Source organism: Mustelus asterias, chromosome 16, assembly GCF_964213995.1.
Source record: "Mustelus asterias chromosome 16, sMusAst1.hap1.1, whole genome shotgun sequence".
Classification (NCBI taxonomy): domain Eukaryota; kingdom Metazoa; phylum Chordata; class Chondrichthyes; order Carcharhiniformes; family Triakidae; genus Mustelus; species Mustelus asterias.
In genome coordinates, this window is record NC_135816.1 from 72,318,022 (window position 1) to 72,390,110 (window position 72,089).

The window sequence follows — 72,089 nt, forward strand, 5'->3', positions numbered from 1 at the left end:
GTGCGGCCATATTGTGGAGTGAAAAGATGCAGGGTGGAGACCCCTTTATCTTCCCAATTTCCCTTAATTAAGATCAAGGCAGGGAGGGCAAGGACAGCCTCCCGACTGAAGATCAATTCTCCGCATTAGGGTGTCATCCTAATGTCGTGGTATTCAACCATTGGCAGGCTGGGATTGCACCATGTTGGCAACCCTGGTGGGCACCGCTGCAGGGTAGTTGGGGGGTTCTGTAACCAGAGGGATCTGCCAGCAACAAGGAAGAGACACATCCCCTTCCCTTCATAATGACCATCCCTGCTCCGCCCCTCCACCTCCACTGCCCCTTCTCTCAGTGAGTCCATCCCACTCACCTTCATCTCAGATCTCCAGAAACATTTTTCAGCCTTGGGCCTATTGCAGTACTTCAGTGGCCATCTCCTCCTGGTGGCGCTGCCAGTGTTGGAGAGTTGCCAGACTCTGTCCGGCAGCTCTTGGACATGGGAGATCCACTCTTCAGAAGAAGGTGCAGTGGACAATTGCCCTAGTGGAACCGGGAACCCAGACAGCAGCCAGCTGGCTGCCTAATTGGGATTTAATCCCAATGGATCTCTTAGAAATGGCTGTGATGGGGTTCTTCGGCTCCCCAGAGTGACAGAATTTTGAGTTCCTTGATACAGTAGAGAAAATTACTCTTGTAGAAAAATGAACATAGCAAGGCCCCATAAGCAGCAATGAGATAAATAACCAGATAACCTGTTTTAATGGTGGGGTAAATATTGTCCGATTACAAGGGGAAATAGTCCCAGGTGATCTTTTACATCCACCACTGAAGAGAGAAGAGTTCTTGGTTTCACATCATTGGAACGATGGCACCCCTGACTGTGCAGCACTCCCTCATTACTGCACTATCCAAACTACATCATGTGCTCAAGTCTCTGAAATGGGGCTTCAACCCATGATTGTCAAACCTGGGTTTTACTCCTGAGCATAATGGGCGTGACTACTGCGCACATTAGGGTTGGCCTTGTGTCAACTTTGAGAGGAGTATTTCCCTGATATTGGTGGGCAGGTAAGGTCCAAGGGTTTGGATGCATTAGAAATGGCCCTGCATGAAAGCAGGACCAGGAGGAGATTTGCAGAGTTTGATAAATTGGTGATGGTCCTAGGGTCAGAGAGCAAGGTGGCATAAGGGTTTGTGAGGAATAATTCTAGGAGGTAGTTTGGAGGTCAAGGTGCTTCATGGAGTGGGAAATGGCTCCAATAATGTTCAGCAAGTGCAAGAAAATAGCTCCCAAACTCCCCTTCCAGATTATAAAGCACACTACTGCATTCCAGACGAGCAGTCTTTTCCCCAGTGCTTTAATGGCTCCTTTTAGCCTACAAAGCACCCCCACGACTTCTCCTTCATCAGCGAGGTGCTGCTTTTTAAGTTCTTGTCTCAAAGCACTAAGTGCTTGTTGACTTGAACACTTAACATAAATTTCCATAAACAAACAAGAACTGTCTCACAAAGGGATAAAAGGCTCAACATTTGTACAGCATCCAAATTCGAATACTAAAACAAAACTTATCTTTTAACCCTCAAAAATGGTTCACCCCGGAGGAAATCTTTCAGTGAATGTGGACAATCAGGAAGAACAAACTTCAGATTTTTAATTCTCTGTTTCCTCTTTCAATCCCTTCGTGGTCTCACACTTTCCTATTTCTGTAACCTTCAGTTCTGCAACAGCATCGACACCCTCTCTTCCCCTTTTACTCCTGATTAAGATGCACTTCTTTGGCAAGCTTTTGGTCACCCACCCTCATTAACTCCTCCTATTGGCTTGTCATCCACTCCTTGGGGTGAAATTTTCTGGCCCCGCCCGCAGTGTGTTTTCTGGTGGCAGAGGCAGCACACCATTGGTCACCAGTGCGATCTTTCGGTCCGAGAACTATAGAACCATAGAATCCCTACAGTGGAGAAGGAGGCCATTTGGCCCAATGAGTTGTCGCTGACCCTCTAAAAGAGCATCTTACCCAGGCCCACCCGTCCACCCTATCGCCGTAACCCTGCGCATTTACCATGGATAATCCATCTAACCTACACATCTTCAGACTGTGGGAGGAAACCAGAGCACCCGGAGGAAACCCAGGCCGGAATTTAACCCGGGTCCCTGGCAATGTGAGGCAACAGTGCCAACCACTGTGCCTCCGTGCCGCCCATCCTGCCGACGTCTATGCCGTTTTGTTTGGCTTGCCCATCCTGCCGCTGGGGAACCCATCACTTGACAGGGAGGGTTGAAGAGGGTTGTTGGGGGGAGGTTCTGCTGGCGGGATGTGACGGAAAATCCCATCCTTTGATTATTGCTCCATGAATCACCTTGAAACCTTTGGTTAACATTAAAGGTGCAATGTAAATGTAAGGTGTTGTTAAGTGGCTTTCAATGACTTACTTTAACACGGTCTTTAGCTGTCTTAAGCACAAACTATTGCTGGGGGTAAATTGTGTAAAGCAGTTGACTTATCATTGTAGATAAAGAATTGCCAACTCAAAAAGTGCATCTGCCTGAGTAAGCTCTGAGTATGTTAACTCAGCACTGTTAGCCCATGCAAGTTCTTGCAGAATTCCGCAGCTTGTCCCATTGGGAAATAAACAAAACAGAATCACAGAACTGCTACAGCGCAGAAGGAGGCCACTCAGCCCATCATGTCTGCGCCAGCTCCCTGACTGAGGTAAGTACCGAGTGCCATTCCCCTGCCTTTTACTCATAACCCAGCACATTCTTCCATTTCAGATAATAATGCAATTCCCTCCTGAATGCCTTGATTGAACCTGCCTTCACCGTACTCTCAGGCAACACGTTCCAGATCCTAACCACTCGCTGTGTGAAAACGTTTCTCCTCATGTCTCCGTTGCTTCTTTTGGCAATTACATCAAATTTTGTCAATTATCTTAAATTACCTTAAAAACAAAATGTACATAGAAAGAAAAATCAAAAGGATATTATAGTTGATAATGACATTATTTTGTAATGCTTTTCAAAAAAAAACTGAAGTGAATGCTGGAAATTTGAAAATGGAATACAATTGCTGCCATCAGACGTTTGAATGGACCGACCTTATATTAAGTTGATCTTTCTCTACACCCTAGCTATGACTGTAACACTACATTCGGCACCCTCTAGTTTCCTTCTCTATGTACGGTATGCTTTGTCTGTATAGCGCGCAAGAAACAATAGGTGAGATTCTCCGGCCTCCCAGCCACGTGTTTCCCGCTGGCGGGAGGTGGCGTATTGTTTGCTAGCAGTGGAAATCTCAGGTCCCGCTGCTGACGTCACCCCATGCTGGTGGGAAATACGCAGGCGGGTGTGCACTGCCGGCGGGACCAGAGAATCCCGCCGCGGTGAACAGTTGGAGAATTCTGGCCAATACTTTTCACTGTATACTAATACATGCGAGAGTAATAAATCAAATAAATGCTTAGCTAACACAAGAACGTTTGTTAGTATCTGAGAGATGTGTTAATGTTTCAGGTGAGAAACTTTATCTGGACAGAATTCCATTTCCATTCTGATTCTCTTTGGACTCATGGTACACCAAGGCAGACCTTTGTCTGTTTCCATAGCCAGTAATTTCTGGAACAGGTCACTAGTCTGTTGCCAGGGCTTTATAGTTTGAGGGGCACCATGCCACATCAAGCGAGAATGACCAAGAGTCTCTCCCACTCTTACTGCCAGCCATTTGCATGTTTGGAAGCATTTGCAGGTTGACACTCAATCTGCTTGGCCACATTATGAACACACCTTCCTTGGCCATCAAATCTTGGGATGGGTCTCAAACCCAGAGCTTCTGATTCTAGAGGCAAGGATGCTATTCCTGGTAGAATGAGAAAGGACAGGCTAACAGTGCACATAGTTATGGTGTCACTGCACATTTAAAATGATGTCTCTCAGGTCAATGTCACTGTGCCATTAGCATGGCCCTAAACATTGTTACCGTGATGTCACAACATAATTGGTGGAATTTAATGGCTGCAATGATGGCCCGCTAACTGGTTGGAGAGCTGGTGACAAATTCCCCCGGCCCTTCCAGAAGCCTTAACAGGATCTAAGCCCAACCAGCCTGGCTGCTGGCTGCCTTCAGAACTTCCAGAAGCTCCTACTGGAAAATAACTCCTGCCAAGCAGTTGCCCCATCTGAGGGAGCTGATGGCCAATCAGAGGCTGGTAGCTGTCCAGTACAGGCAATGGGACCTGGAGCAGTGGCCACTGTAGGCAATTGGAGTAGGTCCGAGGTTCAGAATCATCAATGGAGCACTGGAATGCTGGTGAGAGGCGTAGGATTCCAAGGCCAGTCAGGGAGGAACTAGAGTCTATATTGAAGACTGAGGTCCTAGTGAGTCCTTCCGTTGGACACACAATGCCTGAGAAGGAGGGGTATGCCACCAGCAGCTGGTTTCCATGGCGTGGCCCCCGCCCGCTGCTGGTTGAATGACCTATGGATGGAAAGGCTGATTTTGACCCTTCCTGCCCTGGACTTAATTGGAATGGGGGCCGGGGGTATGTTTGGGAAGGTGATGGACTCTCTAACCCTGATGCATTAACTTCTGTCCAATCTCACTGTAATGTCACTCAGCATTATCTTGTTGGTCTTGCCCTCTCCATCACACCCTGGGGTTGCAATGGAAGCAATCCCAAATAGTGCCAGTGGCAGTGAGTGAGTTAAACTATGAACAGATTGCGATGTAAATGCAACATGCTGTAAGCAATCCAACAAATCGCAACAGCTGTACGGTTGCATTGAATCGAGCACAATGTGAGAAATGCACTTCACCTGTCCGCCCAAATCTCCGATCAGTGACTCTACTCCCAGCATTTGCCATCTCCAGCAAGCTTTGATGGAGTTTGTTAAGGCTTTGTTAATGATCTTACCACCCCATTTGTCTTTTGTTACTGACAAACTATGTCCAACTGCAGGAGAGAAATGTGCTAATGAACCTCCAACTCAGCTGGACTTTCAAACATGCAAAAAATGCAACCGAGAGGAAGTCTGCAAACTATCCTTTGTACGGTATTCCATTGGATCAGATGCCACTAAAGCTCAGCTATGCATCATGCTGAACATCGTGATTTCTACATTTGGAAGGATTCAGTTACAAACCCATGACTGTTTCTACCGTTCCTTTTCAAAAATGATAAAAGAAACTGAACCAAAGACTTTCTTTTAATGAACTTTTCCAAGAATATAAACACCTTCATTTTTTTTCTTGAAAACAACCAGATAAAAATACAGGAGAATGCAATAAGCACAAACAGCATTGCAATGGACACAAAAGGGAGGCATTCTTTGTCAGAAGTCGTGTGGAAAAGCAAGTAAAAACAGCCTCCATTTATTCATAAAGCACTTGAAAAGGAACTCGAGAATCAAAACACCTCTGCCTCATGAATAATACTCTGTCTATATAAAATATGCATGTGTGTGGATTATGTGGTCCTCTGAGTATTTTTACTGAAACTCGTTTACTCCTCCGTTTCTACTCTTCTGCGAGGTGAGGAGCGAGATTACAGGATAAGAGATCAGGATCTGGAAAACCTTACCCACCCACCCCCCCTTCCCCCCCACCCACTCCTTCTCCTTGCCTAACCCAGAGTTGCAAGCGGAGACCAGCTTCACTGCCCAACCACAGTCAAGATTAGGTCAGCCACACAGCAGTAACTGGGGGAGAACAGTGGAACTTTCCTGTACCGCCTGGTGGAGGGCAATTCTGCACATTGGCCTATCACAATCATGGACAGAATTGTCTGCACCTATTGTGAGGAAGTTTCAAATCTTTGATCGTGTGACATTGCCAAATTCTTAAAATAGAATTGTCTTTGAAACATCAGCTCATTAAAAATAAATAAATAGCTAATATATAGTTTTCCCAAATCTCGTTAAGGGGCGGCACGATGACGCGGTGGTTAGCACTGCTGCCTCATAGCGCCAGGGATCCAGGTTCAATTGCCGGCTTGGGTCACTGTCTGTGCGGAGTCTGCACGTTCTCCCCGTGTCTGCGTGGTTTCCTCCGGGTGCTCCAGTTTCCTCCCACAGTCTGAAAGGCGTGCTGATTAAGTGCATTGGCCATGTTAAATTCTCCCTCAGTGCACCCAAACAGGCACCGGAGTGTGGCGACTAGAGTATTTTCACAGTAACTTCATTGCAGTGTTAACATAAGTCTACTTGTGACACTAATAAATAAACTTTACTTCAAATAAAGGTATCTTATTCAGTGACACTGATTGATACAAGGAGCCACGAACAATCATTGCAAAATGATCTTTGAATCCATCTAATATTTATGCATGGTGACAAAAAACAAGCCTTTAAGAGTAAATGGTGTGTAATAGCCATTCTGAGTCACAGCTGCTGCCTTTAACAATGACAAGGTTTCGAAGAAGAATAACAGCCAAGCAAATGTTTTCTTCCTTCCAATCCTGAGATCAGAACGCAATCTGTCTGGGTTTTCAAATCCATTTTTTAAAACTGCATTCATGCACTAGATGTCACAGGCTAGGCCAGCATTTATTGCCCACCCCTAATTGCACTTGAGAAGGTGATGGTGAGCTGCCTTCTTGAAGCATTTGTGATTTCGGCATATCCACAGTGCTGTTCAGGAGTTTAAAGTATGTTTAAAATGCTTTGCCCACCATTATTTATACGGCTAGCCCAGTTCAGTTTCTGGTCAGTGGTAACCCCCTGCAGGTCAAAGGCTAGGAATCCTGCAGTGAGTAACTCACCTCCTGATTCCCCAAAGCCTATCCACATCTACAAGGCACAAATTAGGAGTGCAACTCAAACAACACTCAAGAAGCTCAACACCATCCAGGACAAAGCAGCTCGCTTGATTGCTACCCCGTCCACAAACATTCAATCCTTCCATCACCGATGAACAGTGGCACCCGTGTGTACCATCTGCAGGAGCTCGCCAAGATTTCTCAGGTAGCACCTTCCAAACCCATGACCAATACCATCTAGAAGGTCAAGGGCAGCAGATACCTGAGAACACCACCACCTGGGGGTTTCTCTCCTATCACTATCCTAACTTGGAAATACACCACTGTTCCTTCACTGTTGCTGGGTCAAAATTCTGCAACTCTTTCCCTAACAGCACTGTGGGTGTACCTTCAAGGAGGCAGCTCATCACCGCCTTCTCAAGGGTAACTAGAGATGGGCAATAAATACTGGTCTAGCCAGTGACACTCACATTCCGTAACTGAATTCTTAAATATTTCAATCCTGATAATTGTGGGGTTGGCAAGACGTGCTCAACGATGTCTCTGCTACTTTGGTTTAAGCTGCAGTAATCTAGAAAGAAAGAAGTTGCAATTATATTGCTCCTCGCTTGACCTCAGAACATCTCAAAACATTTTATAACCAAGGAAGCAGTTTGGAAGTGGACATTGTTGTAATGTAGGAAATGGGAGAGGTGAGAAAGGTCCTTATGATACTTTCCAATGGAGGTAAGGTTATCTTTCAATGAGTAACTGATTTGGGAAGCAGGAGAGTGACAATGTCATGGAGCTGCCTGATCTTGGAGGCTGCTTTCTCATCCTTATGCCATTTGTGCCAGTAATCCTGCCTACACTTTACCAAATCATGGAATTTCAGAATGGTTACAGCAGAGAAGGAGGCCATTCAGCCCCTCAGCTTAGTGCCAGTGCTCTGTAAAAGCAATTTAGCAGTCCCCATTCCCTGTCCTTTCCCTGTAGCCCTATAAATGTTTTCCCTCAGGTGCTTATCTAATCCCCTTTTGAAAGCCATCATTGAATCTGCTTCCGCCACCCTGTCAAGCAGGGCATTCCAGATCTTAACACTCACTGCATTTCAAAGATTTTTCTCATGTTGCCTTTGGCTCTTTGGCCAATCACTTTAAATCAGCATTTTGTGGTTCTTTGCACTCTTTTTCATAGTTTATTTATTAGTGTCACAAGTAGGATCACATTAACACTGCAATCAAGTTACTGTGAAAATCTCCTAGTCATCACACACTGACGCCTGTTCAGGTACACTGAGGGAGAATTTAGGATGGCCAATGCACCTAACCAGCATGTCTTTCGGACTGTGGGAGGAAACCGGAGCACCCAGAGGAAACTCACGCAGGCATGGGGAGAACGTGTAGACTCCGCATATACAGTGACCCAAGCTGAGAATCGAACCCAGGTCCTTGGTGCTGTGAGGCAGCAATGCTAACCACTGTGCTGCCAGATAGTAGATAGTAGAGCCTAACTACTCTGTCAAGACTCCTCCTGATTTGAACAACTCTATCAAATCTCCTCTCCATGATGTTGTGATGTAGCAATATCACAGTATATTAATTTTTAACATCCATTTTACCCTCAATGATTCATTCTGTGGTTAAGAAGTTTAATGACCCAATGGACTAGGCATCACTGGCTAGGCCAGCATTTATTGCCCATCCCTATTTGCCCCTGAGAAAAAGTGTTGGTGAGCTGCCTTCTTAAACCAGAGGTGTAGGCACATCCATTGTGCCAATCGGGAAGGAATTCCAGGATTCTAACCCATGTAACAGATGATTACTTATAGCACAAGGAACGGACGAGGATGTCTAAACATTTGGGAGAAATAGCATTAACATGATGACAGTTCTGATCATCAACCTGAAACATTGTTGGAATTCTCCAGTCTCGCACGCCCCGCCGCCAGCAAGATAATTTAGCACTCAGCCAAATCTCCATTCACAGAAGCGGGACTGGAGAATCCCAGCATTGGGCGAGTTCGGAGAATTCCGGCCATTAACTTTCTCTCTTTCCACAAATGTTACTGACCTGCTGCATGTTTTCAGCGTTTTCTGCTCTATTACAGTTATCTAGCATCCTTTGTATTTTGCTGATTGTACTGCCCTTACAGAACGCTGGCACAGATCTGAGGAGCCGAATGGCCTCCTTCCGTGCTGTAAACATTCAATGATTCCATGATTCAGTAAAGTGTAGGCCGGACCACGAGCACTGCCATTTGTACTGATCGGACTTGTAGCTTATCATCGCTCTTGATAGCGCTGAGTAAGTCATTATTTATAACTGTGGATTTTTATTGTTTGAAATCTGGGAAGGCAGAAATAACCGGTAACAATGCATTCTTGTTTCTGAACAGGAAAGGGTGTGCCATAATTAACAGCCTCCGGGAATAGAAAATATACACATCACCAAGAAACTTGATTTAACTCCACCAATAGGCAGAGAGCTGCCCTCAGCTCTGCCATGGTATGATGCTGAGAATTGACGGTAACCTCTTTATATTGCACATGGCTGAGATGGTTCTGCATCTAATAGAGATTGATTAAATGGTTCAAGGGCAGTCTCGGGTTCAACTCTGTAAATAAAATCTTCAGTTATAACAAGAGCCCTTTGACCCAGTCACTGCCCTCTTGCCCCTGCAATGTGACTGGTACCTCCTCCTGAGGCTCCCAGCATCACAGACTTCAGCCAATTCAATTCACTCCACGTGATATCAAGAAACAGCTGAAGGCACTGGATATTGCGAAGGCTAAAGGCCCTGACATTATCCCAGCAATAGTCATGAAGAATTTTGCTCCAGAACTCACCGTGCCCCTTGCCAAGCTGATCCAGTACTGCTGGAGCACTAGTGTCTACCCAGCAATGTGGCAAATTGCCCAGGTATGTCCTGCATACAAGAAACAGGACAAATCTAGCCCAGCCAATTGCTACCCCACCAGTCTACCCTCGATCATCAGTAAAGTGATGAAAAGTGTCATTGACAGCACTAGCAAGAGGAACTTACTCAGCAATAGCCTGCTCATTGACGCTCAGTTTGGTTTTTCCCAGATCAGCTCCTGACCTCATTACAGCCTTCGTTCAAACACAGAGAAAAGTGCTGAATGTCAGAGGTAAGACAAGAGTGAAATAAAGGCTGTGTTTGACCGCGTGTAGCATCAAGGAGCATTCACAAAACTGGAGATATTGGGAATCAGGGGGAAAACTCTCCACTGGTTGGAGTCCAGACACAAAAGAAAATGGTTGCGGTGATTGGAGGTCAATCATCTCAGCTCCAGGACATCTCTGCAGGAGTTCCTCAGGGTAGTGTCCTAGGCCCAACCATCTTCATCAATGACCTTCCCTCCACCGTAAGGTCAGAAGTGGAGATGTTCGCAGATGACTGCACAATGTTCAGTACCATTCGCAACTTCTCAGATACTGAAGGAGTTCACGTCAAAATGTGGCAACACCTGGACAATATCCAGGCTTGGGCTGACAAGTGGAAAGTAACATTCACGCCATACAAGTGCCAGGCAATGACCATCCCCAACAAGAGAGGACCTAACAATCACTCCTTGACATTCAATGGCATTGCCATCACTGAATCCCCACTATCAACATTCTGGGGGCTACCATTGACCAGAAACTGAACTGGACTAGCTATATAAATAATATGGCTACCACAGCAGGTAAAAGGCTAGGAATCCTACAGTGAGTAACTCATCTCTTGACTCCCCAAAGCCTTGTCCACCATCCACAAGGCACAAGTCAGGAGCGTGATGGAATGCTCCCCACTTGCCTAGATGGGTGCAGCTCCAACAACACTCAAGAAACTCGACACCATCCAGGACAAAGCAGCCAAATTAATTGTTATCTCTTCCTCAGACATTCAATTTTTCAACCATCGATGAACACTGGCAGCCATGTTCTCCATTTACAAGATGCACTGCAGGAACTCACCAAGTTTCCTCATGCAGCATCTTCCAAACCCACAACTACCATCAGGACAAGAGCAGCAAATACATGGGAACACTATCACCTAGAGGTTCTCCCTCTAAGTCACTCACCATCCTGACTAGGAAATATATCGCTGTTCCTTCTCTGTTGCTGGGTCAAAATACTGGAATTCGCTCCCTAACAGCACTGTGGGTGTAGCTTCACCATATGGACTGCAGTGGTTGAAGAAGGCAGCTCACCGCCACCTTCTCAAGGGCAACCAGGGATGGGCAACAAATGCTGGACTCACCAGCAACTCCCACATCCTGGAAAATGAATCTTGAAAAAGGTACAGGGCATTTCTTAACGTGGACAGTAGATGGCTCTAAATTGGAAAAACTCAGGTTGCTCTCCTTATAGAGAAGGCTGAGAGGAGATTTCACAAGAGGTGTTCAAAATCATTAGGGTTCTAGTCAGAGTTAATAGAAAGAAATAGTTCTGACTGACCAGGAACCATCAGACATCAACTTAAGGGAAACGGGCAGAAGAACCAGTGAGGGAAAAGGGTTTTCATGCAGTGGGTTGTTAGGGTATGGACAGTGTGTGGAGGCAGGTTCAAATGTGTTGCACAAAAGCACCCGAAGAGAAAAATACTTGCAGAGTTGTGTGGAGAGGGCAAGATAATGGGACTAGCTAATCATATAGAAATATTGAATCATCGGATCCCTACAGTGCAGAAGAGGCCATTTGGCCCATCGAGTTTGCACCAACTCTCTGACAGAGTATTTTACTCAGGTCCTTTCCCCCACCCTATCCCTGTAACCCCACATATCTAGCATGGCCAATTCACCTAACCCACACATCTTTGGAGTGTGGAAGGAATCTGGAGCACCCGGAGGAAACCCGTGCAGACATGGGGAGAGGGGCAAACTCCACACAGTTACCCAAGTCCAGAATTGAACCTGGGTCCCTGGTGCTGTGAGGCAGCAATGCTAACCACTGCCACCTGGTCTTGCAGAGAGCCAGCACAAATTCAATGGGCCAAATGGTCTCCTTCTGTGTTCTAACTATTCTGTGAAGCTAGGCCTGGAAGGAATATCTAAAATGGCTGCCACAGCTGGCCAATTGACTGCGCGACTGTGCCTTCCTGGTAGCACTAAACGAGAAGCCTCAATCACAAGATTTGAGCACATAACCTCGGATAACACTCCAGTGCAGTACTGAGTGAGTGCTGCACAGTCAGACTTGCTGGTTTTCAGAGGAGTTATCAAACCCAATCCCCACCTCCACTCTCCAAGACATAAAAGGTTCTAAGTGAAGGCTGTTGCCATGTCCAAAATGTACCCGTCAAAAAAATGACACAAAAGTCGTTTAATTAGTTACTTATCCATTGCTTTTGTGTTTCCTACATTATGACAATGACTACGTTTCGCACTTGAAAAATAATGAATTGCCTGTGAAATGCTTACGGACATCATGGGGCTGTGAATGGTACTGTATAAATGTAGATAATGCTGATGTATAAGGTACTACCCTGTCAATCGTACAGAAAATAAATTCCAGCGACATCCAGGATAAAATGTCTTGACATTGTGAAACGATAGATAAATTTTTGAACAGTAAAGGAATTAAGGGTTATAGTGAGTGGGTGGGTAAGTGGAGTTGAGTCCACAAAAAGATCAGCCATGATCTTATTGAATGGCAGAGCAGGCTCGAGGGATCGGATGGCCTGCTCCTGCTCCTAGTTCTTATGTTCTTATACAAAGTGTTCACCATTTGGCCTCAACACCAGGGGGAGCACTTCCTGCACAGGCTCAGTGATAGCTGCAGCATTAAAACAAACAAGCTGGCTTGACACAGACTAACTATAAATTTCAAGTTACTCACTTATAAGCCAAATTATTTTTCTAACCAAGTTCTTTGAATAGTCTACCTATCATTTAGCTGCTGTTCCCTCTTTCAAACATGCTTCAGATTATTCAGTAAATGATGAAATTATATAATCTGGAAATTTGTGTAAATGATGTTCTCACCTTCCAATATGGATAATTAATTCCATTATATAGTTTAAGGATACTTTTTCATAAAAAGCAATAAGTATTTGAGTTAAAATATTTCAGAAAAAAGTTCCTTCTCAAAATGATGACCTCGCAGTTATAAGTCACATGATCAACCAAATTATTTGCCTGGCTGTGCAGAAACTCTGCACAAAGCTTGGCACACTGGGCAGAATTCTCCATTGTTTTTCTAAGTGATGGCGGGTAGTTCTGGTGGTGCCACTCCCCTGGCAGGAATGGCATGAACCCGCACTTGGAGCCTCGTTAATAATTGCCGAGGGAGCATCGCTCTGAATCACCTGGTGGGTCGGTAGCTAATTTGTCCGCCCTCCATCAGCTGGCAGGTAAGTGCCAGTCCAGCACACTCATATCACGCTCTCCAGCTCACCTGTCTTCACCGGACCATGCAGGATGTCTGGAACTCAGAGGCAAAGGGCTAGCAACCTCAAGAAGAAACCTGTACCCTGAGTCAACCACCATGCCCACAAAGCCTTGATTCAAGGAATCTGGGCACAGAGCCATGTCCTGTATCCAAGGGAAAGCTCCAGGAAGCACACCAACCTTACTTCTCCAGCCGGGAGGCTGTTGCCCAGGAGGTCAGCATGGCTGGCAACCATGCCAGACGCACCACGTAGTGTACGAAGCAGGGGAATGATTTCATTCACTCACCAGGGTAAGTCCTCTCTCAGCTCACTCCAGTAACAAGCCCTCAGCATGGCATCATGTACTCAAATACTGACTCTCTTCACGGATCTCACACATCCATTAACGGGGAACACATATCAACACTCACTCTCTCAGACACTTTCACATCACCACCATCTCATTTGCCATGTTGCTCACACTCCATCCTCTGGCCCTTCTGGGGAGAGCTCACCTCTTTCCATGCCAGATTGTGAAGGGCACAGCAAACTGTGATCCTGCGGGGAACCCTCTCCAGTACACATTGCAGTGACCCACCTGAGAGGTACAGGCATCTGGATCACACCTTCAGAAGTCCTATCGTCTACTCTATGATGGAGCATGTGGAGCTTTGAGCAGTGTTGTATCTCTTCTTGGCACGGGCTTGAGGGTGGCATACCGGAGTCCTTAGCCACCAACAACCACCCTTGCTGATGTTGTGGAATTAAACGTTGATGTGCCTTCCCCCACCCCCTGACTACCCCCCACCAATGCCCTTGCACAGCCTTCCTTCCACATTGCCACCGCCCCCTGACCACCCCTTGTCTTCACCAGCAACCCCTTCACCTCACATCCCACCCCCCTGGTCGATCTTTGGCCCATTGGAGTGGAGGGCCCATGAATCCTGCAACACAGTGCTGTCTATAAAGACCAGCTTGACATGGAGCTGAGGGCAAGAACCAGCCTGCTCAGTAGTGTGGTGTTAGCACAACAGGAGTGGCACAGTGCTATGGCAGATAGGCTACATACACTGTACTCACCTTAAAGTCTCAAACGAACTGAGGGCAACCTTGTGCACCCCATATTTCTTTCGAACGGGTTTGAGGCTGACTTGATTTTCCACTGGCATGAACAAACAAAGAACAAAGAACAGTACAGCACAGGAAACAGGCCCTTCGGCCCTCCAAGCCTGTGCCGCTCCTTGGTCCAACTAGACCAATCGTTTGTATCCCTCCATTCCCAGGCTGCTCATGTGACTATCCAGGTAAGTCTTAAACGATGTCAGCGTGCCTGCCTCCACCACCCTACTTGGCAGCGCATTCCAGGCCCCCACCACCCTCTGTGTAAAAAAACGTCCCTCTGATGGCTGAGTTATACCTCGCCCCTCTCAGCTTGAGCCCGTGACCCCTCGTGATCGTGTGATTGGAAGACCTGACAAGATTTCAGTGATGATGTGGAGATGCCGTACAGAATAATGATTGGAATGCAGTCTTTACAGATAATCAAGTCTTAAAGGTACAAACAATGTGAATGGAGGGAGCATTAAGCACAGGTTAAAGAGATGTGTATTGTCTCCAGACAGGACAGCCAGTGAGATTCTGCAAGTCCAGACAAGCTTTCAGTGAACAGCTGTTTTAATGAGCATTCATGGGATGCAAATAGCGTTCGTGTCACCTGCCAATGGGAAAACTCATCCGCCGTTGGGAGAATTCCAAACTCTTTTTATGTTGGCGGGTTTCTGACTTTCTCTCCCTGGATTCTCCGCTCCCCGCCCCCCCGCTACCAAACCCACCACAGGCAACACTCACGTGAAATCTGATTGAGATTGCGATCTATCACAGACTGGGAACTGGGATGAATTGTTGTCAGCGAATTATGTTTTTATTCTATGTGCTACACTGCAAAACTAGAGTAGAATTTCATTATTACTGGCAGCATGCACACATGTAAGTATTGGCGTTCCCATAGGAAATGCTAACATTACAGGATCCGCTGCAATAGCTGACGCTATGCAGTCTTTGATAGATCTAAACCCCTACTGCCAAGCAGAAAGGCATCAGAGGCAGTTGCTCATGGGCCAGCAGCAGCAGTGCGGGCCGAGTGTGTTTGCGTTACTGTTCCTGATGCATATCCAGTCGGAGGCAGGAGTCACACTGTTCACCATTTGGCTATGGCTCCTTTGTATTTTTCAAATGTTACTTTTAAAAATGTTAGTCAGCCCTGATTAATAGAAACAAAAACAGAAAATGTTGGAAATAATCGGCAGGTCAGCATCAGTGAAGAGTTGTTGGGCGGAATTTTCCTTTCCTTCTTCCCAGTGCTGGACCAGATGAGAAAGGCGGTGTGTCGCTCTTCGGATGCACAGCCAGCTTTTCTTGCCATGCTGTCCAGCACTTGGAACAAAAAAATCCTGGAAGCAAGTCCCAAGCCATCACACTGGCAATGGGGCCTGAAAAGCTGGCAACGTCAGATTTCCAGAGATCAGGCGCCCTCATCTCTGATGAAAGTATCATAGAATCCCTACACTGCAGAAGGAGACCATTTGGTCCAGCGAGCCTGCAGGACCAAATGGTCTCTCACAGGATTTAAAGTTTAAAGTTTTTAAAGTTTATTTATTATTGTCACAAGTAGGCTTACATTAACACTGCAATGTAGTTACTGTGAAAATCCCCTAGATGCCACACTCCGACACCTGTTCGGATACACTGAAGGAGAATTTAGCATGGCCAATGCACCTAACCAGCACATCTTTCGGACTATGTGAGGAAACTGGAGCACCAGGAGGAAACCCACGCAGACACGGGGAAAACATGCAGACTCTGCATAGACAGTGACCCAAGCCGGGAATCGTACCTGGGTCCGTGGTGCTGTGAGGCAGCAGTGCTAACCACTGTGTCCACGTTGCCATTTGTGCCCTCATTTCAGCTGGACGATCATTCTTCAGAATGCAAGATGCTGCTGAAGACATCAGGGGATAGGGTATTTGAAACTTATTCCATGAAGATTTATTGCTCTATAGCTTTTCGTGATGACAGATGGGATCCAAAGAGGTCATCAGTGTGAAATCGCCTCAATGGACATTTTAAAATATTCTTGATATTATGGACAATGCTAGCAAGACCAGAATTTATTGCTGATCATGAGTTGTGCTCGACAAGGTGGTGGCGAATTGTCTTCTATATGGGCCAAGAGATGAGGGAATCAAAGCAACACTTCCCCCGACGTCAGTGGAAAACAAATAGCTGACAGCATGGACTTCTGGTGAGCTATGTGGCTCTCACAGGATGCGGGGCTGACCTTGGCTAGTTTCCTGATACTAATTTAACCTGTCGTCGGCAGCACTGGACTGGGATTTATATATTTTTTTTGTTTACAATATGGTGAGTACCCAGCACACGTGGCCTGTCAGACAATTTGCTCTGTGTCTTTGTTGCTGTAGCAACTGAAAGGAAGAACAACTGCATCCTTCTCCCATCGGGGGAGGGGACCCTATAATAACATCCATTCACACATTCTTTGTTGTTGAAAATCAATGGGGTGCGAGAGTCCAGGAAGACTGCACGCTGCCCCAGACAGGACGAGTTGCACACGTGCACTCGTGTTTCTATTGTTTCCAATTGGAGAGGAAAGTTCTGGAACAATTCCTCTGGTCATTTCCCCCTCCCCCGCCACACCCCCATCCCCTCCCCTGTCACTTGAATATATTTCCTCCTCAGCTTAGGCTTGCCACTGAACTCTGCTCATTTTAACTTCCTTTCCTTCAGTTTTTGTTCCAGAATTTATTGGCTGTTGTGAGGCATGGATATGGTATCCACATATCATTCCAGCCATGGATATGGTATCCCCATGGGTATCAATGGAAGGCATGGATATGGTATCCACATGTGTATCAATGCCAGGTGTGGGTATGGTATCCCCATGAGTATCAATGCCAGGTGTGGGTATGGTAGCCACATGGGTATCAATGTCAGCCATAGATATGGTATCCCCATGGGTATCAATGTCAGGTGTGGGTATGGTATGCACATGGGTATCAATGCCAGGTGTGGATATGGTTTCCACATGCGTGTGAATGCCAACTGTGGATATGGTATCCCCATGGGTATCAATGCCAGGTGTGGGTATGGTATCCACATGGGTATCAATGCCAGGTGTGGATATGGTATCCTCATGGGTATCAATGCCAGGTGTGGGTATGGTATCCCTGTGGGTATCGATGCCAGCCGTGGATATAGTATCCCTGTGGGTATCAATGTCAGGTGTGGGTATGGTATCCACATGAGTATCAATGCCAGGCGTGGATATGGTATCCATATGAGTATCAATGCCAGCTGTGGGTATGGTGTCCAAATGGGTATCAATGCCAGCTGTGGGTATGGTGTCCAAATGGGTATCAATGCCAGGCGTGGGGATGGTATCCACATGTGTATCAATGCCAGCTGTGGATATGGTATCCACATGGGTGTCAATGTCAGGCATGGATATGGAATTCATGCCTTGTCCCGGTGTCCACACTGTGCCAGTCTGTGAGTGAGCAGGATTATGACTATATCCATCAAGTAAAAGTGGGAAATGAACAGCTCTGTTAATGCCACCAGGAAACAAACAATTATCCCTGTTGATGTTTTGCAAAGACTGATACGAGCACTGAATCCATGCCTGGCATTGACACTTATTTAATTTAAACATTCCTTTTCTGTAAATAAAATACTAATTGTTGGGGTTACCAGCTCAGTGGCAGGTACAAAATTTCAACCACTTGGCTGGGGAAAGGGAATCTGTCAGAATCTGGGCAGCGACTGGATTATTCTTATAATATTATCATTATTGTTAGTATCTGTCTGCCTCGATGGACTGCGCCCGGGATGTATGTCACTTCTACTTTGAACGGTAACACAGTGGTTAGCACTGTTGCAGGGACCCGGGTTCGGCTCCGGCCTCGGGTTAATTGTGTGGAGTTTGCACGTTCGCCCTGTGTCTGCGTGGGTTTCCTCTGGGTGCTCCGGTTTCCTCCCACACTCCAAAAATGTGCGGGTTAAATTGATTGGCCATGCTAAATTGACCCTATTGTTGGGATTAGAAGGGTAAATATGTGGGGTTACGGGAATGGGACCTGGGTGGGATTGTGGTTGGTGCAGACTCGATGGGCTGGATGGCCTCCTTCTGCTGTGTAGGGATTCTATGAATGCCCAAGTTCACAACTTTCTGTGCTTTCTGTCTCTTGCCAGTGTATCACACCATGCATTATTTCTTTGTTCCTGAGGACACAGGGATGCCAGTGTCAATAATTATTGCTTATCCATATACTTCACACTGGGCAAAATCTTCTGACATGTTTTCAAAGTTTTGGTGAGAAAACCAATGTGAAGGATTGGGTCGCCATCTTTAAAGGACACCTTCATCTGCACCTGAAATATACCCACACCCTCCCCCCCTCCCCCCAGTCCCTCCCCCATGGACACATGGGATCCTTCCAGAAGTAACCCTCCCCCTACAGACACACACACACACACACAAAGGGAATCCCCCAATGGAGCTCCCAGAGGACCCATGGGCCCATCCCTGGCACTGCCAGGGGGCACTGCCAGGGCATGTCCCTCTTCCCTCAGGGGCCCTTGGCGTGATCCCTTCGACTGCTTCAAGGTTTTATAAACCTTGGTGATGTGATGTCAGGTCAGTGAGGTATGAATGTTCATTGAGGGAGGAACATATTGTGGGAAAGCCCTAAAATTATATTTATATTTATTAAAAGGGTGGCAACCTCATTATGCCAGGTGAGGAGCATGGAAAATGAGGGAACCAGATCTCGCCAGTGGGGAATCTTATTTCTTGATTCTCGCGAGACTTTGGACCCACCTCGCTGTTTACGCTGAAGCCGAACACAGGCTCAAAATTCCACCCAATGCTACAGCAGTTTTCACAATCACATGACTTTACAGCCAATGAAATACTTTTGAAGTGTGGTGATTGTTACAATGTAGGAAGCACAGCAGCCAATTCTCGAACAGGCACCAGAGTGTGGCGACTAGGGGATTTTCACAGTAACTTCACTGCAGTGTTAATGTGAGCCTACTTGTGACACTGATAAATAAACTTAAAACTTTAATAAACTTCAAACATGTCACAAGGTCCCACAAACAACAATGTGATAATGGCCAGCTACTATTTTCTTCAGTGGTGTTGGGTGAGGGATAATTATCGACCAGAAGACCAGGGAGAATGCTCACACTCTTCAAAGACCTCAGTTTCACATTGCATCCAAAAGGTGGCACCCACCCCCTTCCTCCTTCCCCCCACCTCCACCCCACCCCAGGATTCACTACTGCACGGGAAGGTCAGCTCAAATCAAACTTCTGAACCTTCGTATTGAGATGGAAGATTGCTAGACAAGATTGGCAGCTAACATCAGGTCAGTTGGTACATGGTCAAAGCCTTCACTGTCCAGCTAGTTTGCGGCTTGTAACTGTTCTTAGGTGCAGCTCTTTCAATTTCTGCAGGCATCCTTTCATTGAGCTCAGCTTTTGGCCCTCACGTGAATGGTCCATTAATCAGCCAATGTGCGGAAGGGAGTTCACGCATAGCAGAACAAAATCCACAATGGGGGGTGGGAAATGGCCATGCAATTACAGAATCATCTTCAAAGCAGTGTTCCTCTCTGCTCCCTCCTCTTCACAATTGCATGCTCTAATGTGAATTCCCATGCTTATATGAAGATTAATGGGGACTTGGCAGCCACTCATTGCATTGGTCAAAGGATGTAGTTGACATCTTAAAACCCTCATAAGACCTTTAACTGAGTCTGTACGTTAGGTTTCACCATTGAGATCATTCCAGCTATCTGGTATATAGTGTGGAGTTTACCAGTCATTCTCTTCTACTCCTTAACCAATGGTTTCTGATGCTCTGTGCTTCCTGTGATCACAGTAAGAGTTTTAACAACATCAGGTTAAAGTCCAACAGGTTTATTTGGTAGCAAATGCCATTAGCTTCTCCACTTCCTGTGATCAACAGCCACAGTAAAGTATCAAGAATTCTGAAAGCAGTCGCTTGGCAATACAGAACTAGAATGTTGTTGAAAAGAGATTCATGTTGCACTCATCAGGATAAACACAAGGATACCAAATTTCAAATGATCGCACCCAATTTGTACTGCAGGAGGAAAGGGTGCTATTTGGTTGGCAAGTTGACTCTGATTGACCCAGATGTTGCCGTGGAGAAAAAAAGAGGGAACAGTAGGCTCCCCAAACTCCTGGGTAATTCAGAAAAGTCATAAGGCTTGAACATATTCCTTTCGTTTGCAGAGACATGTGGATGAATGTAGTTATGTTATGGGAGCGCGAATGATTATCTTAAATTGGTTAGTTTAGCTATTAGCAGACTCAGTATTGTTCAGCAAGTGCTGCCCAATTGTGGAATCACATCTTACAGCAGACGACATGAGAGCAAGAAAAACAGGCATTACTTTTCAGCAATATTCAATTCCTGAAAACATCACTCAGACCTTCAAATGGCACTGTGCAATTGTATCATTATTGGGTGACACCTCCATTAAAGTAACAGGAAAAAGGAATTTCACACAAATACATTAAGCATTTGGACACAAATGTTGCAGCATGGGATTTCACGGCAAAGTGACCAAAAAGAGTAGATTTGCCAAGATGATACCAGGGATAGATGACTGTAGTTATGAGGCAAGTCTTCACATCCTGGGATTGCATTAGAAAAGCCTGAGAGGGAGATTTCATAGAGATTATTTTTACAATTATGGAGGGTTTTGAAAGAATGAATAGGGAAATAAAATTTCCCTTTGCTTGAGTCAGTGATGGGGGCGGGGAGCCTTAAATTGAGCCAGAGCAGATTTTGAGCAAGAATGTTGGTGGTTCATGAAGTCTTTTGCAACGAGGAATGCTTGATGCAGAGAGGGAAAAGTGGACAGGCATTTGAAATGGGCTCTGCAGAGAGTGTTTAGTTTTGGATATTCATCCAAGCAAAGAGAAAGGCCTGACATGTGTCTTCTATGGGTTATCAGATAAGCTTGTTTGGAATAAAAGTTCCTACCAACCTGATGACGCCATGATGTTTAAAGTTTATTTATTTGTGTAACAAGTATGCTTACATTAACGCTGCAATGAATTTACTGTGAAAATCTCCTAGTCCCCACGCTCCGGGGCCTGTTCGGGAGAATTTAGCCAATGCACCAAACCAGCACGCCTTTCAGACTGTGGGAGGAAACTGGAGCACCTGGAGGAAACTCATGCAGACATGGGGAGAACGTGCATAATCCGCACAGACAATGACCCAAGCCGGTAATCGAACCCGGGTGCCTGGCACTGTGAGGGGGCAGTGCTAACCATTGTGCCACCATGTCGTCTGCTCAAAGAGCAATGTCTGGCTTCTACCAGGACGTTCAGCAGGGACTGGATAACACCAGCTGGAGTTTGCTCAGTTCAGCCCAGTGCTGGAGTCTCAGCTTGGAGTCACACAGCAAAGCCCTCAGCTTCAGCAAGCAGAAAGGGGCAGGTTAATTTACAGTCAGTTCTGACAAAGGATCTGCCGATGAAGTGTGAGCTTATTTACTCTTTGTAGACACTGATAGACATGTAAAGTCTCATTGGTTTTTATTTCAGATTTTGTAGCTTTATTTACGCTCATCAATCAGTCCCTTTAGTACATGAGCCAGAGGGAAGGCATCTTGTTTCAGAGGATAACAGAGCCCCTTTTAAGCCCTGGATATGCTTCATTTGTAAACAGTCACAAAAATAGATGCAGACCTATTTTAGTAACAGTAGCAACATTTTGATTTTTGCTGATTTACACCTGTATTTTAAGCTGGTCACAATGTGCAAGCTAATTGCTTTGATACAAACCTATATCGGGATTTTCTTTTTAATTAGGATATAAATGGATTTTTATTTACCCACATTTTTAAAGACAGTCGAGGAATTCTTGTCAATGCAGAAACTTATATTTATCTCAAAAAATTATCCCCGTCAGGTTCCTAAATCCAGGGATGTATGTAAAGGATTTTTCAACAGTAAGTGGAACTTTAAATTGGTGGGAGGATGTGAATTGTTTGCACGTTGGGAGGGGAAGATTCTAACTAGAACTTTCTTAGACCAATTTTTTTTAAAGCCAAACCTTTTTTTAGCCCTTTACGTAATGTGCAAATTAGGAACAATTTGCTCTTTTGCCAGAAGAATAATGCAAGGTGATGTGCTGAGCTTCGAAAAAAAAATGCTGTTTGTCTGCAACTTTTCACTGCAAGGTCACCGAGACTGTCCTACTTTCACAATCAGTGCTTTCGCCAAAGAAGAAAAGTTGTTATTAAGAGAAGTGTGTGATGGAAAAAGAAATGAGAGAAATATTTGACAATTCAGTCAGCCGCATGCAGATTCTCATCATCCAAGCCACAATTAGAAATGGAGAGGTCGGGGGGGGAGTGAAGGCTGTGTTCCCTTTCAGGCCATGTGCTGAGGTCTCTTTTGAAATGAATCCTTTCCCTTCAGGGACTTTAGTTTTATTTTTATTTTTGGTACCCGTCTTTCAGCTTAACCTGTTTACTTTGAGAAGTTGACCAACGTCAATCCAAAGCCGAGCCCAGCTCGTTGGCTGTGATCGTTTATTTTTTCTCCATTGCCATACTATCTCCCTCGCAGAGTGTTCAATATTCAGAATGTCATTTCAGCTGACAGAACCCCAGAGGACAAGGGAAAGGATATAGAATAACGTCTTACTGTGTCGAGTGCGTGCAATGGTGCAATTGCCGCATTTTTATTTGATAGGATTACTACATCCGACCATTTGATTTGATTTGATTTGATTTACTATTGTCACATGTATTGGGAAACAGTGAAAAGTATTGTTTCTTGCGCACTACACAGACAAAACATACAATTTATGGTGTACATAGGGGAGAAGGAAAGGAGAGAGTGCAGAATATAGTATTGCAGTTATAGATAGGGAGTAGAGAAAGATCAGTTTACTATATCGGAGGTCCAATCAAAAGTCTGATGGAACATTATTAGAAAGTTCAAAGGAGTTAGAATTAAGTTTAAGAGCATAGAATGAGAGTAATAGATTGAATGGACCTACCTCGCATTAAGTTGATCTTTCTCTACACCCTAGCTATGGCCGTAATGCTACATTCTGCACCCTCTCTCTCCTTTCCTTCTCTATGAACAGTATGCTTTGTCTGTATAGTATGCAAGAAACAGTACTTTTCACTGTATACCAATACATGTGACAATAATAAATCAAATCAAATCAAAAAATTAGAGGATATGCTGGGGAAGCTTGCAAGACATAGCCATGCTCCAAGCGCCACTTTTAAGGTCTTTAGAAAGACTTTTCATAGATTCTGAAATTGATCACTTCTGTTTCAACCATTTCTCCAGTAACTAGCTTCCTGCTCCAAGTCTTTCATTCAATTTTAGGACCTTTCGTTTTTATTTGGTTTTGAAATATAACCAGTCCGATTGACACCTCATGCTTTCTGTTGTCATGTGACCATGCCATGAGTCTCTCTCGCTCTCTCTCTCTCTGGAGGCAGGCATCTTAGGATCAGCTCAATAAAACCTCTCAACAAAACACACACTAATATGATGTCCTTATACCTGCAACAGCTTTGGTTTCATTCAGATTCAGTGAAGCTGTTCCTCACACTTCCTGTTTATTGGAGGAATATCAGTGCCCAGCGTTTCTCACAGGTTTTCCCACAGTGATCCCATTTTGAGGCTTGAAAATTACTGCAATCTCAGAGTGTGACCCAGGTGGGGATAGAGCTGTGAGACCAGGGGGAAGGTCGGGGTGGGGGGGGGGGGCGGGAGTGGGGGGGGGGGGGGGGGAGTAGAGGGCTATTTAAACTGGCCATTTAGAACAGGATTCAGGCCTTAAAGATTGGTCAATCAGGTCACATCCACAGATTCAATAGTCATTTTCCAAAGTACTTGAGAAGGAGACATTTACAGGGTTGGAAGGGGAATAGAAATGGGACTATCTGGGTAGCTCTTTCCAGGGGCAGGCGTGTGCATGATGGGCTGAGTGGCTACCTCCCAATCTTTCTAATTTTATGAAAATTGCTGTTACACTTTGAGAGGCCCACACAACTGTGTTCAATTCCCATGCTTTTAGTGTGTCTTCCCAGAGCGCACATTTGGCCTACGGTTGAGGTTCCGATTTTACAAACCAGCCAGTTTGGTCTCATGCTGCAGGAGGTATCAATCACAATTAATGGGGTTGGGTTTTCATTCACCGGTGAGAACAAGTTTGGGATGTGGGTAAGAGTAGCATTCCTTGCTGGCGTTATTAGATTTCCGATGTCTCTGGAATGCAGTATGATTTTCAATGGTGGTGGTGGGGGGGGAGCTGTCAACATGTATGCCTCCAATTAACTGCTTGTTGCATTTGTTGTGGAGCTCATTTAACAAGATTCTGAACAGCAATTTTGGATTTTCAGTCAGGAGGCAAGAGGGAAAGGCAATATCTGGGACATGTCAGTGCATAGCTGTCATGAACACAGTGGGGAGCCGTGAATGGTAACGGATGCATTGGGTCAACAAATTTGAGGAACTGAGATTTATATTCAGCTACTCAGCCAGTGCCTCAGAATTACCTTGGCTAAAGCTGGGAGGCCTGAGAGTATTGAGAGGGATGTGAAGCTGTTGGCACCACTTGGGCATCAGGGTACAGCACGAGATGGCGGCACAGTGGTTAGCACTGCACAGTGCCAGGGACCCAGGTTCAATTCCCGGCTTGGGTCACTGCCTGTGCAAAGTCTGCACATTCTCCCCATGTCTATGTGGGTTTCCTCCGGGGGTTCCGGTTTCTTTCCAGTCTGAAAGACGTGCTGGTTAGGTGCACTGGCCATGCTAAATTCTCCCTCAGTGTACCCGAACAGGTGCCAGAGTGTGGCGACTAGGGGATTTTTATAGTAACTTCATTGCAGTGTTAATGTAAGCCTACTTGTGACAATAATAAATAAACTTTAGAAAAATGAAAAGGACACCCTGATGAAAAGTGTGGCATGATGGGTAAGGGAAGGAAATGGAAGCAGGCAACTCTGACATTGGGTAGAGATGCGACTGAGGAACATCATTAGAGGCATCAACCTGGTCAGGAAGAGGATAGCCAGGGGCTCAAGGGGAAGGAGGCACGACCATACTAGAGTTAGCTACCCACAAATGCCAGTACTGTGGGAGACTGTGTCTATCTATGTGAATAGTCTTGGATGTGTGTCCTCTGGTCCATAAGGGGTGCTTTGTGTGCCATCCAGCATCCCCCCCCCACCCCACCTTCCCCCCCCCCCTCCCCCCCGCACCCCCCCCCCCCCCCCCCCCATCACAATCCCTACCTAAAACCAACAAAGTCACAGGTCGCAGTCACTCTGAATGTTTATGCATCTGAGCTGTTTTAGGAATCAGCTGTGGACCTGGGTGGCAGTCAGCAGCTCATCACAGGTCACTAATGCCATATTCCGGAAGGCAATAGAAAAATGAGATGGATGGGCCAGTGCAGGCACCGAGGGCACTGAGGGTTTACTGCTATTAATGGGTCACTGTCTGTGTGGAGTTTGCACATTCTCCTCGTGTCTGCGTGGGTTTCCTCCGGGTGCTCTGGTTTCCTCCCACAGTCCAAAGATGTGCGGGTTAGGTTGAGTGGCCATGCTAAAATTGCTCCTTAGTGTCCTGGGATGCGTAGATTAGAGGGATTAGTGGGTAAAATATGTAGGGATATGGGGGTAGGGCCTGGGTGGGATTGTGGTCAGTGTAGACTCGATGGGCCGAATGGCCTCTTTCTGTACTGTAGGGTTTCTATGATTTCTAATGGATTCTCACAGATCCAGGGGGCCATCATTTGCACTCATATGATTATCAAGATGCCAATTGACACCAACCAGATTCCTGTACAGAAAGGATTGCCAATCACTGTATTACAGCTGCTCTGTGACTCCCTGATGTTCAGTACACAGCCATGAGCAGCCGTGATCATATTGAATGGCGCAGCAGGCTCATCCTGCTGTTCCTATGTTTCAGCCACAGATTTGGTAAAGCACTACAAATAGAACCATCCACAAACGAGTACTCACCATCACATGTAACAGACCATTGCTATGTTGAAGATGGGCTTCAATTAGACCTTGACCAATCAGATAGGCCAGCCAGGGTGTTTAGCATTGTGATCACCTGCTGCACACTGCACTGCCCAACATGACAAAGGGAAAAGGCCTAGAGCTGGAGGGATGGACCTGGAACACTACTCGCCTCTTCCTTGGAGGAGGAGCTGGAGGTAGGGGAGGGCCTGGAATGCCACTCTTTCTTAGACGAAGATGGGGAGGAGAAAGAAATCAAGGAAAAGGAAGGCAAAGGGGAAGTTCCAAAGACATCTGGTGCCCAGGGATTAAAGGAAGATTGCCAAGGCTGTCCCAGTGTTATGGTGATTGACAGCCTAGCATGGCTGCCAGAATCACACTAATTCAGTAATGTTTCATTTGAGTAGTGCCTGGCCTCTATGACAGACCACGCAGTAACTCACCTTCCACCAGGCAGAGAAACTATCCAGTGAGCACATGCTCCCTAAATAGGTTGAGAATGGGGGCTCCATCGCTCACAATGTGCCACAACTTAAACCATGGCACCACAGCTCCCCCACCAACCCCTGCCCCCTCCTGTCCTTAACTCCATGTTTCTTTTCATATCAAGTTCTGCTTGTAAGCATAATGAATAATATGATAAAGGAGAATTCAATGGACATAAAAGCTGAGAGAACATCGCCTAAGCAACGTATAAAGTACAGCTAATGATACGGCACCTTGCATTCCTGCCCACTTCTACACAATAGTCCCTTTGTGGCAGAGATTGAGGAGTAAACAGCTCCCTTTCTCTGCTCACCATTCAGATACCTGTGGATTCAGAGTAAAGTAAGCAGACACCATGGAAACTATGAGATGCTGGGCTGTAAGTATGAATGCAGACATTTCATTGTGGTGATATTTTAAAACTCTCGCACATAGTGGACGGCAGGCTCGCAACCCACCCACGGGTAGGAGCAGAGAATCTGACGAAAACCAAAAAGTTGAAAACCTGTCAGCATAAAACCCCATTGCTATTCTCCCAATAAGGGTGTGTTGGTCTTCCCGCTGGGAGGTGGCACGAGTTCCACTGGTATCCTGTCAGGTCTTTCAACCGTGCGTCGCGCCAGCGGGAAATCACTTTGGCATCAGACCCGATTGATAAAGAGTGGTGCACGCAAGGCAGTCCTCAGTTCACAAGAGACATTGAGGCAGCACGGTGGTACAGTGGTTAGCACTGCTACCTCACAGCTTCAGGGGCTCAGGTTCGATTCCTGGCTTGGGTCACTGTCTGTATGGAGTTTGCACATTCTCCCCGTGTCTGCGTGGGTTTCCTCCGGGTGTTCCAGTTTTCTCCCACAGTCCAAAAGACGCGCTGGTTAGGTGCATTGGCCATGCTAAATTCTCCCTCAGTGTACCCGAACAGGCGTCAGAGTGTGGCGACTAGGGGATCGTCACAGTAACTTCATTGCAGTGTTAATGTAAGCCTACTTGTGACACTAACAAATAAACTTTACGTTACTTTAGATGAATGCAGCAAAGCCTTCCTGCCACAGTGCTGCACTGCACACCACTCTGCCGTAGCAGACCAGTTCCTGCCCTCCATCTCCATGCCAAGCTGCTCTTCATGGGCAGCACCATGGACCCTCCTGTGTCACTGAGTCAAATCAGTACTGCATCTGGGGCTGGGGAGTACAGGGGACAACCATTTTGAGATGTGGAAAGATTTCTTCCTTTAATGGGCTGTGACCCTTTGGAGTTCTCTACTTAATGGTGTTGTGGATGTTCAGCCAGTGGGTATATTCAAATTAGAGATTGACTGAGTTCTGGATATCAAGTGACCCAGAGGATTTGGGGATATTGCAGGAAGGTATAACTAAGATAGAAGATCATCCATTATATTACTGGATGACTGAGCGGGATTGTGGAGCTGAATGACCTACTCCTGCACCTATTTCTTACGTTCTTATTAGTCTCAAAGATATCAACTTGTATCTATAAATCTTCTTGAACGTAATGAAGGATCTCAAGGTGCTTTATGGAAAAGTTATCAAACAAAATTTGATACAGAACCACATAAGCAGATATTCAGGCAAGTACAACATGGGAGGTTTAAATGAGCACCTTAAAGATGGTGATAGAGCTTGAAAAGCAAAGAGGATTTAGGATGAAATTCCAGAACTCATGACCAAGGCAGTGACAGCATAACCGTAAATGAGGGTGCACTGACCATTAGTAGGGGGCCAGTATTGGAGAAGCACTGGGATCTCAGAGGCATGGGGGAGGCTAAAGACATAGAGGCAGGACAAGGCAACAGAGAAATTTGAAAACAAAAATGAGAATTTTAAAATTGAGGCTATGCGGTACTGAAAGCCAAAGAAGATCAATGAAGGGTAGCGGGTGAACAGGCTTGCAGTATACAGGATTATAGAACAGAATTTAAGATGTTCTCAAGTTGTGGCAGCAAGGTGGCACAGTGGTTAGCATTACTGCCTCACAGAGCCAGGAACCCAGGTTCGATTCCCGGCTTGGGTCACTGTCTGTGTGGAGTTTACACATTCTGCTTGTGTCTGTGTGGGTTTTATTTGGGTGCTCTGGTTTCCTCCCACACTCTAAAGATGTGTAGGTTAGGTGGATTGGCCGTGGTAAATGTGCAGGGTCAAGGGGATAGGGTGGAGTGGGCCTGGGTAAGATGATTTTTCGGAGAGTCAGTGCAGACTCGATGGGCTGAATGATCTCTTTCTGCACTGTAAGTATTCTATGTTTCGATTGGTGACCAAGATGCCAGGCTGGCAGGAGGACATTGTAACCGTGAATCTCGAGGTAGAAAGGGCATTATAGCAGCAGTAGCATTTCCAGTGCATTGACCAGGCATTATAGTAGCAGTGGCATGACCAGTGGGAGAGAGACCGCAGCCAGAATGAGTTTCAGCCAGAGTGAGGGCATCAGGAATTTGGAGCTGAGTGGGAATTCGGTGCTGAGGGAAAGAGGTGCTAATCTTCGGGAGAAGTGGACCTGCGAGGGAGACTCCAGGACAAGTGAGAGGCAGAAGGCGATCGAACCGTGCCGTCACAGCCAGCAGGTAAGTGATTGGTTGGTAAGTAGTTTTTTATTTTATTTTTACTCTTGGCATTGTAGTTGTTGTTGTTGTTGTTGTACACTACAATAGTGTTTCCGTGTATTTTCTGTGGTTTATAGTTTGTAAAGGTTATATTCGGTATAACGAGGATTAGGAACGAAGGGCCTGAGAGAATTGGATATAATCTGAAACAAAAGTTTAATTTTAAGGGGGAAGACATAACAGGAGAGCTCCAAGCCGTGATTTGCTCCTCTTGCTCCATGTGATAGGCTGGGGACAGTTCCTGGGTCAGCATGTGTGCAGGAAGTGTCTCCAGCTACAACTTCTGGAAGCTCGGGTTTCAGAGCTGGAGCGGCAGCTGGAGACACTGTGAAGCATCCGCGAGTCAGAGACTATCGTGGATAACACGTGTAGAGAGGTGGTCACACCGCAGGCTCAGACTCCGCAGGCAGGAAGGGAATGGGTGAATCACCAGAAAGAGCAAGAGAGATAGGCAGGTAGTGCAGGAATCTCCTGTGGCCATTCCCCTGCAAAGTAGATGTACCGCTTTGGATACTGTTGAGGGGAATTACCCCTCTGGGGAAAGCAGCACCAATCAAACTCATGGCACCACAGTTGGTTCTGCTGCAGAGGGGAGGGGTACAAAGTGTGCCAGTGCAATAGTTATAGGAGATTCAATTGTAAGGGAATAGACAGGCATTTCTGTGGCTGCAAACAAGACTCCAGGATGGTACATTGCCTCCCTGGTGCTAGGGTCAAGGATATCTCGGAGCGGGTACAGGACATTCTGGAGGGGGAGGGTGAACAGCCAGTGGTCGTAGTACACGTTGGTACAAACGACATAGGTAAAAAAAGGGATGAGGTCCTAAAAGCAGAATACAGGGAGCTAGGGAGAAAGTTAAGAAATCGCACCTCAAAGGGAGTGATCTCAGGATTACTACCGGTGCCATGTGCTAGTCAGAGTAGAAATGACAGGATATATTGGATAAATACGTGGCTGATGAGATGGTGTCAGGGGGAGGGTTTCAGATTCCTGGGGCATTGGGACCGGTTCTGGGGGAGGTGGGACCTGTACAAATTGGATGGGTTACACCTGGGCAGGACTGGGACTGATGTCCTAGGGGAAGTGTTTGCTAGAGCGGTTGGGGAGGGTTTAAACTAATGTATGAGGGGAATAGGAACCTATGTACGGAGTCAGAGAAGGAGGGAGCAAGGACAAAAACAAAAGGTAGAAAAAGGAAAAAGAAAAGTGATAGGCAGAGAAACCAAGGGCAAAGTTCAAACAGGGCCAGAGAGAAAAATATTAGGAGCAAGGCAAACAATGTTAAAAAGACAAGCTTAAAGGCTCTGTACCTTAATGCGTGAGCATTTGCAATAAAATGGATGAACTAATCGAGCAGATAGATGTAAATGGGTACGATAAAATTGGGATTACGGAGACATGGCTGCAGGGGTGACCACGGATGGGAATTGAATGTCACAGGGTATTAAACATTTAGGAAAGGCAGGCATAAAGGAAAAGGTGGTGGAGTGGCACTGCTGGTTAAAGAGGAAATTAACACAATAGTGAGAAAGGATATTAGCTCTGACAACGTGGAGTCTGTATGGGTAGAGTTGAGAAATACCAAGGGGCAAAAAACATTAGTGGGTATCATATATAGACCCCCAAACTGCAGTGGTGATGTTGGGAATGGCATTAAACATAAAATTAGAGATGCATATGATAAGGGAATATCGGTGATCATGGGTAATTTTAATCTGCACATAGATTGGGCAAATCAAATTAGCCACAATGCCGTAGAGGAGTATACGGGATGGTTTTCTTGAACAATATGTGGAGGAACCAACTAGAGAGCAGGCCATCTTAGACTGAGTACTGTGTAATGAGAAGGGAATCATTGCCAATCTAGCTGTACGAGACCCCTTGGGGATGAACGACCATAACATGACAGAATTTTTTATCAAGATAGAGAGTGAAGAAGTTGATTCGGAGACTAGGTGCTGAATCTTAATCCAGGAAACTATGAGGATATGAGGATTGAGTTGGCCTTGATAGATTGGGGAGTGTTACTTAAAGGGATGACAGTGGATAGGCAGAGGCAAACTTTCAAGGAACGCATGGGGGAACTGCAGCAACTGTTTATTCCTGTCTGGCACAAAAGCAAAATGGATAAGACGGCCAATCCATGGCTTACAAAGGAAATGAGACAGAGTATCCGATCTAAGGAAGAAGCATACAGATTGGCCAAGAAAAATAATAGGTCTGAGGATTGGGAGCAGTATAGAATTCAGCAAAGAAGGACCAAGGGATTGATTAAGAAGGGGAAAATACAGTACGAAAGTAAGCTTGCAGGGAACATAAAGACTGACACTAAGAGTTTCTATAGATACATGAAGAGAAAGAGGTTGGTGAAGACAAATGTAGATCCCCTACAGACAGAAACAGGGAAATGTATAATAGAGGACAAATAAATGGCCAAGCAATTGAATTTTTAAAAAATTCATTCATGGGACATGGGCGCCGCTGGCTGGCCAGCATTTATTGCCCATCCCTGTTGCCCAAGGTGCTGGTGAGCTGTCTTCTTGAATCGCTGCAGTCCATGTTCTGTGGGTTGACCCACAATGCCGTTAGGGAGGGAATTCCAGGATTTTGACCCAGCAACTGCGAAGGAATGGTGATATATTTCCAAGTCAGGACGGTGAGTGGCTTGGAGGGGAACTTGGTAGTGTTCCCATTTACCTGCTGCCCTTGTCCTTGCAGGTGGAAGTGGTCGTGTGTTTGGAAGGTGCTGTCTAAGGATCTTTGGTGAATTGCTGTAGTGCATCTTGTAGATAGTACACACTGCTGCTACTGAGCGTCAGTGGTGGAGGGATTGAATGTTTGTAGATGTGGTGCCAATCAAGTGGGCTACTTTGTCCTGGATGGTGTCAAGCTTCTTGAGTGTTGTTGGAGCTGCACCCATCCAGGCAGGTGGGGAGTATTCTATCACACTCCTGACTTGTGCCTTGTGGATGGTGGATAGGCTTTGGGGAGTCAGGAAGTGAGTTACTCGCCGCAGTATTCCTAGCCTCTGACTTGCTCTTGTAGCCATTGTGTTTATGTGGTGATTCCAGTTGAGTTTCTGGTCAATGGTAACCCCAAGGATGTTGACTGTGGAGGATTCAGTGATGTTTACACCATTGAATTTCAAGGGGTGGTGGTTAGAGTGTCTCTTATTGGTGATGGTTATTGCCTGGCATTTGTGTGGCGCGAATGTTACTTGCCACTTGTCAGCCCAAGCCTGGATATTGTCCAGATCTTGTTGCATTTGAACATGGACTGTTTCAGTATCTGAGGAGTCGCGAATGGTGCTGAACATTGTGCAATCATCGGCGAACATCCCCACTTCTGATCTTATGATGAAGGGAAGGTCATTGATGAGGCAGCTGGAGATTGTTGGGCCTAGTATACTACCCTGAGGGACACCTGCAGAGATGTCCTGGAGCTGAGATGACTGACCTGCCACAACCATCTTCCTATATACCAGGTCTGATCCAACCAGCAGAGAGTTTGCCCTCTGATTCCAGTTTCACTAGGGTTCCTTGATGCCTCACTTGGTCAAATGCGGCCTTGATGTCCAGTGCTGTCACTCTCACCTCACCTCTGGAATTCAGCTCTTTTGTCCATGTTTGAACCAAGGCTGTAATGAGGTCAGGAGCTGAGTGACCCTGGCGAAACCCAAACTGGGCGTCACTGAGCAGGTTATTGCTGAACAGGTGCTGCTTGATAGCACTGTTGATGACCCCTTCCATCACTTTACTGATGATCGAGAGTAGACTGATTGGGCGGTAATTGGCCGGGTTGGATTTGTCCTGCTTTTTGTGTACAGGACATACCTGGGTAATTTTCCACATTGTTGGGTAGATGCCAGTGCTGTAACTGTACTGAAAGAGCTCGGCCAGGGGAGCGGCAAGTTCTGGAGCACAAGTCTTCAGTACTATTGCCGGAATATTATCAGGGCCCATTGGCTTTGCAGTATCCAGTGCCTCCAACCGCTTCTTGATATCACGTGGAGTGAATCGAATTGGCGGGAGACTGGCATCTGAGATGCTGGGGACCACTGGAGGAGGCCGAGATGGATCATCCACTCGGCACTTCTGGCTGAAGATTGCTGCGAATGCTTCAGCCTTATCTTTTGCACTGATGTGCTGTACTCCTCCATCATTGAGGATGGGGATATTTGTGGAGCCTCCTCCTCCAGTGAGTTGGTTAATTGTCCATCACCATTCACAATGAGATGTGGAAGGACTGCAGAGCTTAGATTTGATCCGTTAGTTGTGGGATTGTTGAGCTCTGTCTCTCACTTGCTGTTTTTGCCGTTTGGCATGCATGTAGTCCTGTTTTGTAGCTTCACCAGGCTGACAATCCATTTTTAGGTATGCCTGGTGCTGCTCCTGGCATACCCTCCTCACTCTCCATTGAACCAGAGTCCATCCCCTGGCTTGATGATAATGGTTGAGTGGGGGATATGCCAGGCCATAAGGTTGCAGATTGTGCTGGAGTACAATTCCGCTGCTGTTGATGGCCCACAGCGCCTCATGGATGCCCAGTCTTGAGTTGCTAGATCTGTTTGATGTTTGTCCCATTGAGCACAGTGATAGTGCCACACAACACGATGGAGGTTATTCTCAATGTGAAGGACTGTGCGGGGGTCACTCTTACCAATATTATCATGGACAAATGCATCTGCAGCCGGCAGATTATTAAGGCTGAGATCAAGTATGTTATTTTCTCTTGTTGGTTCCTTCACCACCTGCTATAGACCCAATCTAGCAGCTATATCCTTGGGACCCGACCAACTCGATCAGTAGGGCTGCTGCCGAGCCACTCTTGGGTGTGAACATTGAAATCCTCCACCCAGAGTACATTTTGCGCCCTTGCCACCCTCAGTGCTTCCTCCAAGTGTTGTTCAACATGAAGGAATACAGATTCATCAGCCGAAGGAGGACAGTACGTGGTAACCAGTAAGAGGTTTCCTTGCCCATGTTTAACCTGAAGTCATGAGACTTCATGGGGTCCGGATCGATGTTAAGGACTCTCAGGGCAACTCCCTCCCAACTGTATACTACTGTGCCACCATCGCTGCTGGGTCTGTCCTGCCAGTGGGGCAGGACATATCCAGGGATGGTAATGGTGGTGTCTGGGATGTAATCTGTAAGGAATGATGCCGTGAGAATGACTATGTCGGGCTGTTGCTTAACTAGTCTGTGAGACAGTTCTCCCAATGTTGGCACTAGCCCCCAGATGTTAGTAAGGAGGATTTTGCGGTGTTGACAGGGCTGTTTGTTTTACTCTTGTCTTTTGCGGTACCTAGGTCGATGCCAGGTGGTCTGTCCAGTTTCATTTCTTTGTTGAGACCTTGTAGCGATTGTTACAACTGAATGGTTTCAGAGGGCAGTTGAGAGTCAACCACATTGCTGTGGCTCTAGAGTCACATGTAGGCCAGACCAGGTAAGGATGGCAGATTTCCTTCCCTAAAGGACATTAGTGAACCAGATAGGTTTTTCCGACAATCGACAATGGTTTCATGGTCATCGGTAGACTCTTAATTTCAGATACTTTTTACTGAATTCAATTTCCACCAGCTGCCGTGGCGGGATTCGAACCCAGGTCCCCAGAGCATTATCTGGGTTTCTGGACTAATAGTCGAGCGATTATACCACTAGGCCATCGCCTCTCCTTGAATACATACTTTGGTTCTGTCTTCACAAACGAGGACACAAATCAAATGCCAGAAATGTTGGAGAATGCAACATTTAGTGAGAGGGAAGAACTGAGGGAGATCAATATTTGTAGAGAAATGGTACTGGGAAAATTGATGGGATTGAAGGCGAATAAATCACCAGGGCCTGATAATCTACATCCTAGAGTACTTAAGAAAGTGGCTCTAGAAATAGTGGATGCATTGGTGGTCATCTTCCAGGATTCTATAGACTCTGGAACAGTCCCTGCAGATTGGAGGGTAGCGAATGTCACTCCAATATTCAAAAAGGGAGGTAGAGAGAAATATAGGGAATTATAGACCAGTAAGCTTAACATCGGTAGTGGGGAAAATTCTCAAATCAATTATGAAGGACTTTACAGCAGAGCATTTAGAAAGCAGTGGCAGGATCAGACAGAGTCAACATGGATTTATGAAGGGGAAATCATGCTTGACAAATCTGTTGGAATTCTTTGAAGATGTAACTAGTAGAGTTGACAAGGGGGAACCAGTCGATGTGATGTATTTCGACTTTCAGAAAGCGTTTGACAAAGTCCCGCACAGGAGATTATCGTGCAAGATTAACGCACATGGGATTAGGGGAAGTGTACTGAGATGGATAGAAAACTGGTTGGCAGAGAGGAAACAAAGAGTAGGAATTAATAAGTGCTTTTCAAATTGGCAGTTAATAACTAGTGGAGTGCCACAGGGATCGGTGCTGGGACCCCAGCTACTCACAATATATATTAATGATTTGGATGAGGGAACAAAATGTAACACCTCAAAGTTTGCAGATGATACCAAGTTAGGTGGGAGGGTGAGCTGTGACGAGGATGCAGAGATCCTTCAGAATGATCTGGACAGGTTGGGTAAGTGGGCTAATCAATGGCAGATAATTTGGATAAATGTGAGGTTATTCACTTTGCAAGCAAAAACAAGAAGACAGATTACTACCTGAATGGCTGTAAATTGGGAAAGGGGAGTGTGCAGTGGGACCTGGGTGTCCTTGTGTGCCAGTCATAGAATCATAGAAACCCTACAGTGCAGAAAGAGGCCATCTGACCCATCGAGTCTGCACCGACCACAATCCCACCCAGGCCCCACCCCCATATCCCTACACATTTACCCGCTAATCCCTCTAACCTACACATCTCAGAACACTAAGGGGCAATTTTAGCATGGCCAATCAACCTAACCTGCACATCTTTGGACTGTGGGAGGAAACCGGAGCACCCGGAGGAAACCCACGCAGACACGAGGAGAATCTGCAAACTCCACACAGACAGTGATCCAAGCCAGGAATCGAACCCAGGTCGCTGGAGCTGTGAAGCAGCAGTGCTAACCACTGTGCCACCGTGCCATCACTGAAGGTAAACATGCAGGTGCAACAGGCGGTAAAGAAGGCAAACGCCATGTTGACCTCCATTGCGAGAGGTTTCGAGTACAGGAGCAGGGATATGTTGTTGCAATTATACAGGGCCTTGGTGAGGCCACACCTAGAGTATTGTGTGCAGCTTTGGTCTCCTTTTCTGAGGAAGGATGTTCTTGCTCTCAAGGGAGTGCAGCGAAGGTTTACCAGGCTGATTCTGGGGATAGCAGAACTGATGTATGAGGAGAGATTGACTGGGTTAGGATTGTTATCGCTGGAGTTCAGATGAATGAGGGGTGATCTCTTATGCGGGCGGCACGGTGGCACGGTGGTGCACTGCTGCCTCACAGTGCCAGGGTCCCAGGTTCAATTCCGGCCTTGGGTCACTGTCTGTGCAGAGTCTGCATGTTCTCCCCATGTCTGCGAGGGTTTCGTTCGGGTGCTTCGATTTCCTCCCACAGTCCAAAGATGTGTGGGTTAGGTTGATTGACCATACTAAATTGCCCCTTAGTGTCAGGGGGATTAGCAGGGCAAATGTGTGGGGTTGCGGGAATAGGGTCTGGGTGGCTTTGTGGTCGGTACAGACTTGATGGGCTGAATGGCCTTCTTCTGTACTGTAGGGATTCTATGAAATTCTATTATTCTATTCAATGAAATCTCATAGAGACTTATAAAATTCTAACAGGGCTAGACAGGGTAGATGCAGGGAAGATATTCCCAATGGCAGGGCATTCCAGAACAAGGGGTCACAATCTGAGGATTCAGGGTAGACTATTTAGGATGGAGGTGAGAAGACATTTCTTCACCCAGAACGGTGAGCCTGTGGAATTCATCACCACAGGAAGTAGTTGATGCCAAAACATTGAATTTATTCAAGAGGCGTCTGGATATAGTACTTGGGGCGAATGGGATCAAAGGTTAAGGGAAAAAAACAGGATTAGGCTATTGAGTTGGATGTTCAGCCATGATCGTAATGAATGACAGAGCAGGCTCGAAGGGCCAAATGGCCTCTTCCTTCTCCTATCTTCTATGTTTCTATGTGAGTTGAGGCAGGGGTGGAGATGGAGGGGAAGGGGGAGGGGTGACATTACAGAGGTTGAAGTAGGTGGTGAGATGGATACACATAACATGCCAATCCTCCCCCCAATAGCCCTTTCCCCAGGGGAAGGCCATTTATCATCAGCTCCAACTCAGTCATTATTGGATTTTGGAAACGCATCCTCCTTGTTGGGCTTTGTTGATGATTCAAACAGGTCTTGAATAGACACCAAAGGGATATAAATCAGCAGCTGTAGCCTGTAGCGGGAACCATGGAAAATGGGTGGAGAGCAAAGATAATAAAAGAGAACAGTTTTGTATTTCATCAATAGTTATCAAAGTATACACTTAAAAGTGTAAAACCTGTGGCCCGAGGCAGAGTGTTGGAACCTGATGCAGGCAGAGGAGATTGGGAGGCCTCTGACTATCAAATACCATGCGGCATGCTGATGACTAAGTGGCCTGACAGGGTTTCCAAATGAACTGATTCAGAGGGCAGGATATGAGAATCCCTCCATTGCAAAGTGAGGTTTCAGTGGTCTGGGCCATGGGGTCAGGACGTCTGACATGAGATAATGGGCAATTTGTGGGACAAGAGTGAAACTAGTTAGATAATCCATAAACAGAGACAGCAACGAACATGAATGAGATACTGGGAATGAAATAGGCTGGGAGTGACAGGGTATGCATTACTTTTTTGTAAATTTGAAACACACTGAAATAACACTGCTGACAGAAATGAAGATGTCTGTATCTCGGGGGAAGGGGTACGTACACAAATCATTCAAATTTTCAACTCTTCATAACAAGCTAGATAGTACAGGGTCTTGGAATGGAACGTCACTGATGGGCGATATAGCTGTCCCTTTGGTCACGGTTTCTCAGCAGATGTCCCTTGGCATCACTCCCATGGTCATTTACAATTAATATAATCTTTTAGCTGCTAAAGTAAAATAACCACTCAGAGTGGTTTCTTGGAATGGTTTCTCAGTCTGGTTCCTCAGAGTGGCTCCTCAGTCTGGTTTCTCGAAATGGTTTCTCAGTCTGGTTTCTCAGTCTGGTTTCTCAGAGTGATTTCTCAGTCTGGTTTCTCAGTCTTGTTTCTCAGAGTGATTTCTCAGTCTGGTTTCTCGGTCTGGTTTCTCAGAGTGATTTCTCAGTCTGGTTTCTCGGTCTGGTTTCTCAGAGTGATTTCTCAGTCTGGTTTCTCGGTCTGGTTTCTCAGAGTGATTTCTCAGTCTGGTTTTTTGGAGTGGTTTCTATGTCTGGTTTCTCAGTCTGGTTTCTCAGAGTGATTTCTCAGTCTGGTTTCTCAGAGTGATTTCTCAGTCTGGTTTCTTGGAGTGGTTTCTATGTCTGGTTTCTCAGAGAGATTTCTCGAAGTGGTTTCTCAAAGTGGTTTCTTGGTGTGGTTTAGAATGAAATAGAACTCCTACAATGCAGAAGGAGGCCATTCGGCTCATCAAGCCTGCACTGAAAACAATCTCACAAGCCCTATCCCCGTAACCCCATGCATTTACCGTAGCTAGTCCTCCTGACACTAAGGGGCAATTTAGCATGGCCAATTAACCTAACCAGCACATCTTTGGTCTGTGACAGGAAACCGGAGCACCTGGAGGAAACTCACGTAGACACGTAGAGAATGTGCAAAGACATTGACCTATGCTGGGAATTGAATGCGTGTCACTGGCGTTGAGAGGCAGGAGTGATAACCACTGTGCAACCGTGCCAGAGTGATTTCTCAAAGTGGTTTCTCGATCTGTTTTCTCAGTCTGGTTTCTCGGTCTGGTTTCTCGGTCTGGTTACTCGGTCTGGTTTCTCAGTCTAATTTCTCGAGTGATTTCTCGGTCTGGGTTCACGGCCTGGTTTTCTCAGCCTGGTTTCTCTGTCTTGTTTCTTAGAGTGGCTTCTCGGCCTGGATTCTCACAGTGGTTTCTCGGTCTGGTTTCTCAGTCTGGTTTCTCAGAGTGATGGCCACATTGAAGTGGACCCAGATTTTGCAACTGGCTGCAACCAAGTCACTGGAGGATTTTTATATTAGTATGATAGAGTCATGGGGTCATTTACAGGAGGAGGTTGTTCAATGTCAATGGAGTCGATGCTAGTATGAAAGCAGAAAATGCTAGATAAACTCAACAGGTCTGGAAGCATCTGTTGAGAGAGGAACAGCGTTAATGTTTCGAGTGTAAATTACTCTTCTACAGAACTCTGAAACATTGTCAGCATCTGCAATATTTTGCTTTTATGCTGGATCTCTCTGTGGAACAATCCCATCATTCCCACTTTCCCAGTCTGATTCCTGTAGCCCTGCAAATTTATTTCCCCAAGTACCCTTCCAATCATTCATTGTCTCAGTTCCCGTCATTCCGTGGGCAGCGAAATCCAAGTCATTAACACTCATTGCGTTTCTTGCTCACATCCCTTGCCTAAAATCTCAAATCTATCTCCCCTAATCCTTGTACCATCAGCCAATGGAACAGCTTTTCCTTGTCTACTTTATCCAAGCCTTTCTTAATCTTGTGGCCTTTTAGTAAATCTCCCTTCAATCTCCTTTGCTCCACAGGATCAGCCCCAACTTTTCCAACCATGCAACTGAACCCCTTTTTTCCCTGAATATGGATTCCAAGCCCTTATCCATCATTGATGTTAAACTAACCAGCCAGCATTTGTTAAGGAATACTGCGGATTCTAGAATCTGAAACATTTGCTACAACTGTCCTTACCTTTTCTTGAATAAGGAGACATTACATGATGTATTTATAAGTTAGATAAGAGTGTGGACCAACTATGGGAGATGAAGCTCAATGTGAAGAAGCGGGAGGTCATCCACTGTGGATCAGAATAAGACAATTCCAAAGATTTTCCACATACTGAGGTGGTGTGGAGATCAAAGCAACTTTGGGGTCCATTGCACAGAGTTAAAAAGTTAGTATGCAAGTCCTAAATCTTCAATCTAATGAAATGTTGGCCTGTATTTCAAGTGAGTTGGAATATAAAAATGAGGAAATGATGCATCAACTATTTAGCATTTTGGTCAGACTCCATCGAAAGGACTATTTTCACTTCCTAGGCACTGTACTTCAGTAAGGGAACATTAACCTTAAAGAATTAAAGTGCAGATTCACCAAAATAATACCAAGGCTTAGAAGGTCAACTTGCAAAAGTTTGAGTTATATTTCCCTTCACTTAAGAAGGTTGAAAAGTGATTTAGCCAATGTTTTTAAATATTAAAGGGATTCTATGGGATAAATGCACGGTGACTACTTCAACTGTACAGCAGGCAGTAGAACAGGCTTGAGGGGCTGAATAGCCTATTCCTGTTCCTATGTGAAGCCTATAATAACATTCAAAAGATCTGTAGTTAACCGGAAATGCACTGAAGAGACAGATATAATATTCATGTCAGGGTTGGTCTTATGCTTTTGTCTAAGAGTAACATGAGGCATGTGCATAAAGGCTCAGGATGTTGAATGGACCAACATTTAGGATGCCCCCTGATGTGTTGGTGTAGGGCCTCAGTTTTGTATAGGGGACCACATTTAGCTCTGTAGACAATCTGGTGACAGGTGATATCTCTTCCTATTGCTTGACAGCATAATGTGAACTCTACCTTCTGAGCTGCCATCACTCCTAAACCTTTCACTCCCCATACTATTCAATCTCTTCTGTTCCTGGCCAGCGGTGATGTTCTTTCAAAATTGGTCACAGCGTCAGGAAGAGATTCAGCAGATGAATGAAGAAAGCCCATTTGTGGAAGCATGTACCTTGGAATTACCAGCATTATACACAGTTCAGATTGGGACACATGAATGGATGCCTTTGCTAACTATTCAATCACAGGATAAGTATGGATGGGGACAGCCATGTTGCTAATCTTAGCTCATTTGTCTCAAAATGTACAGTTTCACCAATCCAAGCATCCGACCATTTCTCAAACATGCCAAGTTTTATTTTGGCCTCCTTTAGTGTTCCTTGAAGTCTGTCCTGAATTTCAATCACTCCGTGTGAAGAATATCCAGGCGCTAGTCTTACATTTGTCTCCCGCCAGTTTGGATGTGAGTTACACTTCATTTACTATGCTGGCATCTCCTGATTTTTTTTTTCAATGAATTTGTTTTCATTCCTATGAGACCAGAACTGAAAGAATTGAATAGATTCAGGCTCTTATCTCTGGAAGACAGAAGGCTGAAGGGGATCTCATAGAGATTTTAAAGATTGTGAACAGGTTTGATGGACGGATGTGTTCATGAGGACATGAATATAAGATAGTCATCAGTCCATCCACTCAGAAATTCAGGAGAAACTTCTTCACTAAGAGAATAAAACTTACTGCATGGAATATTTGAGGGGAAGCTAGATAAATGAATGAAGGAGAATGTAACTGAAAACTATGCTGATAGGGTTAAATAAATAAAGGGATGAGGGGTTTTTTTTATTCACAGGATGTGGGCATCACTGGCTAAACCAGCATTTATTGCCCATCCCTAATTGCCCTTGAGAAGGTAATGGTGAGCTGCCTTCTTGAACAACTGCAGACCATGTGGTATAGGTACACCCACAGTTCCTTTCGGAAGGGAGATCCAGGATTTTGACCCAGCAACAGTAAAGGTATATGGAATACAAACATAGCCCAGTTTCTGTGTTCTACATTCTTTGTAATTCTGCTTATGAAGTATACTTTCAGTCACCTCCTTTCTGGGATAAGTAGCCTATCTTGCTCCATATTTTACTGCATCAGAGTTTCACTTCTCAGTATTGTATCTTGGTGATCAGAATTATAACTATAAACATGTGAATATAGCTTGAACATTTAATCTAGACTGACACTTCAATATCTGTGTATTATAATGTACACTGGAACTCTGATAGGTGCATGTAAAATTACTTAAATAATAATAAAATCAGAAAATGCTGGATAAACTCAGCAGGTTTGGCAGTATTTGTGGAGAGAAACAAAGTTAACGACCATGATTTTCTGGCCTTGCTGTACCTGGTGCAGATCACACAAATCTCGGAAAATTGTGCGCAGGCCTAAAAACCTGGCGTCAAATGGTTCACAATTATCCCAGTCCCATTGAGCTGGTGTAAACCAAATCTTATCCAGAAAGGGCACAAGGCAGATTAGCATATGTAAAGAAGCATGATGTACGCTGAGCCCATTCGATGCTGGATTTTCCCAGCTCCTGGGATATTCCGACACTCAGGTGCAGTGACAACCCAGTGACAATCACTACTGGTCTCCACTAGTGGAGGCCAAGTGCCCTGGCCACGAGGGGGGGAGGGGGGTCAGAAGCCATGGAAGCCCCCGGGTGGCCGGAGGCATGGTTGGACAGTGCCCGCCTGGCAATGCTTACCTGGCACACCAGCTGTGCCTGCTGTGCACTGCTGGTGTGCCAGCAGGCACTGCCAAGGGTGTGGGGTGGTCATGCGGGGGGGTGGAGGGGTGAAGGGGGCCTGTGAGAGGGGGTCAATGAGAGGGGGGGTCATGAAGGAGCGAGGGCTATGACGGGGGGGGGGGGGGGGGGGGTTGATAAGACGGGGTCATGGAAGTTATGTCGGGGATCATGAAGGGGACACATTGGGAGGGCCCCGATGCCACTGATCTGTGTTGGGGGGGGGAAACATGTCGCCGATGTTTGGGGTGGGGTCCCCTGTCTGTGGGAAGAGGGCAGGGGTCTTCCTGTGCACTGTGAGATCCTGTGAGACTCTTACAAAATGCGCTCAAGCGCTTTGCAGCCAGGCGCATCCACTTGATGAGGCCCCGCCCTCCCAGAACCGGCACTCAACTCACCTGTTCTCCCGAACAAATGACTAAGGGCCCGATTTTACCAAAACTTCGCGCCCGTTTTCGGGCGCAAAATGGTGGTAAAGTTGGACATCGGGCCTATGCCGCGATCCGCACCCAATTCCTAGATGCATTTGCATGCATTTAAATCGACTTAATGAAGCTCACGTCCAACTTTACCATCAATTCCCCCTTTACCAGCGTTCGGCCCAATTCGCGTCCGCGCCTTTACCAACCTGATAAATAAAAGTCCAACTTGTACTTTTATTCAGCCGGGGGATCGCCGAGGCCCACCCTTCGCGGACACCCCCTCTAACCACCCCAGCAGACACTCCCCCACCCCCCCCCCCCCCCCGTCCCCGGGATCGGACCCCTCTGGGAGGCAGGGCCCCCCAGCAGAGCACACCCCTAACCTACCTCAATCGTGGTCTCCCTCCACCATCCTTCCCGCTCACCTTCAGTCCTTCGACAGCCTGCAGCACGTTCCTGGACACTGACTTCGAGCCACGGCTGAAGTGACCGGGCTTCACACAGGTCTGCTGGCGTCTGCCGGAGGGGGGGGGGGGGGGGGCGGGCCCAGTTGAAACTCTGGTGTGGGGGGGGGGGGATGAGGAGAGGGGGCGGGCCCACATCGCCCTCTTGGGGGGACGGGGGGGTGTGATGGATCATTCACTGGTACACTACCAGCCACAGTCATCTCTCCCGCTCTCTCGCACCTGCAGGGAAGAGTAATCTGTGGCTGGTAGTGTACCAGTGATGGTGCCAGGAGGGATCGGCCACAGACACACAGCGGAACCCCCCCTCCCCACGGGGATGATCCGTCACACCCCCTCTCCCACCCCCCCCAGAGAATGATAAGTCACACTCCCTCTCCGCCCCCCCAGGGAATGATAAGTCACACCCCCTCTTCCTCCCTCCAGGAATGAGACGTCACCCCCCCTCCCCTCCCACTCCCCCAGAGGATGATAAGTCACACCCCCTCCCCTCCTCCCCCCCCCCCCCCCCTCCCCCCCCCCCCCCCCCTCAACCAGAGGATGAACGGCAGAGAGGCTCTCTCCGCTCTCTGCTTTTTGTTTCGCGCCCGGGCGCGTTCTGTCGGATTCTTTCCGAACTGCGCATGCGGCGCTAAGCCCCGCCCACTGGACCGGCGCCAGAAAAAAGCGTATGGGCGCGCTAGAGCGCGGCCTTCGGGCTCGGATCTATTTGACACCCGCACCCGGCACTCAGTCTCTAAATGGTAAAATCGGGCCCTAAATGTAGGACGATTATGGTCTGGTCTGCAACGGACAGTCTGGCATAGATCACCCCGGTTTCCTCGCCCTTACGACACTTAATCATTGCCTTCTTGAATCACTGCAATCCCTAATTCTGCCCAACTTTTCACTTGTGAGTGGGAAAGGGGAGAACTTGGGAATAGGGAGTTGTAACTTTGCATATTTTTCCAAAATTAGGGCGTTTCAGTTGACACACTAGTGCATGATCATTCACTGGAAGAGCTTGTGGTGAACCTTGACTCAAGTTTAAACTCTTAAAATATATTTATTTATGGGTTGTGGGCACTGCTGGCCAGGCCAGCATTTATTGCCCATCTGTAGTTGCCCTTCAGAAAATGGTGGTGAGCTGTCTTCTTGAACCGCTGCAGTCCCAAATGTGTAGTAGGCACAGTCACAGTGCTTTCGGGAGCTAATTCTAGGATTTTGACCCAGTGACAGTGAAGGAACGGAGATATATTTCCAAGTCAAGATGATGAGTGACTTGGAGTGGAACCTCCAGGCGGTGATGTTCCCACATATCTGCTGCTCTTGTCCTTCTAGATGGCAGTGGTCGTGAACTTGGAAGGTGCTGCCTAAGGAACTTTGGTGAGTTCCTGCAGTGCATCTTGAAGATGATACACATGGATGTCACTGTTCATAGGTGGTGGAGGGATTGAGTGTTTGTGGAAGGGGTAGCAATCAAGCGGGCTGCTTTGCCCTAGATGATGTCAAGCTTCTTGAGTGTTTTTGGAGCTGCGCTCATTCAGGCAAGTGAGAATATTCCATCACACTCCTCATTGGTGGACAGGTTTTGGGAAGTCAGGAGGTGAATTCGTCACTATAGGAGTTCTAGCTTTTGACCTGCTCTAATAGCCACTGTATTTACATGGCTTGTCCAGTTCAGTTTCTGGTCAATGGTAACTCCAGGATGTTGGTAGTGGGGGCTTCAGCGATGGTATTGCTACAGGACAATGAGGGAAAACATGTTTCCAGAACTCAAGCTGTAAGTACGGCTGCAGGAACATACGAGAAAGAACCAAACCAAAGTTCCAGAAGTACTTCCTTCTAAAAATTCTTAAGCAGTTTTCACTTGTGCTCAGCATTTAACACATTCATTTTGTGTCTGATGTCAATACTTGGAGGAGAAGTTTGAGAGTGCAGTTCCACCGATTATAGTCGGTTGTGGACTTGAGCCACGCACTGAGACTTAGCACAACACTCCAGTGCAGTAACAAAAACGTATTACAAGCCATGAACAACTTGGCATTAAACTAGCTCCAGTCTATCTGTGAGGCTAGAAATGAATGATTCTGTAATGCAACCTGAAGAAGAGTGGGGATTTCTCCCCATGTTTTCGCTAACATTCATCCCTCAACCAAAAACAGATTGTTCACCTCTGTTGTCAAGGCATTTGGCAGTGTCCAAAATAGCTGCATGAAAATTTTGCATGAAAATCATAGTTATCTATTCAATTTGAGACAAGGTGCTTTATAAATGCAAACCTTCCTTTTAGTTCTGCAATCCAAAAAAAATGTGGTGAGAACCTCCGACCTTGTCTGGAATTCTCCGATGCCGCTGCAGTGAATGGAGTTTTAGCTGGAACGCCAAACTATCCGTTCCCACTTGCAGCGAGGCAATCACAGGCATGATCGGAGAATCCCGTTCATAGCAGGTGGACGATTAACCTGTTTGCGTGACATTTCTCTGGCCTCGTCTTTAACAGAGGCATTTAAAGCAAAATACCTTCTGTGGAAGAACAGTGAGTGAGCAACGTCTTCGATTTTGTCTAGTAGTACCTTGACTACGCTTGAGGAAAGTTAGAGGTTAAACATTAATATACACAAGGCATTTCCTTCGGATATTATTTGAAACAAAAGTAGGCACAAAGAAAGAAATGCTAAGTGTAATTATTTCTGCTGCCAAAGATAGAGAACATTAAGTTCAGGGAGGGGAGGAAGTCATGATGGCAGAACACTCCTTTTTGTTAAACAGTTGCGGCTAAAATTACAGGAGTGCTGCATTTTATATTTCAAGGAGTTAAAAGCTGTACATTGTCACAGCTGTCAGTGAATTGACTCTTTGATGTACTCAGAATAGCAGAACATTTACAGATAAAAGACTGGCAGGAATCACCCTTTGGCCACAGTCTGTAATACAAGACTACAGGAACAACTCAACTCTTCCAACCTCTCATCTCAAACTGTGGATTTTTTTTCTTCCACCGCCCTCCCTGTTTGTTTTAAGTAAAACACCACAAATGGTGTCAAAGACATAGATATTGAAGAAGGACTGAAAGTTTGTTGCCCCTGGTAACAGAGCAAGCCATCACACTGTCTATAGCTACACTTGCCTGCGAGTGTATAAAGCAATGAAGATGAAACTAATGGCAATGCTGTGCTGTAGATGCCGGTTTGAGACAGCCGAAAGCAACGCTGGATTACACTGTTTGCTCGGTGTTGCTTTTCAGGCAGGCCAAGTAGGGGCCTGCATTTCTTTCGATACCAACCAAGTAAACAAACTCAAATTAACTTAGGGACAAAGTAAAAGGGGCAGCTCCCCAAAAGGAAGGGGGGAACAGCCCGAACCAAAAACAAAGTCGAAAGGAAACTTAAAACGTCAAACCAAAAGGTGATTATCGGGGTCGATAATACACCCCAGCCCCTGCGGCGCCCAGCGGTCGCGGAAGGCGTCAACCGCGCCTGTGGACACCGCATGCTCCCTCTCCAGAGACACCTGGCCGCGAATGTAGCCGCGGTAGAGGGGCAGACAGTCGGGATGGACGGCCCCGTCGATCGCCCGCTGCCTGGACCTATTGATGGCGCGTCTCGCCAGGCCCAGGAGCAGGTTCACGAGGAGGTCGGCATCCCGACCCGCCCCTCTCCGCACCAGGTGCCCGTAGATCAGGAGCGTGGGACTGAAGTGCAAACAAAACATCAATAAGAGGTGTTTGAGGAAACCAAAAAGGGTGTGCAGCCTAAAACACAGAACGTAGACATGGTCCACGGACTCCACGAGGCCACAGAAAGGGCAGTCTCGGGAGCCCGTGTACCGGAAAAACCTACGGTTGCACGGCACTGCTGCGTGCAGCAAAGTAGGGGCCTGTACAAATGCTAATTCGATTTGATGTCGTCGAACAGCTAATTGGTCAATCAGCATGAGAAGGTTTCAGTATGAACTTTGTAACTTCTGAAATAACCCAGCACTGTGGCACAGTGGTTAGCACTGCTGCCTCACAGCGCCAGGGACCTACGTTCAGGTGACTGTGTGGAGTTTGCACATTGCCTGTGTGGGTTTCTGCTAAGTGCTCCATTTTCCTCCCACGGTCCAAGGAGGTGCAGGTTAGGTGGATTGGGCATGCTAAATTGCCCCTTTGGTATCAGGGAGATTAGCAGGGTAAATACCTAGGGCCTGGGTGGAATTGTGCTCGATGGACCAAATGGCCTGATTCTGCACTGTTGGGATTCTGTGAAAATATAAATGAATTTTTTTTTAACAGCATTCGATGTACCCCAGTCTGTTTAATACCAGCCAATAGCTGATGTTCCATTAGCTAACATGAAAATTAATTGGTACTTGCTTACAGATATATAGCTCAGCTAAATGGATGGTAATGTGGAGTTAGCAGTATAACTCAATACAGTTCTAAATTGCCCTGAGTAGCACATGCCAGGTAAATATTGACAAACATCCAACTGTCCCATTGTCCGTACACTAATTGTGAATATTGCAATTGGTGTTTGAATATTGGGGAACAGAGCACACTTGCATAGAGTTCCATTTTCCCTGCCCATAGAGAAACAGAAAATAACTGCAAAAACACAGCAGGTTTGGCAGCATCTGTGGATGGAGATTTGGCTGGGCTGCCTTGGAAAAGCAGCCAGCATAATCAAGGACCCTACGCACCTTGGACACACTCTCTTTCACCTTCTTCCGTTGGGAAAAAGATACAAAAGTCTGAGGACATATATATACCAACCGACTCGAGAACAGCTTCTCCCCTGCTGCCATCAGACTTTTGAATGGACCTGCCTCATATTAAGTTGATCTTTCTCTACACTTAGCTATGACTGTAACACTACATTCTGCACCCTCTCCTTTCCTTCTCTATGAACAGTATGCTTTGTACAGTGCAGTACGCAAGAAACAATACTTTTCACTTTATACTAATACACGTGACAATAATAAATCAAATCTCTGACTTTGCTGCAGCGTGAGCGGTCGGTAAGGTAGTGCCCGCTGAGTTTTTCCAGCATTTTCTGTTTTTGTTACAGGCTTCCAGCATCCACAGAGTTTTGCTTTTATGAAGCAATATAACTTCTCTAAGTATCAGTTTAAGATCCTACACCATTAGTCTCTGCTGGTCCTCTGATCTGTAGGGAAAGAGCTAATGAAGGCAATCTAAAGCTTATCAACAAATCCACATGCTACCTCTCCTATAAATAGGGGCTTGAATTTTACTGGCCCACCCACCATGGGAATTGGAGTGGGCAAGGGGTGGAGCATGGGAAGGTCCGTTGACCTTGGACGGGATTTTATGGTTTCAGGATGAGCAAGGCCATAAAATCCCAGTAAGGGATTATTTCCTGCTGATCCTTCTCTTCCTTCAGGTATCATGGCCCTCTGAGGATGTTGGTGACAATGGGTCAGTTCAAGATTATGCTTTGCAAAGTATTGCAGTGGTTTACCATTACCTTCTGTACATCAAGAAACTCTCCCACTCTTACTGTCTGCCAGCAGGCTTATCAGAAGGATTTACAGGCTGACAATCAACCTGTTCAGCCACACCAGTCTTGGCTATCAAGTCCAGAAATGGGACTTGAACCTGAAGCTTCTGGCCCAGAAGTCGGAACACTACTCACTGTGCCACAAGGTCTACCTGCTTTATTGCTGGTGGGACCTTTAAAAAAGTTATGAGGCATTAATTTAACACATGGTAGGAAACCAGTACACTGCATTGTAATTCATGATTGGAAATTGATTGGAATTATTTCTCAGAAAGAGATTTCAAAGGGGTAAGTAGACTTGATGGGTGGGATTTTCTGGCTGCGCTCGCCCCAAGACCAGAAAATCCCACCTGAGGTCAACGGACCTTTGCATGGTCCGCCCCCTGCCAGCTATGATTCCTGTGGCAGGCGGGACAGGAAAATTCTGCAGGATGTGTCTTAACGTCTTCAAAGGGTTCAAGGAGGTAGAGAAATTCATTCCACTTGTAGGGGTGAGCCCAGAATAAAGGAACGCTAATATAAAATAGTCACCAAATAATAAATAAGAAACTTAGGAGGAATTTATTTTCACATAATGGTGAGAACGTACTGACATATAGAATGGTTAACACAGATGTATTCAAGGGGAGGATTGATACATATATGAGCAAGAGAGGAATATAGGAATATGATGGGGAGGGTGGGAAGAGGAAATTAGAGTGGCAATTGGCTCTTGTGAAGTAGACCAGTTGGGCTAAATGGCCTATTTCTATACTTTAGATTCTATGCCATTCAATATGAAATATTTTGGGCCTCATAAAAAGTAACTATCTTGAAAAAGTCTTAAATAAAGAGGAGATGGGATCAACGAACAAAAAATATTCAGCAGTAAACCAAGGTGAAATTGTAGGACATTGTGTGTTTACTGACGGCCACAGGAAGAGGCCTGTTTTGCCAGGAATGGTGAGTACTGATGGAGGAGATGGCTGCCAGTGACTTGAAGTCAATGTTATCCCTAAAGTGGAAGGGTAGAGGCTGCTTCTAAGGACACACCTCCGCAATAGCTTCAAGGTGAGCCAACAGCTTTGAGATAAAATAGAATCATAGAATCCCTACGGTACAAAGGGGGCCATTCAGCCCTTCAAGTCTCCACCAACAACAATCCTGCCCAGGCCCTATCCCCATAACCCTGTGTATTTAACCTCCTAATCCGTTTGACACTGAGGAGCAATTTAGCATGGCCAAAGCACCTAACCAGCGCATCTTTGGACTGTGGGAGGAAAGTAGGGCACCCAGAGGAAATGCATGCAGACACGGGGAGAACGTGTAGACATTCGCACAGACAGTGACCCAAGCCGGGAATCGAACCCGGGTCTCTGGCGCTGTGAGACAGCAGTGCTAACCATTGTGCCACTATGCCTAAAATAGTCTTAGCCTGTATGTATTCAGAAAAGACAATTATAATTTCATGTTCTCTTAGGTGTAAGGCACTGGCATCTAAATTTCAATCAACTTGCATTACAGGTTAGCCTCAATCTGCGCCCACCCTCCTCCTTTAATGACTGATGCAACTTTCTTCAGATCGAGGTAACTGTCATTTTAAGAAACATCTGCATCTATTCCAAGGCTGAAGCTGCAGATAGTGACTGGTGTTTTCCTCACAGATGTGATCCCTCAACTGTCGGAAGCCAGTGGCTCCTCCGCATGACCCGATTGCCCAGCCCAGCTAAATAACTTGCAGCTGGGATTCCAATCCAGTCGGATGCATGGGAAGGCTAGCTCCCTGTGGTCTTTGGACAAAAGCCTCTTTGGAGAGACTGACAAGAAATTGATGCCAGTGGGTGGGGAATGTCGAGGATACCGTCTTGGATCACTGCGGCGGGGACATTGATGATTCCCATGACCATTCTGCTATCGCTCTTATCTGGAGAAGCATTGATTGGCTGGAGTGTATCCAGTTGTGTAAGGGCTCTAAGTAGGCTGCAGGCTCTATAAAACATTCCTTTCTTCCCCCCGGCATTTCTGCAATCCCAAAGAAATGTTTGCCATTGTCTGGACTACAATTTAATTATGTACCGTGATCAAATTAAAATAATCCAGCACGCATTCAAAAAGAGCAATTGAACAACATCAGTGGAATCTCTGTGTGGCTCCCAAATGTGGGAGAGATACTGCCATTTTCCACATTACTTGAAGCGACATTTTAGCCAGCACTGGTTTCCTTTTTCAAGATGTGGAGATGCCGGCGTTGGACTGGGGTAAACACAGTAAGAGTTTTAACAACACCAGGTTAAAGTCCAACAGGTTTATTTGGTAGCAAATACCATTAGCTTTTGGAGCGCTGCTCCTTCGTCAGATGGAGTGGAAATCTGCTCTCAAACAGGGCACAGAGACACAAAATCAAGTTACAGAATACTGATTAGAATGCGAATCTCTACAACCAACCAGGTCTTAAAGATACAGACAATGTGAGTGGAGGGAGCATTAAGCACAGGTTAAAGAGATGTGTATTGTCTCCAGACAGAACAGCCAGTGAGATTCTGCAAGTCCAGAAGGCAAGCTGTGGGGGTTACTGATAGTGTGACATAAACCCAACATCCTGGTTTAGGCCGTCCTCATGTGTGCGGAACTTGGCTATCAGTTTCTGCTCAGCGAATCTGCGCTGTCGTGTGTTGTGAAGGCCGCCTTGGAGAACGCTTACCCAAAGATCAGAGGCTGAATGCCCGTGACCGCTGAAGTGCTCCTCCACAGGAAGAGAACAGTCTCGCCTGGTGATTGTCGAGCGGTGTTCATTCGTCCGTTGTTGCAGCGTCGTAACGGATGAATGAACACCACTCGACAATCACCAGGCGAAACTGTTCTCTTCCTGTGGAGGAGCACTTCAGCGGTCACGGGCATTCAGCCTCTGATCTTCGGGTAAGCGTTCTCCAAGGTGGCCTTCACGACACACGACAGCGCAGAGTCGCTGAGCAGAAACTGATAGCCAAGTTCCGCACACATGAGGACGGCCTAAACCGGGATGTTGGGTTTATGTCACACTATCAGTAACCCCCACAGCTTGCCTTCTGGACTTGCAGAATCTCACTGGCTGTCCTGTCTGGAGACAATACACATCTCTTTAACCTGTGCTTAATGCTCCCTCCACTCACATTGTCTGTATCTTTAAGACCTGGTTGGCTGTAGAGATTCGCATTCTAATCAGTATTCTGTAACTTGATTTTGTGTCTCTGTGCCCTGCTTGAGAGCAGATTTCCACTCCATCTGACAAAGGAGCAGCGCTCCGAAAGCTAATGGTATTTGCTACCAAATAAACCTGTTGGACTTTATCCTGGTGTTGTTAAAACTCTTACTGTACTTCCTTTTTCAAATACAGAAGAGGCTGCTGAAAGTGAGAGCAAGAGGGTCAGGACAGAGCTCACACCCCAGGGCTCACACAAAAACATTGGGTCCCAATGGTACATACAGACTCCCATCAACACATTAAGTAGTGGAGGTCTAAAGGAATGAACTAAACATTTACAAGGGAGTCCTGGGCTATGTTAGGGGATGGTTAGGCAGCAAAGTTTGGTTAAGGTCACAGTCTGGGACTCAGCTGGAAAACAGTAAGTGGATATCAGACGGATGAGTCAGGTAAGGGGAGGAGGGAAGATTGATAAGTCTCTTGTGGGATCTTGTTTTAACTTAAAATTTAGGCTGAGACTCCAGTGCTGTTCAGAAGTGCCAAGCATCAGGCGAGATGCTAAACCAAGGCCATGTCTGCATTCTCAGATAGAGGATTTTAAAAATCTATCATGCCGTTTAAGGAATATGTTCTTTCTGGTATCGTGGGTGATATTTATCCCTGAATCAACATCTCTAAAATAAGATTATCCTTTCATTATTATTTTGCTGTTCTGGGATCTTGCTGTGTGCAATTTGGCTGCCCATTTCCCACATTATGAAAGTGTCTATGCTGTTGTGGTGAAAGTTAGAAGTTTATTTATTAGTCACCAGTAGGCTTACATTCACATTGCAATGAAGTCCCCTAGTCGCCACACTCCGGCGCCTGTCCGGGTACGCTGCAGGAGAATTTAGCATGGCCAATTCACCTAACCTGCACATCTTTGGACAGTGGGAGGAAATCAGAGCACACAGAGGAAACCCACGCAGACACAGGGAGAATGTGCAAACTTCACACAGATAGTGACCCAAGCCAGGAATCGAACCCAGGTCCCTGGTGCTGTGAGGCAGCAGTGCTAACCACTGTGCTACCGTGCCACCCATACTAATGACAATAAACTATAATCCAGAGGCCTGGGGGAATACTCTGGGGACAGGCATTCAAATCCCACCATGGCAGCTGGTGGAATTTAAATTCAATGAATGAATCTGGAATATAAAGTTGTTTAGTGATTCCCTTTACACCTCCTCTACTGAAGATGCTGACAGGGGGGCCTACACATTCCAGTGGCTAAAGGAAATCTACTATCCTTACCTAGGGTCTGGCCTTCATGTGATCCCATATCCTGTGGTTGACTCTTAACTGCCCTTGAAATAACCCAGCAAGCCATTCAGTTCAAGGACAATTTGGGATGAGCATCAAATGCTGGCCTTGTCAGTGACATCCAAATTCCATTGGTTGTAAAGTGTATTGAAGCATCATGAATGATGCTTTAAAAATGCAGGCAGAATCCTCCCAGCCTGGGGTGGAGAGTCAAGCAGGGGCTGAAAAGTCAGAAACCCGCCAGCAGTTCGCCATTCTCTCAATGGTGTTTCCCCTGCTGCAATGAACGCCTTTTGCATCTCTTGAATGTTGCTCACCGAAATCTCGTCAGGCCTTCCAATCCTGCATCACGCCAGCAGGAAATCACATCGGCCTCAAATCTGGGTGAAAATGAGTGGCGTGCACAAGGCAGACCTCAGTTGACTTGAGACTTCAAGATGAGGGCTATATACTTAGCCGACCTGCCATAGCGCTGTGCCACTCCTGTCACGCTCAACACCACTCAGGAACACCGGTTCCTGATCTCCAGCTCCATGTCCAGCTGGTCTTTATGAACAGCACTGTGTTACGGCGGACCCTCCACTCCAATATACCAAGGTTTGACATGGGGTGGGGTGTGAGGAGAATGGGAGGGGCTGACAAAGACAAGGGAGGGCAATGTGGAAGGAGGGCAGGGGGGAAGGGCAAGTGGGCAAGTTTGCAGACAGAGCCGCAGGGAGATGGATTAGGATGCTGAACAATGGAAGGCAGAGGGGAGGCCGAGGGGAGATAAACTGGACTCTGAGAAGGCTGCACGAAATGTTCACATACAATGGCATCAAAGGGATATCACATTGTTTACTGGAAGGAGATGCACACAGACTCCAAATGGGGTGGGTGATGGGCTCAGGGGGAAGTGTGGGAATGTCCACCACAACAACATCTGGATCCAGAACATCTGCAGGGATAGCTGCTGGGGTTAAGGGCTATCCACTTAAACACTGGCTGATGACCCCTGTGCAGCACCCTCAGACTCACGCCAAGGAGAGACACAACACTGCTCACAGCGTCACATGCTCCATCATAGAACAGACCATCAGACTTTTGAAAACACAATTCAGATGACCAGACCACTCAGGTGGTTCTCTGCAATACGTACTGGTGAGTGTTTACTTCATGATCACAGTTTGCTGTTCCCTTCACAATTTGGCTATGCAAAGAGATGAGCCCTCTGCAGAAGGAGCAGAGGATGGAATGTGAACAACATGGCAGGTGAAAGTGTCAGTGAGAGAGTATGTAACCCCCTGCCAATGGGTGCATGGAATCTGTGAAGAGAGTCACTGCTCAAGTACATGATGCTATGATGAGAGTTTGATAGCAGAGGGAGCTGGGAGAGAATTTACCCTGGTGGAGTGGATGAGATCATCTGCATCCTGCACTGCATTACGCTTCTAGTGCAGTTGCCAGTCGCACTAAGTCCTGGGCAATGGCCTCCCAGGCCAGAGGCGTGTCACAACAGTGCATGGGGACAGGCAATATCAAGAATGGGACAAAACTAACAATTTAGAAGCCACCAGCATTTCAAAAGATACTTCACAGAATGTAAATCCCAATAACGAGATTAGCAGTGTAGACAGGCCAAAATAATACATTGCCCTGCTAATAGGAAACACCTTGGTTAGACAATTGCTCATCCAGGGGAGGCATACATATGTTACTATTTTAAAAGCACAGAAACTAAGGGGACAGACAGCAAATATACAGAGAGAACCATCAAAGGGAAAAATCATATAATTGCCAACCTTTCATGGAAGGTGGGAGGCAGTTTCCATCCAGTAACCTTCAAGCCAGTTCTAGCTAGCAGCCCAGAAGCAAGAGTGCAGAAACCTTCGTGGAGGCAGTTAAAACCATATCATCACTAAACCAAGAAGAGATGCTCCCCAGAATAACTCCTCAATCATATAGTGTGGTAACTATAAGCTGATCTTTACTTATAGACCTCTTGAATTGGATGTTGTTTGGGAAGAGGGAAGTTCTGAAAAAGTTCAGATTTCGTATATATACTTTGGATCAGAAAGGGGAATTTCTACATAAACTGTGTGGGTGTGTTTAGTAGTTCCAATGTGTAACTGTCTTAGATCATTATAGTCCTGTTTGTGTATATGTGTCTTTTCTTTATTGTAATGAAGAGTCTTTATTGAGTGTTATACTATGAATGGGCTGGTTACTGTTCCCACTGGGCCTTTGCACATGACTCCTCACACCATTCTTGTAAACAAAATTATATACCACAACAAACCGGTGTTCCAGGTTGGGACACCCTTGCAGATAACATCCGTCGGGTTAGTGACACAGGTGAGGTTGGTGTGCTTTCTGGAGCCATCCTTTAGGTAGAAGGCCTCTCTGCCCAGTCTCCTTGAATCAAGGCCTTGAGTTCCTGCCCGGGGGGATGTCAGAGTGTATGACACCAAAAAAAGACAATGTGAATAGAATTAAATTGAAGCTTATTTTACACAAGAATGTAATTTAGAAGAAGTGAAAGAGGGATTGTTGATAAGAATTTTGTAATCTAACAGCAAGTTCCCCATTAGGTTTTGTTTCAGAAGTGTTCTTCGTGTGAGGAAGTGATGCCAATGCAGACACGGTGCATCATGATGATTCTGTGATGTGAGTGATATTCCTGTTAAATAATAGAAAGAAAGATTTGTATTGTTATAATCCCCACCACTGGATTGCTCAAAGCATTACGCAGCCAATAAAATAGTTTAAATATTATCACTGTTGTACTATAGGAAATGTGGCAGCCAATTTGTGCACAACAAGCCCCCACAAACAGCAACGTGATAATGACCAGATAATCCATTTTTGTGATGTTGATCAAAGGTTAAATATTGGCCAGGACACCAGAGATAACTGCCCAACTCTTCTTTGACAACCACCCGAGCAGACAGGTATAGGCCTCAGTTTAAAACCTCATCCAAAAGACTGCAGCACTCCCTCAGTGTTGCACTGGCACGACAGCCTGGGGACCAGCCCTGAAATGAGACTTGAACCAGGAACCTTGTGGTTCAAGAATTGAGCAAGAGGACAACAATTTCGACGCACACATGCACACCCACACAAACACACACACACACATAAACACACAAGTGCACACGCAAACACACACATGCAGAGACACACACACAGACACACATACAGAGACACACAAGCACATACAGACACACACAGGTAGACACACATGTACACACACACACACATAGCTATACATAGACACACACACAAACCTCTCCCTCACACATACACACACACTCTCACCTCTCCCTCTTTCTCACAAACACATACACTCCCTCCTCACATACACACTCACCTCCCTCCCTCTCCCATGCACACACACTAACTCTGACACATTCACATATATTCACACGCACAGTTACACACACATACACAGAGGCTCACCCAGGCAGACACACAGGCAAACATACACTTCCCAATATTGGAATGAGGGTGATAGGTGAAGGGACAGGAGAAAGACCAGTGGGAGTTAAAGAAATGAAACAAACTTAAAAATTTGCCAGAACTTTAAATCAACACACACCAAAGCAACACAAAAGAAAGCCTTCTCATGCAATCTCATTCTAATATATATATATATTATAAGCACTTCCCTTCTTTAATATTAATTTGCATAACCGAATGACCCTTCGTCCACCCCATTCAAAGGTGACTCTGAGACGAACCTCTTCATGGTTCAATAGCTTGGAGTTTAACACACCCAAGTACAATTTCCTGTTTATAGTTGCAACTCAAAGCCTGACACACCCTCAGATAATTCACTTTGTTGCATTTTATTACAGTAAGTATGAAAGCACCTAAAGTCAGAATTAATTCAGCCTGAAGTTCTCAAAGCATTTTAATAGGGAGCGGGGTGGGGGGGCGGTGACAGGACAGTGTAGCTTAGAAAGTCTGAGCTTCTGAGCTTAGCTGTGGTGCACCAGGAATGCTGGATGGGGGCCTTGCGTTTCAGAGTAATTAATTGGGCCACACTTGGTCGCAATTGAGTGATTCCCACCAACAATGCCCCACGTGTTCTCAGATCAGGATTGGTGAGGATGGGATCAGGCTTAGCTGTGATGGTCCCTATGGTTGACTATCCTGCACTCACACAGCTTCAGTAAATGCATCTGGAGTGGTCAGATGTACACCATAAAAAGAAAATAAAGACACACTTACAGTTTATTTGTGCCTTTCAAGAGAAGGCTTCCCAAAATGCTTTACAACCAATTTAGTACATTGGAAGTGTAGTCGAGTGTTATAACATCGGAATAATGGTAACCTATTTGTGTACAATAAGTACCTACAACAGTTTAAGGAGTTGGTTAAGGGATCAACATTAGACTGGGGATATTGTACGCTCTCTGCACTTCTTCAAATCGTGCTATGGAATCTTCCACATGAGAAGCCTGGTGACATGGTGGCACAGTGGTTAGCACTGCTGCCTCACAGCATCAGGGACCTGGGTTCAATTCCAGCCTTGGGTGACTGTCTATGTGGAGTTTGTATGTTCTCCCCATGTCTGCGTAGGTTTCCTCTGGATGCTCCTGTTTCCTCCCACAGTCCAAAGATGTGCAGGTTAGGTGGATTGACCATGCTAAATTGCACTTTAGTGTCCCAAGATGTGTAGGTTTGGGAGATTAGTGAGGTAAATTCATGGGGTCCCAGGGATAGTGCAGTTGTGGGCCTGGGTAAGATGGTCTGTCAGAAAGTCAGTACAGACTCAATGGGCCGAATGGGCTCCTTCTGTACTGTAGGAGTTATATGATTCTATTTAGCATCTCGCCTGAAAGTTGGCACCTCCAACTGTGCAGCACTTCCTCAATCCCACACTGGCACACCAGCTAAGATTTTTCTGCTCTGACCTTTGAATTGGGCCCTAAACTTACCAACATCTGGATGCACTTCAGGAACTGACCAAGGCTCCTTAGGCAGCACCTTCCAAATCCACGACCACTACCAAGGACAGATGCATGGTAACACCACCACCTGGACGTTCCCCTCCAAGCTACTCCCATCCTGATTTGGAAATATATTACCATTCTTTCACTGTCGCTGGGTCAAAATCTTGGAATTTCTTCCTTAACAGCATTGCAGCTGTACCTACACCACATGGACTGCAGTGGTTGAAGAAGGCAGCTCACCACCACCTTCTCAAGGGTAATTAGGGATGGGCAATAAATGCTAACTTAGCCAGTGATGCTCACCTCTCATGAAACAATAAAATAAATATCTGGCTTGGAAGCTCGAACATTACCACAGTGCTTCAACTGACAAGGAGCAAAAGGCAGAACATTAGAAAAGATACACATTTTGTCTGGTTATTACTTTGGACAGCTTCAACATCTACTAGTTGAGCATCTTGTGGTATAGGCGCTAACCACAGCCCTATCCTTCAATTCCAGATCCCAATTGTGCTCCGTTGGAAACCTGCAATACCTGAGCATTGGCAACATGTTCTGGCCACAGCTCCCAGAGGGTATCCTCTTCCCCAGGGAACTGATAATGAAGTGCTGTGTTGCAATAAGATAAAATCACTCTGTAATAATGAGTTTACTTTATGCTGTGCCTGTAATGGTGGCTCAGTAAACAACTTGATTGTGTTGCCAATTGAAAGCCATAACATTTTTTGCTAAAAATATACCTGACACTCTACTTGTATATTCATTTGGAATATATTAAAGGGGAACATCTGAGATGCAGGTCCACTGGCAGACTTGGCGATGATCTGTGTTGAGCTTTTAAACAAAAACAGGAATTTTACAATAGAATTTTTTTGTATTGCTGAATATAATTTAATATTATGTCATCAATAGGTGGAGGTGTGTGTTACTACCTGTTTTGGAAAACATTAGGGGCAATTATCACCTTCCCAGTTTGGGTTGTAAACGGGCTATGGTCTGGTCCATGGTAGAACCCATCCATTTGAGAACCTGCCCAGGCTAATCCCAATCCAGGGTAGAAACCCACCCACCCACCATAGTATCCCATCTACTGTATAGACTAGCATCCACTGCAGACCCCCTCCCAACACCCTCAGTGTAAAACCCATCCAATGTAGAAATGCACAGTATAGAACCTAGCCAGTGTTCTCTCATTGGAGATCACTCAGCGTTGAATCCCACCCAGCGTAGAACCCTAACCATTGTAGACCTGACCCAGTATCGATCCCACCCAGTATCTTATAATGTTATAATCTTATAAGCCCTACAGCACAGAAAGAGGCCATTCGGCCCATCGAGTCTGCACCGACCACAATCCCACCCAGGCCCTACCCCCATATCCCTACACACTCTACCCACTAATCCCTCTAACCTACGCATCCCAGGACACTAAGGGCAATTTTAGCTTGGCCAATCAACCTAACCCGCACATCTTGATTGGCCATGTATAGATCCTCACCCAGTCTAGAACTCTACTCAGTGTAATCATAGAAATCATAGAAACCCTACAGTATAGAAAGAGGCCATTCGGCCCATCGAGTCTGAACCGACCACAATCCCACCCAGGCCCTACCCCCATATCCCTACATATTTTACCTGCTAATCCCTCTAATCTACGCATCCCAGGACACTAAGGGGCAATTTTAGCATGGCCAATCAACCTAACCCGCACATCTTTGGACTGTGGGAGGAAACCGGAGCACCCGGAGGAAACCCACACAGACACGAGGAGAATGTGCAAATTCCACACAGACAGTGACCCAAGCTGTGAATCGAACCCAGGTCCCTGGAGCTGTGAAGCAGCAGTACTAACCACTGTGCTACCGTGCCGCCCGCAGTGTAGAATCTCTTCCAGTGTAGAATCCCTTCCAGTGTAGAATCCCTTCCAGTATAGAACCTCACCCAGTATAGAACCCCACCCAGTATAGAATCCCACACAGTATAGAACCTCACACAGTATAGAATGCCACACAGTATAGAATCCCACACAGCATAGAACCCCACACAGGATAGAATTCCACACAGTATAGAACCCCACACAGTATAGAACCCCACCCAGTATAGAATCTCACACAGTATAGAATCCCACACAGTATAGAATTCCTCACAGTATAGAATCCCACACAGTATAGAACCCCACCCAGTATAGAATCCCACACAGTATAGAACCCCACCCAGTGCAGAACCTGACCCAGTGTAGAATCCCTGCCAGTGTAAAATCCCACCCAGTGTTGAACCCAACCCAGTCTAAATCCCACTCAGTATAGAACCCTAACCATTGTAGACCCAACCCAGTATAGAATCCAACCCAGTGTAGAACCTGACACAATATGGAATCCCACCCAGTGTAGATCCTCACCCATTGTGGAACCCAACCCAGTATAGAATCCCACTCAGTATAGAACACCAACCAGCATAGAACCCTACCCAACATAAAACCCTAACCATTGTTGATCCGACCCAGCATCGAATCCAACCCAGTGTAGAACTTGATCCAGTTTAGAATCCCACCCGGTGTAGAATTCCACCCATTATAAAAGCCCACACATTATAGAGCCTTGCCCTTTGTCAGAAACCTTCCTATTGCTGAACCCCATCTGGCATAGGACTCTCCCTAGTTTTTCTGTGCTATATATTCAAGGTAAGCGTGATAAGGATGAAAATTCTACCCATTATTTCAAAGGATCGCATGATCTACAGATGAAGACACCTTTCAATCTTGCAGATACCATGGCCAGATTCCATCGGCCATTCATGCCACAGCACCGCTACCAGCAAGGATGGAGAATTTGGCGCTCAACCAAATCTCAGTTCACTGCAGCGGGACCAGAGAATCTTGCTGGCTTGACTGCACATAGAAACCCACCCCATATCTCAGTTACAGCATCATGCTGTCCCCTCACTGAATCCGATGCAGCTGCCTGCTCTCAATCCATTGCAATTTATTCCAGCTTTGGATAAATTACTCTTTCACATTTGTTCTGAACCTATTTTGCATTATCCTAATGCCACAAACCATCTAAGAATGTTAAATTGGGTTCATTTCCTCTATTTCATCAATTTGCTCAGTGGTGGTGGTGGCGTGTTACATTTTATTCAGGAAGTCTATGTTGCCGTGTAACATACATTTTTACATGCATGTTGTAACCTGGCGTTATGGGTAATGATGGTAGAGTCTCCAACATTCTTTCTATCACATGACTGACCAGGAATCCCTCCCACTCTCACCACCTGCCATTGGTATGTCTTGAAAGGATTTATAAGTTGCTACTCAACCTGTTTGGCTGCATTATGAATTGACCTTCCTTGGCCATTGTTTCATGTATAAGGGCAGTAATCTTCATCAGAATCGGTCTCTGTGAGAGGTTTTTTGAACAGAATAGAAGTGACAGTCTACAGTGCTTGCCTCATGGCAGAGTCACATGATGAGCTTGGTCGTACATTTAGTAAGACTGCATTTTCAAAACCCAAACCATCCCCCTTTTCCTAATGAAAAAAAAGCATATTTGCATGCTCAATCCTGTGTGAGTGTGAGGTACCCAGGTTATCCACTATACACTCACTGTTCTCATGCATTAACAAGTGTTTATTCTACTAGTCAATCACTGCACATGCATTGACATAGGTGGAACTTTACAGCCTTTCCCTCTGGCGTGATCAGAAGATTCCATCAAAGGCATTGGACTTTTCATTGGCTCGCTGCATTTTCATGCCCCACTCCGGCCATGATGGGGCTGTAAAATGTCACCCATAGTCTTTAAACTGTGCAGGTTTCTTCATAAAAGGCATGCATGTTGACATTGGCTGTTCGCCTGGGTCATGTTCCTTGTCTGGAAATTTGCTGCAGCCATTTTTACACACTCAGTATTTACTTACAGCCTTTGGCTGTTTCTCTTTGCCCTTTTCAGCAGCATTTTATTTTTCTGCAGCTTTGAACCTCTCTGATTCCTGGGTTCTCAGTGACTTCTGTTTAATTGCCAGGGTTCAAAAATCTATGATTCCTTCACTTCTACATGTAAGTTTCATGTATAAGAACACAGTCTTCATCAGCGCCTGTCTCCGAGAGAGGCTTCATTGAACCGACTAGAAATAGCAGCCGACAGTGCTTGCCTCAGGACAGAGTCACATGACTATGAAAAGCTTGATAGCACGCTCAGTAAGATTGCATTTTCAGAACCCAAAGAGCCATCAAGTATTTTTTTTATTCATGCATGGGATGTGGGTGTCACTGCCTGGGCCAGCATTTAATTGCAAGTCCCTAATTGCCCTTGAACTGTGTGCCTTTCTAGGCCATCTCAGAGGGCAGTTAAGAGTCAACCACATTGCTGTGGCTGTGGAATCACATGTAGGCCAGACCGGGTAAGGGCGGCAGATTTCCTTCCCGAAAGGACATTAGTGAACCAGGTGGGTTTTTAAATGACAATGGTTTCATGGTCATTATTTTATAATTCCAGATTTTTTTTTAATTGAATTCAAATTTCCCCATGTGCCATGGTGAGATTCGAACCCTGGGTCTCTGGATGATGATTCCAGTGACAATACCACTACCTTCCCCCGCCAACCCCCGCCCAACCACCCCCCAACTAGGGTGGGACTCAAACCCAGATCTTCTGGCCCAGAGGCAGGGATGCTAACCAAGACCAATTAGCTCAGTGGCAAACTCTATAAGTTCCAACAAGGATAGTCATTTATAACTCAACAGGGATGTATAAAAACTGGCTTTGGAACTCATTAATTTTCCATTACCCAACCTGCAATGCCAGGTTTACAATCTGGTTGAATGACTCCCATTTCCTTGTTCCCAGTTCCATCACAAGAAGAAGCACACCATTGAACCTTCATTGAATGGACAAAGAGGACAAACCCAATGAGGATGAGAAGGGGACGAATAGATAGAGCGTGCAAAATTTTCACTTTGTGCTTTGAAAAGGCCAACAGGAACATTCAGAAAAGTACGAACAAGGCAGAGGGAGGGAAAAAGACAAGGAATGTCCCAGCCGAAGGAGGTCAAAGGCTGGAGGTGAGAGACAAGAAGCTGCCTCTTGTATCCTGTCTCGGAGTGTGACACAGATGTGGAAGTAATTCAAATGCTGTTATTTGTTGCAGGAGGGGGGTGGGGGTGCGGGAGGTGGGGGGGTGCGGGAGGTGGGGGCTGTGTGGGAGGTGGGGGAGGTGCGGGAGGTGGGGGGGTGCAGGAGGTGTGGGAGGTGGGGGGTGTGTGGGATGTGGGGGGGGTGTGGGAGGTGAGAGGGGGTGCAGGAGGTGGGGGGGTGTGGGAGGTGGGGGGGGTGCGGGAGGTGAGGGGGGTGCGGGAGGTGAGGGGGTGCGGGAGGGGGGGTGCGGGAGGTGGGGGCTGTGCGGGAGGTGGGGGAGGTGCGGGAGGTGGGGGGGTGCGGGAGGTGTGGGAGGTGGGGGGTGTGTGGGATGTGGGGGGGGTGTGGGAGGTGAGAGGGGGTGCAGGAGGTGGGGGGGTGTGGGAGGTTGGGGGGGTGCGGGAGGTGAGGGGGGTGCGGGAGGTGAGGGGGGTGCGGGAGGTGAGGGGGTGCGGGAGGGGGGGTGCGGGAGGTGGGGGCTGTGCGGGAGGTGGGGGAGGTGCGGGAGGTGGGGGGGTGCGGGAGGCGGGGGGGTGCGGGAGGCGGGGGGGTTAAGGGAGGCGGTGGGGGGTGTGGGAGGTGTGGGGGTGCAGGAGTTGGGGGGGGATGCGGGAGGTGGGGGGGGTGCGGGAGGTGGGGGGGTGCCGGAGGTGGGGGGGTGCGGAAGGTGCGGGAGGTTGGGGGGGGTGCGGGAGGTGGGGTGTTTGCGGGAGGTGGGGGGGTGCGAGACGTGGGGGGCTGTGAGTGGTGGGGGGGGTGCGGGAAGTGGGGGGGGGTGCGAGAGGTGGGGGGCTGCGGGAGGTGGGAGGGGTGCGGGAGGTGCGTGGGGGGTGCGGGAGGTGGGGGTTGCGGGAGATGGGAGGGTACGGGAGGTGGGGGGGTGTGCGGGAGGTGGGGGGTGCAGGCGATGGGGGGGGGTGCGGGAGATGGGGGTTGCGGGAGGTGGCGGGGGTGCGTGAGGTGGGGGATGCGTGAGGTGGGGGGTGCAGGAGGTTAGGGGGGTGCGGGAGGTGGGGGGGGTGCGTGAGGTGGGGGCTGTGCGTGAGGTTGGGGGGGGGTGGAGAGAACTTTTGAAATTTACGATTGGCAGGCTGGTCGGAGGAGATTTACGAAAAACATTTGTAGCAGCAGAATTTTATTATAGGATCACCTTCCACCTCATTGCTCCCTCCCTCTGTTCCGAAGCTTGGCACAACACTTCGCCAGATGACAGTATCCCTGTAACAACACTCAGAGCAGTAAATAATATATATCAGGCTCGTTACACAACAGGAAGCAGCTAAATGGATGCATGCACCACTCCGCAAAACTGGCAGTTAATGAAGAGAGAACAAAATCGAGTTACTCACAATTCTCCAGCGCCCTGTTTAAAATTTTATACCTTTTAAATTGAGAAAGCAAGTGAATGGCCAAAGTTGACAGTGCAGGATACCCTTAAAGCTGTGGGGAAGACAAGCTGATGTTGCGATTTAAAGTGCTTGCCCACCCCCCATTATTTTTCATTCCAAGCAACTTTTGTTTTGAAACAAACTTTGGTACGAACAGAAGCAAAGCTACAGATACAATTCTTGTTTTCTAAGATGCTGGTGGATATTTTCCCAGCCAGGGTCTGAGCACTGAATGCTCATAGATTGTGTGTTGACCTCATATTGTCACCCCTCTTTCCTGGGGTCTATGATTGGCAGGAACTGAGGTCAAAGGGGAGAGGTCAATGCTGTAAGTGTAGGATCCACATATTTCCAGGACTTTTGTTTCTGATCCATGTCAGAAACAGGCCAACCATCTTGAAAAGTAATCAAGCCAGAGGGGAGAGAAAATAAAGTTATTTTTTGCATAAAGAAGGATGTTCTGTTTCCCCTTCTGCCTCCAAGGTGCAGACTATAATGAACTATTTTACAAGCACCAGCAGACCCCAGCAACTTCACCCAAATTAATGTTCATAACGTGCTTGCCTTTATAATGAGCAAGCTGGTTATCACAGCTGAATCCAGCTCACCCTCAACTGATATCCACACTCTCACTGAATAAGACTCAGGAATGGGATCCATAATCGAATCTTGCAATGATCTTGTGGTGACCCACTGTAACTACGTATTATATGCCTGGACACACCCCTGCTGCGCCTGACCCGAGACTCCTCCCTTTCCACCTGGTCGAGGTATAAAGGTAACGGTTCCACCCCTCTGCCTCAGTCTGGACCAGGCCTGCTACAAGGGTGTGTTCCAGTTCTTTGTGATTAAAAGCCTGTTTTATTTCACACTCGCTACAGTCCTCGTGAATTGATGGTGCATCAATTTTAATCACAAAGAAAACAAAAATCATAGGATGGAACAAATTTTGAAGCCCGACAAATTAGACCTGGACCCTCAAGCTGTGGGAGCTTCCAACAGCTTCGATCACTGGCTGAAGTGCTTTGAAGCCTTCCTCGAAGCCTCCGTTGTCGTCCAGTCCGAATCAGACAAGCTGCACGTGCTCCACGCCTGGGTAAGCGATGTGGTATATTCCACCATCCACGATGCTGAGACGTACAGGGACGCGATAGAGCTCCTAAAGAGCCAGTATAGCAAACAGACGAACGGAGTCTACGCCAGACACCTTCTGGCTATACAGCCTTGCAATTACAGACACCTTCTGGCTATACAGCCTTGCAATTACAGGCCCTGCCAAGTACCCGAAGTTCGCGGAGAATCGAGTGCACAATTTCTCCGCGAACTACGGGTACTTGGCAGGGCCTGTAATTGCAAGGCTGTATCCACCGCGCAGTACACGGAGGACTTAGTCCGCGATGCCTATGTTACAGGCATCGTGTCCAATTACATTCGGCAGCAACTGCTGGAGCAGGGTGGGCTGGACCTACCGAAAACGGTGGCACTCGCAGAATCCTTAGAGATGGCCTCCCGTAACCTCGAGGCTTACTCACCCGATCACGCGGTTGCATCGTGGGCACCACGGCCGCTGCCACCCCAGTATCTAGGAGGGCCGCAGACTTATGCCACACCGCGCCTCACCAACGACTCGACTGCTGCAGCTGTTGCAGGTCCGAAATGTTATTTTTGCAGCCTGGGGAAGCACCCCCGACAACGCTGCCCGGCGAGGGAGGTGTTCTGCTCCGGGTGCGGGAAGAAGGGCCACTATGCCAAGGTCTGCAGGGCAAAGTCGTCCTCGAAGCCCAACCCACGGGTGCCGCCATTTTGGATGCCATCGGCCGCGTGTGAGACAAGGGGGCCGCCATTTTGGACACCGACAACTGCGGTCGACCACCCACTAGGATCAACGGCGGCGTCCATCCAGCGGGATCAATCTCGTCTTCATCAACTCGCCAGGTCTATGATGGACATTAAGGTAAACGGCCACGTAGGAAATTGATTGTTCGACTGCGGGAGTATGGAGAGCTTTATCCACCCCGATACGGTGAGCCGCTACGCCCTTTCCGTGCGGCCAGTTAAACAAACAATTTCCTTAACCTCAAAGTCCCGCTCGGTGGATGTCCTCGGGTGCTGCGTGGTGACCCTGACGGTTCGGGGCACTGAGTACGAGAATTTCAGGCTCCTGGTGCTGCCACACCTCTGCGCTCCTGTACTCCTGGGGCTCGATTTCCTGATCCATCTCAGGAGCATCACGTTGCAGTACAACAGGCCTCTTCCCCCGCTCTCCGTCTGCAACCCGCAGTTCCTAGACTGCCCACCGCACACCATCTGCAGCCTCTCAACCCTTCAAGTCACCCCTCCCTCACTGTTCGAACACCTCACCCCCGAGTGTAAGCCCATTGCCACCAAGAGCAGATGGTACAGTGCGGGGGACAGGACCTTCATCAGGTCCGAGGTACAGCGGCTCCTGAAAGAGGGGATCATTGAGGCTAATACTAGCCCCTGGAGAGCGCAGGTGGTAGTGGTCAAAACTGGGGAGAAACACCGCATTGTCATCGATTACAGTCAGACCATTAACCGGTACACGCAGCTGGACGCGTATCCCCTTCCTCGCATATCTGACATGGTCAATCAGATTGCGCAATACCGGGTGTTCTCCACCATTGACCTTAAATCGGCTTACCACCAGCTCCCATCCGCCCGGAGGACCGCCAATATACTGCCTTCGAGGCGGATGGCCGCCTCTATCACTTCCTTAGGGTCCCCTTCGGCGTCACCAACGGGGTCTCGGTTTTCCAGCATGAGATGGACCCCAAATGGTGGACCAGAACAGGCTGCGGGCCACCTTCCCGTACCTGGATAACGTCACCATCTGCGGCCACGATCAGCAGGACCACGACGCAAACCTCAATAAATTCCTCCATACAGCCGCTCTCCTTAATCTGACCTACAATAAGGAGAAGTGCGTTTTCCACACACACCGCCTTGCCATCCTTGGGTATGTGGTGGAAAACGGGGTCATCGGTCCCGATCCTGACCGCATGCGTCCCCTCCTGGAACTCCCCCTTCCCGCCAGCCTCAAAGCACTGAGGAGATGCCTGGGCTTCTTCTCATACTACGCCCAGTGGGTCCCTAATTATGCGGATAAGGCCCGTCCGCTCATTAAATCCACCTCTCTAATCCTGATGGGAGAGGCCCGCCTGGCCTTAGACCACATCAAAGCGGACATCGCAAAGGCCACGATGCACGCCGTGGATGAGTCCATCCCATTTCAGGTGAAGAGCGATGCATCTGACTTCGCCCTGGCCGCCACCCTTAACCAAGCGGGCAGACCCGTGACCTTCTTCTCACGAACCCTCCAAGGCTCGGAAATTCGACACTCCTCTGTCGAGAAGGAGGCTCAGGCCATTGTCGAAGTGGTGCGACACTGGCACCACTACTTAGCTGGCAAACGGTTCACTTTGCTCACTGACCAATGTTCTGTGGCTTTTATGTTCAACAACGCGCAGAGGGGCAAGATTAAGAACGATAAGGTACTGAGGTGGAGGATTGAACTCACCACCTACAATTATGATATCTTATACCGGCCCGGGAAGCTCAATGAGCCTCCAGACGCTCTGTCTCGCGGAACATGTGCCAGCGCACAAGTGAATCAGTTACAGACTCTCCACAATGACCTCTGTCACCTGGGAGTCACCAGGCTCTACCACTTTATTAAAGCCCGTAACCTGCCTATTCCATTGAGGACGTCCGGTCTATAACCAGACACTGCCAGGTCTGCGCAGAGTGTAAGCCGCACTTCTATCGGCCGGACAGGGCACATCTCATAAAAGCCACCCGCCCCTTTGAACGCCTCAGTATTGATTTCAAAGGGCCCCTCCCCTCTTCTGACTGCAACATCTATTTCCTCAACGTTATAGATGAGTACTCCCGATTCCCTTTTGCCATTCCCTGCCCAGATATGACTTCAGCCAGGTTGTCAGGTCCCTGCAAAGCCTCTTCACCCTGTTCGGTTTCCCTAGCTACATCCATAGCGACCGGGGATCCTCCTTCATGAGTGATGAGCTGCTACAGTACCTGCTCTCCAAAGGCATAGCCTCGAGTCAGACCACCAGCTACAACCCCAGGGGTAACAGACTGGTAGAGAGGGAGAATGCGACAGTCTGGAAGGCCGTTTTACTAGCGCTACGATCTAAAGGTCTTCCAGTCACCCACTGGCAAGAGGTCCTCCCTGATGCACTGCACTCAATTAGGTCACTCCTGTGTACGGCTACCAATGCCACCCCTCATGAGCGGATGTTTGTTTTCCCCAGGAAGTCCTCCTCGGGGATCTCACTACCTTCGTGGCTGACGTACCCAGGCCCGGTTCTGCTCCAGAGCCATGTGCGGCCTCATAAGTCGGACCCCCTGGTCGAAAGGGTCCAGCTCCTCCACGCCAACCCCCAATATGCCTATGTGGCGTACCCCGATGGGTAGGAGGACACGGTCTCTATCCGGGACCTGGCGCCTGCGGGTGCCCCGGAGCCCACTATGACCCTCCACCCCACATCCCTAGACCCCTCTGTTGTTCAGGTAGCACCAGGTCTGCTGACTTCTCTGTCCCCCGTGTGCAGCTCACCTGAGCCCTCAGAGTCACCACGCAGTACCCGACCAGAAGGGACGACGGCGGACTCGAGCGGATTCACCCTGCCACCTGAAACAACACCACAACCGGTACTACGGCGGTCGCAGCGGCGGATCAAACCGCCCGACAGGCTGAACCTGTGAGGTGTCGACGTCTTACTTCAGCCGTGACTTTTGTATATGTTCCGTGACTTTGTATATAATGTTCCACCCATCTCACCCCCGCCGAATTCTTTTTTTTAAACAGGGGGTGAATGTGGTGACCCACTGTAACTACGTATTATATGCCTGGACACACCCCTGCTGCGCCTGACCCGAGACTCCTCCCTTTCCACCTGATCGAGGTATAAAGGTAACAGTTCCTCCCCTCTGCCCCAGTCTGGACCAGGCTGACTACAAGGGTGTGTTCCAGTTCTTGTGATTAAAAGTCTGTTTTATTTCACACTCGCTATAGTCCTCGTGAATTGATGGTGCATCAGACCTCAACAAGGCCCATGAGGTGGCCTCTTAGAGATAAGTTCCCTGATTAAGATAATGATTGCTTATCCAATCAAGGAGTCTCACCTGTATATACATTGAGGAGTGTCAAGGTTACTGGTACTCCAGATTTTGACTTTATACCGGAAACACTCTGAGGAGTGTAATTGACTTTATAAATAAAGGGAATCTGGTGACGGGACACCAGCCTCTGGGGAGTTATTTCAGTTATGTATTCTATTTTCCCTAGTCCATGGATACCGAGGCGGGTTATAGTGCCGTGACCAGCATCACCCTGGCTAGTATCAACTAACTAGGCCCAGGCCAAACCACACCCTGAACTTTCATTTTCTTACCCTCTATATGACTCAGTACCATGCTGGGTTGTGTAGTGGCTGCCACTGGCACTCGGGGAGAGACTGCAGAAGCCCATATATTGAAAGTGCTGTCACTTCACAATGGTTTAGACACCACTTGCTTCACTTTCAAAGGAAAATACTGCGGATGCTAGGAATCTGAAATGATAACAGAAGATGCTGGAAAAACTTAGCAGGTCAAGCAACACCTGTAGAGAGAGAAACAGAATTAATGATTTGCGTCCAATGTGACTTTTCTTTGGAACTGTTCCCCAGAAGGATCGTATTGGAGTCAAAATGTTTAACTCAGTTTTTCTCTCCACCCACGCTGCCAGGCCTGCTGAGACTTTCCAGCACGTTCTGTTTTAACCACTTGCTTCTGCTTGTTTTCCAATTTATAATGCATTGACATAAATCACACTTAACTGCAACATAATCTAATTATGATGTGTTTGCACCTACAATTTAATTATTTTCCATGCTCCGCAAACATGCCTGTTTGCCAAATATTGTAACTTGCAAACATTGCTTCATTTAAGTGGGAGTTCAGGGTGTAGAAATGACAACATTGCCTCACAGGAAGTGTCCTCCTAGCAATGAATTAAACAATCCAAGGTGGTATAAAAATACTTCTTGCAGCTGCAGGAATAGGGGAATTTTTTGTCCTCCTTTCTTATGAGTCCTGGCCTGGTTAACATTCCAAGTGGGCCGCGGTCACCCTTCCTGTGAGCCTAAACAAGGGGACTTGGCAAGTTATTCAACTGTGGGGGGACAGCAGCAGGGTGCAACCGTTCCTTTGGCTGCTGTTTAAATGCTCACCTGTAACAGATATCACTGAATTATAGTGTGGAACAGGACCCCTATTTCTGTGTCCAGTCTGATAACCCTACAACCGCCTCACCTCACCATCAGCTGAAATTGGTTAACTTGGCAAATCTTTCATAGGGTATGGGTGTCGCTGGCTAGGCCAGCATTTTTTTTTTAAATTTTACTCCATTCTTTAAGTTACAAAGCCAATTCTCAGACTGGACCGGGCAAGCCTGCCTGCTCCAAAAAACAAATTCAAATTGAATCCAACTCATGGTCGCCACAAGAAAGACAAACAAGATCCAAGCTGACAAGAAAAGACATTGCATCTGATCTGATGCTTGATCTTAGCCAAAAAGGCTAGGTCACCATTTATTGCCCATCTACAATTGCCCCTGAGAAGGTGGTGGTGAGTTGTCTTCTTGAACTGTGGCAGTTCATGTGGACACCTACAATGCTGTTAGAGAGCGAGTTCCAGAATTTTGACCCAATGACTGACCCAACACGAGCTATACTTCCAAAGTATTCTTTTGACTGTAAAGCACTTTGGGATGTTCTAAGGTCATAAAAAACATTATAAAAATACAAGTAACTCATTACTGCTTGGAATCTTGGTGTGTGTAAAATGGTGACATGTTTGTCTCTAATACAGCACTGTATCTCAAGCCGTTCACAGTATGTGAAATGCTTTGAGACGTGATAACACACAAATGCAACTTTTTCTTGTATGACAAAATGGTTCAATATT